The sequence below is a fragment of the Hipposideros armiger genome, unplaced genomic scaffold (assembly GCF_001890085.2).
Source record: "Hipposideros armiger isolate ML-2016 unplaced genomic scaffold, ASM189008v1 scaffold_183, whole genome shotgun sequence".
In the NCBI taxonomy this organism is placed as follows: domain Eukaryota; kingdom Metazoa; phylum Chordata; class Mammalia; order Chiroptera; family Hipposideridae; genus Hipposideros; species Hipposideros armiger.
The window spans coordinates 2811093-2883181 of NW_017731533.1; the positions used below are offsets into that span (position 1 = coordinate 2811093).

General features: G+C 36.3%; 1 protein-coding gene and 1 long non-coding RNA gene across 3 annotated transcripts in view; one reads left to right on the plus strand and one right to left on the minus strand.

Annotated features, from left to right (window-relative positions):
- The first annotated feature begins 3614 nt into the window (after positions 1-3614).
- On the plus strand, positions 3615-57248 carry ITGB1 (integrin subunit beta 1). 2 transcript variants are annotated; one of them, XM_019652651.1, is made up of 17 exons: positions 3727-3824; positions 30261-30327; positions 32463-32548; positions 35251-35473; positions 37052-37222; positions 38031-38269; positions 41184-41339; positions 42105-42200; positions 43072-43161; positions 44621-44761; positions 44909-45108; positions 46490-46728; positions 46994-47216; positions 47863-48095; positions 49934-50100; positions 51060-51140; positions 56025-57248. In XM_019652651.1, exons 2-16 carry the CDS (start codon positions 30261-30263, stop codon positions 51132-51134), a joined length of 2406 nt encoding a protein of 801 aa, XP_019508196.1. In that variant the 5' UTR covers positions 3727-3824; the 3' UTR covers positions 51135-51140; positions 56025-57248. The 2 variants fall into 2 exon arrangements, with proteins under 2 accessions (XP_019508195.1, XP_019508196.1); XM_019652650.1 differs by lacking the exon at positions 51060-51140 and having other exon boundaries at positions 3615-3824.
- A 14543-nt stretch (positions 57249-71791) lies between these two features.
- LOC109388152 (uncharacterized) overlaps positions 71792-72089 on the minus strand; it is a 10375-nt gene continuing 10077 nt past the window's right edge. The window contains exon 3 of the long non-coding RNA XR_002125153.1: positions 71792-72057. This is a non-coding gene — a long non-coding RNA (uncharacterized LOC109388152). The remainder of the gene's footprint in view (positions 72058-72089) is intronic.

Here is a 72089-nt window from a genome sequence, read left to right on the forward strand (position 1 = left end):
TCTTCTGGAGACCCTGCTTTCAATTCTTTTAGGTATATAATTAGAAGTAGGATTACTGGATTATATGGTAATTCTATCATCAATTTTTTGAGGAACCAACATGGTTTTTCTATGTAAATGGCTATTACATTCCTATCAACAGTCACAAAGTATCCGATTTTCTATATCCTATCCAATACTTGTGGGTATAAGGTGGTATCCCACTGTGAGTTTGATTTGCATCTCCCTAATGACTAGTGATGTTGAGCATCTTTTCATATGCTTGTTGGCCATTTGTATATATCTTATTGGAGAAATGTCTATTCAAGTCATTGCCCATTTTTTCAATTGGGTTGTTTGTTTTGTTGTTGAGTTGTAGAAGTTCTTTACATAGTCTGGACCTTACTCCCTTATCAGATATGTGACTTGCAAATATTTTTTCCCAATCCATAGGTTGGTTTTTTACTCTTTTCACTGTGTCCTTTGATGTGCAGAAGTTTATATTTTTGATATAGTCCAATTTGCCTATTTTTACTTTTGTTGTCTGTGTTGTCATATCCTTAAAACCATTGCAAATCCAATGTCATAAGAAATTTCCCCTGTGTTTCTGTCTAAGAGTTTTATAGTTTTAGGTCTTATGTTTAGTTCCTTGACCCATTTTGGGATAATTTTTATATAGTATAAGGTAAGGATTCAACTTCATTCTTTTGCTTATGGATATCCAGTTTTCCCAATACTATTTGTTGAAGAGACTGTTCTTTCAATATTGAATAGTCTTGGCACTTTTGTCAATAATCCTTTGACCATATATGTAAGCATTTATGGGCTCTCTATTCTATTCCATTGCACTATATGCCTGTCTTTATACTAGTAATACACTATTTTTATGACCACAAGTTTGTAATGTTTTTTTTTGGGTTTTTTTAAAGATTTTTATTGGGGAATTGGGGGAAGGGGAACAGACAAGTTGCTGTCCTTTTGTTCTTCAGTCTAGTTGTGGAGGACGTNCTGCTCAGCTCGGGCTGACTCGAACCGCTGTTGCTCAGAGCTCAAACTCTTGAGCGAGCTCTTAACCAACTGAGCCACTCAGCCGGCCCTGACATGACTTATAAGATGGCAGAAGACAATTTACAATAATTGGGAGACAGTGTATGTAAAATATGATTTGTCTTAAATTCAAGGTACTAATACATTTTCTAATATGATATAATCTAGCAATGAGACTTGCACTATTCCTACTTACTAGGATTTCCTGTTTAGCCTGGTTAAAACTGACCAATCCTTATTTGGAGTGTTCATAAATTTTATAGTTAGCTAACTGTCCATTAATTAATTTAAAATCACAAGTAAAGTCATACTCCTGACCAATCACTGCTTTTCTTAGAGAACATGTTCTCTAATTTCTCTTTTCCCAAAAGATCATGACTTCTGTACATAAATGTTACTCACATTTCAGTTTAGCCAAATGTTCTGGCCTGGTCCCAGGGGAGCTAAAAGACCCATTTATTCATTTATCAAATATTAGCTGAGCCCCTATTATGTGTCCTGGAACAGTATTTCTCACTGGGATTAAAAAGATGATTAAACTGCCCTTAAACTAATTCAGTTTAGGGTTGTACAAATGTAAACTTCACCACCTTTAAAATTTAAAAAAAATTTATGCTTGTCACCATTGTCATATATTATATTAGTTTCAGGTGTACCAAACAACATAGTGATTAGACATTTATATACCTTACCAATGATCACCCCAATAAGTCTATTACCCATTGGACACTGTGCATAGTTACTACAATATTACTGACTATATTTCCTATGCTGTACTTTACATTCTGTGGCTATTTTTTTTCAATTATAGTTGATACTCAATATTATTTTGCATTAGTTTCAGGTGTACAGCATAGTGGGTAGACATTTATATAACTTGTGATCTCCCTGATAAGTTTAGTGCTCACCTGACACTATACAGTTTTTACAATATTATTGACTATATTCCCCACACTGTACTTTACATCCCTGGGACTACTTTGTAACTATCAATTTGTAATTCTTAACTCCTTCGACTTTTTCACCTAGCCCCAAACCGCCTCCCATCTGGTAATCATCAGTTTGTTCTCTGTATCTGAGTCTGTTTTGTTTGTTTAGTCTTTAGCTTCTGCATATAAGTGCTGTCATATGGTATTTGTCTTTTTCAGTCTGACTTATTTCACTTAACATAATACCCTCTAGGTCCATCCATGTTGTCAATCTTCATAATGTTCTTGTGGCAAATATCACATCCTCAAATCACATACAGGGAAGAAAATGCTGGGAAATGTAACGCAAATCAAGCATGGATCAATTATGCTTCATCTTTTGAACTACAGTCTCCTATGCTGAGATCAGGCCAATTCTGATTATTTTGAACAGTGATAAAACCAATACCTTTAAATTCAAGACTCTTGAGATTTGGTGGCAACTTTACCATTGGGGATATTATAGAAACATCTTTTAGCCTCATAAGTGTGCTCATCCGTAAAGTGGGAAAAGTCAGGTTCATTTCTTAGAAGTCTTCATAGATTATCTAACCAACAGATTGGATTTTAATAATGAGCAATGTGCAAATGTTCTACAGGTGAGATTATTTTTTTCTTATCTAACATTGGCAGCCAATGGGCATCCCAACTTCTAACCTCCCCCAAGTTAACCACAAATCTCATAATTTGAGCTCTATACCCAACAGGGTGCTGCAGTTCACCAGGCAGAAACACACATTTTAAGCTTGCCAGCAGCATATTCTGAATTAGCGGTTTTCAGTATGATGTTGGTTGGTACAGGTTTCACTCATCAAAATGTGCCCAGCCATTCTCATAATGAATGTTCCCCTTCTTTTTAAAATGTTCCTTCTCGAGGCCCCATCTCCAGTAACTGGAAAGAAAAAAAAAAAAAGAATAGGAACTGTATTTGTAAAGATGACACTTTTCCTTCTTATCCCTGTTCTCCAACAAATGGACCACCAGATTAGCAGGATGCAGCTCCCCCCACCTCACCAGTTTTTCTCCACAACTTTCATTTCCGTCTTTCTTGGCACCCACCTCCTTCTCAATTGTTTTCTCATACACACAAGTCAAGCAGACTATCTAAACAATATGGGCTTTAAGCTATTTTTCTTCCAAAAGGGAAACGTTTTGGGGCCCACAACCCTGCAGGGCGGGGGACTGTCCCCATGTGCCTGGGACTGAAAGGGGCTCCGGGGACAATCTCGGGCAAACCAGACGGTTGGTCAGGCAGACATGTGGCTTTGGGAGGCAGAACCTAAGACCCGCGGAAGGGCCGAGTCCAGGCCCAGGTCCCCTAACAGCCCGTCCAGTCGCCTCTCACGGGAGGCCAGTCAAGCTCGCCAGAGCACTGGTGCACACGCCAACACCCCCGTCCTTAGCAGAGAAGGAAACTGAGGCACCGCGCAGGCCCGGTGCCCGGGGCTCCTCCTTCCGCTCCCCCGCCCGCCGCCCAGGACCGCTCCCGCCCGGGCCAGCTCCTTTGTCTCAGGCCTCGAGTTTCCTGCCTCCTCCTCCTCCTCCGCCTCCAGCCGCCTGGAGCACGGCTGACGCGGCCCGGGAGGAATGCGTTTCCGGAGGGAGAGGGCGGCTGAGGCGGCCTGAGGAGGCGGGGCCGCGGGGGTCGTTTCCTGCCGGGAGGCGGCTCAGGGCCCGAGCTCTCGCTTCCCGCCCCCAAGGGGGAGGAGCCCCGCCACCAGCCGCGCCCGAGACCCCGGTGGCCGCGCCAGCCCGCGGGAGAGGCGGAGCGGGAGCCGCAGAGCAGTAGGCCCGAGCCGATCGCGTGGGGCCGGACGCCGCCGGGAGAAGGTAGCGACCTGGGGCGAGGCGGGCGGACGGGCGGGCGGGCTCCGGCCTCGGGCTCCGGTATGCGGCCGGACCTCGGGCTGCCAGCCTCGGCCTGGCCGAGATCCTTGTGCGGGACGGCGGGACCGGACCGGGTGGGCCNCTGATTTCCATACTGGCTGCACCAATCTGCAGTCCCACCAGCAATGCACCAGGATTCCGTTTTCCCCACAACCTCGCCAGCATTTGCTGTTTGTTGATTTATTGATGATAGCCATTCTGACCAGGGTGAAGTAGTATCTCATTGTGGATTTTATTTGCATTTCCCTAATGCTAAGTGAGGTTGAACATTTCTTCATACGCCTGTTGGTCATCTGTATGTCCTCTTTGGAGAAATGTCTCTTCATATCCTCTGCCCATTTTTTAATTGGGTTGTTTTTTTGGTGTTGAGTTGCATGAACGTTTTATACATTTTGGATATTAACCCCTTATCAGATATCTTATTGACAAATGTCTTCTCCCATTCAGTAGGCTTCCTTTTTGTTTTATTGATGGTTTCTTTTGTTGTGAAAAAACTTTTAAGTTTAATGCAGTCCCATATGTTCATTTTTTCTTTTACTTCCCTTGCCCGCGGGGATGTATCAGTATTGCTCAAGGTAATGTCTGCAAATTTAGACTCTATATTTTCTTCTAGGAGTTTTACGGTCTCAGGTCTTATATTTAAGTCTGTAATCCATTTTGAATTTGTTCTTGTATATGGCGTAAGGAGGTGGTCCAGTTTCATTTTTTTGCATGTGTCAGTCCAATTTTCCCAGCACCATTTATTAAATGTAACAGAGTATTGAGGTCTGGTCACTAAATTGAAGCCTCCAAGCCAAAAATAAAAAAGTTGCAAAATAAACTTCTAGTTTCTCCAAGTTATGATTATTTGCATGTTATTTATATACATAGAAACAGAAGAAGAAGGAACTGGAAGGATTGTGTCACTGTGTCACCCTTTCTTGTTCTTCAAAATGCCAATAATTCCCAGGGCCGTTTTTTTTTTTTTCCTTTTTCTTTTTCTTTTTAAACCAAGGCACACAGGTTCACATTTTAATAGAGGGATTTTAGTTTCTTAGGAAAAGGAATGGGGTTATTTGTAATTCAGAAGCACTTCCATATCAGTATGATAGGACATTATTAAAGACTTCTTTTCTATTCCTTTTATCTCCATCCACTTACCTTTTTCTTTTTTCTTTCTTTTTTCAAAAAATATAAAGAAGTTAAGTTCTAAGCAGCTAGAGGTGGCACTTGAGAAAAACATATCTGGTCGCTCTATAGAAACAATTATTTAAAAAGTAGCTGGACTTATCTAGCCACTGTCAATCAATTTACTCTGGAAGCCTTCACATACATTTACAATGTCACTTAAAACCAAGTCTTGTTAATCATGTAGGCTACTTTTCAAGGAATTTCCCTAATTAAATCTTAGTATGGAATTTTTATCACATAGGAACTGCCTGATTCAGCACACTCATTCCCACACAATTTTTTTTCCTTATCATTGTTGGAATTGGTCTTCACCTATAAGCCTGGAACCTGATTTGAAATGTGTGTCTTTATGCATCACCTTTGAATGTATAAAATTACTTTTCTCATTTTTCATTGTCTGGAGACTCTTATTTATAGGGTGACCATATAACCTATTATCCATATCAGGATGTACTTTTGAGAATAAAAGGGGTGCTATTAATAATTATACTTGGACAACACAAACTGGGGCTATCTTGGGCATAGTGGGACATAGTCACCCGCTCATTTAAAAATGATCCAGTATGGACTGTGCTAGAATGTGCCAGTCAATGGCCAACAGCAAGAAACATTTGGTCTTGGGTACACACTTCTATTCTCACAATGCAGGTGTTCATCCTTTGTTCTAACCCCACAGAGTCCTGCCCTCTGACGATTATTGCACTTGAAAAATGATTTATAAATCACTGTGTACCAAAATATTTGCCCATACGAGTTTACACTGTTTAGGGTTGTTTCCACTCTCAAAGACTGAAAAGCCTCCAAGTTATTATGAGATGATTTGTGGCTAACTGAACAGGATAATATTTGAAAGACTAAGTACCAAGAGTGCTCAAACTACAAGAGAAAGACAGCTATCCACTCCTGAAGCCAACACTTACTCTCAATCCTGTATCCCATAATCATGAGATTAAATACAACCTACTAGATCTAAAAAGTCAGTAAGCAAACTGTGATCCCACTGTCTGAAAGAGATCATAGGGTTTCTAGAGAAGCCTTTTACTACTTTTGTACCTGAATACTAGTAGTTCCTTTCATTTATGTAAACCTATCTTTTAATTAGAAATAGGGATTAAATACTGATTGAAATGAACCTGAGCATCCAATAAAGTCTTTGCTGATGAACAACTTCGAAACTTTACTTTAGAAAATAGGTGAATAAAGATAGATTTTGGGGCCAGCCGAGTGGCGTCCCAAGAACTGGCTTGGGACGCCAGAGGGCCCCGGTTCGGATCCCACATATGAGGGCCAGTGATACTGCCCTCTACAGCTGAGATGCTGAACAACAGCTCGACAGCAACTTGTCTGTTCCCCTTCCCACAGATCCCCCAATTCCCCAATAAAAATCTTTAAAAAAAAAAAAAAGATAGATTTTGAAGAGTACATAGCAGTATGGTGCCAAAACTAATGGAAAGACCAACTTCAATGATTTGACATGACTTATACCTGTCTTTTTTTTTTTTTTTTAGCTGAGCCATCCCACCACCTGTTGGCAGCTCACGGCTGCTCAGCTCGGGCTGACTCGAACCGCTGTTGCTCAGAGCTCAAACTCTTGAGCGAGCTCTTANATATATATATATATATATGTAATTGAAAACGCTGGTTGGAGAGCATGACTTATATCTGCAAAAAGATTGACTTCTCATTCTTGAATATCAGAAATACACATGTCTCTGTAAAATTACACAAGGGATCAGAGGCAGTAAAGTGCAATAAATAAACATCTGGACTCTGGATCCAGACTGTATATGGGTTCCATTCTTGGCCCTATAATATACTAGTTTTTCAAGGTAACCTCTCCTGTCTCAGTTTCCTTACCTATAAAATGTGGGTCATACTAATACTACTTCATATAAGGGATTAACCATAATGTGTTCTGCATTTTTTCTTAACACACATAATATATATCAAACATCTTTCCATAGCAATACATTCAGGTCTAATTCATTCTTTTTTAAGAAGCTAATTATTCTAGTCCATGGATACATTAGAGTTTATTTAATCAATTTTGTCTTTTCCTGAATATCATCTAGTTGGAATCATACAGCATGTAACCTTTTTAGACTGGCATCTTTCACTTTGTAATATGCATTTAAGTTCCTTCCATGTCTTTTCATGGCTTGATGACTCATTTCTTTTTAGCATTGAATAATATTCTGTTGTCTGGTTATATTGCAATTTATCTATTCACGTAGTGAAGGACATCTTAGGTGCTTCTACGTTTTGGCAATTGTGAACAAAGCTACTATAAACATCTGTGTTCAGGTGTTTGTGTGGGCATGTTTTCAACTCCTTTGGGTGGATACTAAGGAGGGTAACTGCTAGATCACTGGGTAAGGGTACATTTAATTTTGAAGGGTACGTTTAAAGAAACTGCCAAACTGTTTTCCAGAGTGGCTGGACCATTTTTCATTCCCACAATCAATTAATGAGAATCCCTGCTGCTCCACATCCTCACCATCATTTGGTATTGTCAGTGTTCTAGATTGTGGCTATTCTAAAAGATGGGTAGTGCTATCTCATTATTTTTTTAATTTGAAACTCCCTAATGACACATGATGTGGAGCATCTTTTCATATGCTTATTTGCCCTCTGTATATCTCCTTTGGTGTGGTATCTGTTAAGGTCTTTGACCATTTTTAAACAAGGTTGTTTGTTTTCTTATTAAGTTTTAAGATTCTTTGTATATTTTGGATAACAGTCCTTTATTGGCTATGTAGTCTGCAAATATTTTCTCTCTGCTGGTGAAATTTTAATTGAAGTGTTTGATTTTCATAGCTAATGTTCTGACTCTAAGAGAAAAACATTTTAGTTGACATTTTAGGTGTGTGACACCCTATAGCAGTTCTAAATAGGGAATTCTTGTGATCATAGAGTAAAAAGCCTATGACATCAGCCCACAACAATGCAGAAACCCTAAAGTAGAAGAGCCGCAGTGCTTGTTGTTCTGACTGGAGACAACACTCAGAACATGGGTGACCTAAGAATATTTGACCTAAGAATATTTTCCATATTCTTAGGAAATATAATTAAAATTTATTCAGAATTGTTCTCAATCTAATTAAAAATTTAAAAGTTTTTAACCTGCATGATTTTTAGATGTAATTGGAAGGCATTTATGTCCTAGCACTTAAGTTGGAAATTTGAAATAAAAAATTCTAGCTTCTCTTTGAAACTTATTTTACCTTGAAAAGTAAACACAAACAGCACACTCTTTAGTTGTGTGGTTTGAGCACAGAAGATTATGCTTCTTCTGTTCTACCTCCTACAGGTTAAATAACACTGCAGTGAAAAATCTCATTGTAACAACATATTTGGTAATTTATCTGATATTTTATAAAATTGTTTTGGATAAAATTAATCAATATAGAACTCAAAATTTCAGGGCAACAACAACAACAACAAAAAATTGTTTAGGCTTCTGGTCTGTAAATAAAAGAGACTGATCATATCTGTCCTTAAAATAGTGATTCTTAATGTTTTGGGGTTAAGATCCTATCAAAACCATAAATATCTACAAAAAACGCAAGCCTATATGTATAAATAAAATTTAGTGTCTAGAATTTTCAGAGTGTTCATGGACCGGTGGTTTCCTATACTTAGGCACACAGCAAGAACTCTGTCTCAGATGATATGTTATGGGAATTATTTTTGGAGGAGGAGGGTGCTTTTACTCACCAAACATACTTTTTAAATCACCTAGTCTTCCCACTCCTTAATGAATCTGGCCTAAAATCAAGTTGCTCCTAATTTGAATTTTCTCAAGATACTCAAAAGTAGTTAAGTAAAAAGAATAATGTTGTTTTATAGTCACTAGCACCATCATTTCCTGTACTGAGTTACCCTGGTTCCTAAAAATAACTCTAGTGCTATTCAACTGCTTATATTTGGCATATTCTTCATTCTTATTTGGGAAGGCACATTCCCTTCTCCAGCTGAAGAAACTCAGCCTCTGAAAAGAGCTGCCTAAAAACACTTTTCCCTCCGGGCTCTTAAAAATGTTCAGCATCTGAATGTTGGCAGGGAATGCTCACACCCAGTGGAGGCAATACTTCATGGACTGAGAGGGAGAAAAAGGGGCTGCTGTATATGAAGAACAGGAAGCAGAGACAGTTGAAGCAGGCTTTCTCTTATTTGACCCATATTCAAAGCCATAATCCAACAATGCTATCTAGAAAAGGGAAAGATTTAATGGCTAGCCTAAGCTTTAAGGGACACACTTAAAGAAGGCCAGACTGTTCTGACATTTTCCATTTTACTTTTAAAAAGCAAAAAAATAAGGCACTAACTAAAGCCTCATGACAGGGTAGTCAAATTGACGGACACACACCATACATACACAGTTGGGTGTTGTCTTCTGGAAAACTGATTTTTTCATGGTTCCTCTGGTGATTTTAACAGAGTATTTATTTTTTCGGTTTGATAATTCATTTAATAAATATCTGTTAAGATCTACTGTGCACAAGTCTATGGGTGTTACAAGGGTTATTTGAACCTAATCTTTGCTTTCTAGGAGCAATCTGAGCCAGCTGATACACGTATATTTTATTCTTTTTTAAAATTTTATTTTTTATTTTTATTTTTTTTATTGTTAGTTTCAGGTGTACAGAACAATGCAATAGTTATCCTTTTTACCCTACACACAGAAACAACTCCCCTCCCCCATCTACTGCCCTCCCACCCCCGATATAATGCTTATCTATTACAATTCCATTGACTCCATTCCCACTCTCTACTCCACATCCTGTGACTATACATATATATAATTATAATTGACATACATTATTATTCAACATCAGCTTCAGATATACAGTGCGGTGGTCAGGCCTCTACACCAACTATGAAGTGGTCTCCCCAACAAGACATGAGTCCATCTGGCCCCCTAAAATATATTTACAACATTATTGATTATATTCCCCAGACTGTCTTTTCTATCCCTGAGNGTCGCAGGCTTCTAGACAGCCGCTCACAGCAGCTGCTGGCCGCTCACGCTGGCCGCTCACGCTGGCCGCTGGCTACACACAGCAGCCCATGGCAACCCACTGCTACAGGGGCTGCAGCCTACGCCGTCACAGGTGACTCACAGCAGCCCAGCTCCAGGCCGAGCTGCCGCTCAGCATCTCAGCTGTAGAGGGCAGTGTCACTGGCCCTCATATGTGGGATCCGAACCTGGGCCCTCTGGCATCCCAAGCCAGGTCTTAACCATCGCGCCACTCGGCTGGCCCTGTAATAAGTTTTAAAGTCAGGAAGTATGAGACCTCTAACTTTATTCTTCTTTTTCAAGATTGTTTTTTTTCTAGTCAGTGTCTCTTGAAATTCAATATGATTTTTGGATGAACTTTTCTATTTTTTCAAAAAAAGAAAAAAAATGTGCCGTTGTGTTTTGATATGGATTGCATTGAATCTGTAGTTCTTCTTGGGTATTATTAACATCTTAACAATATGTTTTCCAATATAAAGTCTTCCAATTTATGAACATGTGATGGCTTTACATTTATTTGTGTCTTTTAAAATTTCTTTGGGTAATGTTTTGTAGTTTTTAATGTACAAGTCTTTCACCTCCTTGTTTAAGTTTATATCTAAATATTTTATTCTTCATGATGCTATTATAAATGGAACTGATTTCTTAATTTCCTTTTTGAATTGTTCATTATTAGTGTATACAAACACAACAAATTTTTGTGTATTGGTTTTTTTATCCTAACAAATTGCTGAATTTGCTTATTAGTCCTAACATTTCTTTTATGTGTATGTGAACTCTTTAGAGTTTTTACAAATAAGATCATGTCCTCTACAAACAAACATAATTTTACTACTTCCTTTCCAATTTAAATGCCTTTGATTTCTTTTTCTTGATTAATTGCTCTGTCTAGGACTTCCAGTACTCTGCTGAATAGAAGTGGTAAAAATGGGCATCCTTGTTTTATTTGTGATTTTAGAGGAAAAGATTCAGTCTCTCACCATTGAGTATGATGTCAGTTGTGTTTTTTGCACATAGCTATTATTATTTTGAGGTAGTTTTCTTCTATTCCTAGTGTATTGAGTGTTTTTATCATGAGTTAAATGGAATATTTTTAAGAGCGAAATTTAGAATGAACACCACACTAAACAATTGCTTTCTAAGATCTTATTTTACTGTTACTTTGTAATCTTCACAAGATTTTGAATAACCATCATACCCGCTGTTAAATACAAGCCTTGACAATTAAGTCTGGAAACTCATCCTAGAAAAAGTGCTACATACCTCATTGCTGAATATCACTACAGTCGCTTTTGAAGTACTCCCCTTGGGAAGCTATGCACCAATGCCAGAGCCTAGTGCACCCTTCAAAGCAATTTTGGAACTCTTTCTGGAATAGCCATCAGGGCTGTCATCGTATTACCCTTGATGTCCTGAATGTCATCAAAATGTCTTCCTTTCAATATTTTCTTTATCTTAGGGTAAAGAAAGAAGTCATTGGGGGCCAGATCAGGTGAGCAATGAGGGTATTCCAATATAGTCATTTGTTTACTGGCTAAAAACTCCATCACAGACAGTGCTGTGTGAGCTAGTGCATTGTTGTGAAGCAAGAGCCATGAATTGCTGGTGAAAAGTTCAGGCCGTCTATTTCATGTTTTCAGCACTTCCAAATAGTAAACTTGGTTAACTGTTAGTTCAGTTGGTACAAATTCATAATAAATAATTCCTCTAATATTTTTTTAATAAAAGGTTAGCAACATGGTTTCAACAGGTTTGCAAACTTGTCAGACCTCCTAAGTAAAAAGTATTTATTAATTCATTGAATAACTATTTCTCTGCTCTTTACCTGTGCCAGATACATCTGGGAGCTGGGCTAGGCAAACAAAGCAGCTGCTCCCATGGAGTTTGCATTTTTGTGGAGTAAGATAGAAAGTATTCAAAGAAAAAATAAACAGAAAAAATCGGATTGGTACTATGCAGAGAATTAAAATATGGCAACGTGACACAGAGTGTCTGGGAGTGAGAGGGACATTTTAAATTTCGGGGTAGGGAAGACCTTCTAAACAGGTGATAGTGGGCCGGCTGAGTGGCTCAGTTGGTTAAGAGCTCGCTCAAAGAGGTGATAGTTATGCTGAGATCTGATTGACAAGAAGGAAATAGACATGTGAAGAGCTTTCAGGCAGAGGAAATGACAAGGAGAAAACGTCCAAGTTGGAACATGCTTGATAAAATTATGGAACAGAGCAGTCAATGTGGCTAAAGTATAGAGGGAAAAGGGAAGATGGTTTAAGATGAGGTCAAAGAAGAGGGGTGGTGATTTTATTTTAAATGTAAAGAGAAGCAATATAATTGTATATGTAAAGCATTGTTAGACATGCAAATACATGTTCACTACTCTTAAGAAAGATAGAATCTTATAAGATCTCTAATAAAAATATGTAACTGACCAACTTTGGAATGATTTGACTCAACAATCATAGCATGCCTGTATGCTTGTTCACATTGATATATACAATGATAATCTCATGTCATCCTTTCCTTTTATATATATGTGTATATGTATTATATATATGTATTATCATATGTATTATATGTTTTATATATATATATGTATTATATAATATATATTTATACAAACACACACACACACACACACAGAGGGTGTCAAAAAAATGTTTCCTTAAGAAAGGAAAAAAAGTGTATTAAAATTATGCTGATGGTGACCACATTGAGCACCTCTTGTAATTGCAGAAGTCAAACGTGACTTGTATTCATCTTTTGTTATCAGTATATATTAAGTATTACAATTTTAATACAGTTTTTTNGGGAACCGGTGGGGGGTGAGGGGGGGGGCGGAATAAGGCGGCGGATTCCAGCATTGGGGCGGCCGCCCCGCGTCTTCCCGGACCTTCCCTGACGCCCCCTTTCCTGGTCCTCCACGCGGCGCCTTCGCCTCCCCGGCGCGCGCGCGGCCCCAGAGCGCGGAGCCCGCGGCGCCGCGTCCCGAGGGGGAGGATCGCCGGCTTGGGCGCTGTCACTTCGGGGCTTGGGGGTTGGTTGCGAAGGGCCAGGGCGCCGCGCCGGCCGCTCAGACACCTACCATTCAAAGCGACCCTCGCCGGACGCTTGGCCTGGGCTCTGCCGTGGGACGAGGGATCCCCGGCCGGTGCCACCGTCCCGGCTCCGAGCGTGCAGGTGAAGCGAATGGCCTCAGGACTGGGCGTGTCGGGACTTTGACCGGTCTTGACCGTGTCTCTTTGTCTCGGCTCTGGGGCTGGCTGCGTTTTCTGTGAGCCACGTTCAGCTTAGTGATTAGCTTCCACGGTAGGGAAAAGGGTTCATCCTTCCAACTTCCAGAAGTTGGGTGCCAGCTCTCAGCGCCTGTGGCGGGGGGTGCGTGTGGGGTGGGCCCAACAACAGTTGGCTCCGCTCGGGGAAGAAGGCGCAGCGGTGGCCTGTGGTGTTTTGTTTTTCACTGAATATTAAAAGACGCCCCGGAGTGTCGGCTCCCTCAGCGGTCAGTCCCCAGCGTCTGCAGTCACTGGGCGCCCCTCCCTTCGTCTCCGCAAGACTTCATGCCGGACCTGTGCCTGATGCCGTTTTCCTACGTGTCCTTACTTAACGCTTCATGATAACAAGTTGTGTTTTTTAACGATACCAGTATTTAATGCCCAAGAAATTTTTATTTTGTCAAATTTGTGCTCTTGAGTCAAAACCTAGTACTGGTTGGTATGATAACCAGTAAATTACACTCTTCGGGCTTCCATTTCCTCATCTCTAAAATGGGAACAAGAATACCTATACTAATAATAAAAGGACTAATTAATTATCGTAATAACGACAGTGAGGACCAGGCTTAGCTCTTTGCACGTTATGTGTATTTTCTCATTTAATCCTGGAACCGATCCAGTGATGGGGGTGCTGTTTATCCTCCCATTTTACAAATGAAGAAACGGAGGCACAAGGCTCACAAGTAATTTGTCTGTGGTTGTCCTGCTAGTGCGTGGAGAAATGGTGGGGGTCTGGCTCCAGAGCCCAGGTTTGAATCACAGGTTACCTTCAATAACTAAAGTAGAGTAGTGAAAATCAAATGTAAAATGTAAAACACTTGGAGTATATGCTTAATAAAAGTTGACTCCTTTTCATCCCTTGCTGGTATATTAAAAAGGTGTGTTTTAAAAAAAAAAATCAGAATATAATTGATAACATCATTGGTAAGGTTTCTTTGGGTCTGCTTTGCACATAGATATTTAGGTGCCTAGAATTACTGGGTGGTTATTTTTGGTTTTGACGGCACAGAAATTACAAATGCTAAGTTAATTTTTTTTGATTAACCATCTTCTTAAACTACATACAGCCTTTACAATAGGTTCTACAATGGACCACTTTTAGGAATCATTAAGGAATTTTAGTTGGAAGTTACCTAGTCTGCATTTGTGGACATAAGGTCCAGAGGGGACAAGACTAACCTAAGAGTATCACTATAATGTTCATATTTTAAAATAATTTTGGATCCATATTAAATGAGTGACTGAAGATGATGAAAAGATAAGTAGAAAACAGATGAAACAAATTGGTATTTTGGTTACAGGCATTTGAGGAGAAAGCCATTTTACTTATCCTAAAATTGAGTATATTATAAATAAAATGGAATGTTATTAGAATGCTAGTTTAAAAGACAGGGGATATGGTTAATACTTCTGTAAACAGAAAACAAAGTCTAAATTGTCATCTGTGTTGACTTCACAGGCCTAAAATTTTAAGTTTGTAACGTTGATGTTAAAGAATGTTGAGTTCTGTATATTGATTGTGTTCTACCCCCTCCCCCCTTCAACATTCTGCATATGAAAGTATAGCATCAACAATATTAAAAATCACTGGATTTAGTAATCTTAACTATCTGGTGGCTTCTTAGCTTTCTGTTTACTGTAATTAAAATCTGCCTGAATTTACTGTCATTGAATGAATATGTAGTTCTATGTTGGTGTCAATAAATTCCTAACTCAAGGAGCAACTCTGGGGACATCTAGTCACTTTATAAAATGAAAATTACCCATATAGTTCAACATGGTGCTAGTTTTCATGGAATGCTTGCCACTTAATATCTTTATTGTTTGGCTTCTTGCCAAATAAATTGTGGTTCACAACATGAGGGAATACTATAATCTACTGAAGAAAATTTTCCTTTAATATTATCTAACTGCACTGGTTTACTTTTAACTACACTCCTAGAATAATGAGCTGAAACACCTAACTGCTAAAAATTTCAGGACTTTGGGGTTCTGAAAATTTAGATTTCTGAATGTGTAACAAGGTGAACTTATCTGACAGGATTCACGTGGACCATTGTTAAATTTTAGATTTTCCCACTTTACATGGAAAGTTGGGATCTGTCAGGTTGTGGGTAGAATCCTAGAGGACTATATTGTGCAGATATGTATATATATTGTATTAGCAGGTTTATTCTGACTTTGGTTATTTATTGTGGGGTATGTCCTTTTTTTTATATTGTTGCAGAGGTGGGAGTCTTAGGGTAGGGATGGTGAGTTGACAAGGATAAGGGTAGGGCAGAGTACATTAGTCTTCAGGATCCTAAATGGTAGCAATATCTATACATGTAGAAAACTGAAAAAATATTACAGTATGTCCCCAGTTTGAAGGAGGTGCAGTCCATAAAAAACCCAGAACACTAGCAATCTTAGAATATTTCAGTAGGTAGGTGAAAAAAATGTGGCATCTTTTCAGGAGCTGTGTGCAAAAAGGAGCCAAATTATACTTGGTAAATGTCTCACCTTTTTAAAGATGGCTAATCCTAAGACTTTTACAGAATTCACTTTCATTTATAAAATAGTATAATGTTGGTTTTTAGAAGTCAACTACCTTTAAACTTTTTTTTGTTTGTGGCTGGCTTTAGAAGATAAAGTTAACTATATTTAGCAATATGCTAAAAGCATCTGTATATCACCTCATCATGAAATATGTGTGTGTGAGCAAAAAAACGGCTTCAAATAGTAATACTACTTAGTATATAAACAAACATACACACCTGCATACAACGGGTGCCAAAAAAATGTATACACATTTTAAGAGATGTTATCTATGCTCAAGCAGTAGTTCAGCATAATCAGAAGCGTTTGGACGCTGATGGTAACGACTTTGAGCACCTCTTGTAATTGTAGAAGTCAAATGTGACTTGCATTCATCTTTCGTTATCAGTATATATTGCATATTATAATTAATACAGTTTTTTTCCCTTTCTTAAAATGTGTATACATTTTTTTGGCACCCTCTGCATATATTCTTATAAGACCAATCTCATTACACAATCTCCAAAATGCAGGTTCCTGAATCCCAGGAATGTATAAATGACTCACTGGATGTAGGAAGAAAATATTAAATTTAACATTATATATATATATATTTTAAATCTCATTTTAAAGTTTATGTTTTTATTATGATTTGCAATACCTTACTATATTGCTGTAGATGTACATGTATTTTATTAGTAAATATGCATATATTTTGGTGCATGTATGCTCACATTTTTTCTTAGTAATAAACGTGAGTGATCAAAAAGCTTTGGAGATCATTGGTGTGTATAGATGACCTGCTGGGGTATAAGAGTAACTGTATTTAGGAGGAAAAATTGATAAAACTTGGCGTCTGAGGTAAGAGATGAAAGAAATCCAAGGGACACAGGTTTCTAGTTAGGTGGTGCTATTCACTAAGGTGTGCAGTGTGACCACAAGGGGGTGGTGCTCGTTGATGAGACGGAGGGGAAATGATGCATTTATAATGATTTTTTTTTTTTAAGGTGACTGTAGGACATAGGTGGAGATGTTTAGAGTGCATGTTGGAGCTCAATAAAACCTGTCTGGGCGATTTAGATTTGGGAATTCTTAGTCTGTAAGTACTAGTTGAAGCTATAGACTGCAGATGAAAATACCAAAGGAGAGTGTGTTGAGTGAAAAGGGGCCAAAAGAGAACCTGGGAAGACTTGGCAGCCAAGGGCTGAGTGGTTGAAAAGGAATCTAGAAAAACATTCCCTTCCCCAGTTTCTTCTCTGACTGTCTCATTCCTTTGTGTGACGGTTCAGTGAGTGACTTGAGTTTTTGTGGGGTTTCCCCCTGTGATTGGCACAGATGAGGTAAAGGCAGAAAGACTTAATGTCTTTTGAGACAATTTGAGAAGCAGTTTGATGTACTGAAGACTGCTTGATTGGGAGGTGGGGAACCTGGTTTCAGTGCAGGCTCTGCCATTGAATTTCTCTGTGACCTTTGTTTGAATACTTCACCTTCCTGGGCTGTGGTTTCTGTCCCAACACCACAAACAAGTGGTCTCTACTTCCCATCATCTGTCATTCTGTGAGTTGAAGGATAGCTACTGCTTGACCTGAGCACTGAAGAACGCAGCTCTTCTCTTTCTCCCATGAGCAACCATTTTCTTGTATCATCACCAGAGAGGGGAGGAAGTGCTGTGCTAAATTACGTTTTAAGAAAACCTGCCAATGCTGACCAGCCAAAATCTATTGCTGTTAGCTCTTTGTCAGGATGTAGCTCTGTCATACATTGCATTTTAATCTATCAGTGTATTGAGTGCCAGTTACCTGAAAAAGGCTGTGCTGAGTGGGCATAGAGCAATAAGTTGACATGGACCTGGGGTTGAGAGTTGTCTAGTTGCAACAAGCTGTGTTCAATCTAGGGAAACAACAAATACCAAAGTATATTTTACACAATGTATTGTACCAGATAACATTCTGTAACAGATTTTGAGGAAAAGATCAGCAGTGGCTTAAGTGGTTTTGGAAGGCTTTGTAGAGGAGCTTGGAATGGTATGAGCAAAGATATGGGTGACATATTCAAATGACAGTGTAGTTAGCAGAATGCAGTCTGGTTTAGCAAATATTGTTTGACTACTTTGTTTTTATTTATACACACACACACACACACACACACACTTAAAATTGAAGGCCTGGATTCTTACCCTCCAGCTCTAGTCCGGCTAGGTTCGCAAACATGATTACAATTATATATAATGCAAGTTTTATAATAGAATTAAAACAATGCTATATTATTGAGCATCACTGAAAGTTTGTCATCTACTGTGCTAGACAAATTTGTTTTGGGACCACAAAGAAAGGAGTAGTTAATTCTATTTTTTGTTGGTGAAGAGATGAAGAGCCAATGAAGGCCAAAAAAAAAGCCAGAAAGGGAGAAGAAAAATTAGTATTTTATTGTAGGGAATGTAATTTTAGTAGAGTGATGAGGAAAGGTTTTACATGAAAAATTTTCTGAGAATGTACTATTTGAAGTATGCAAGTCACATGTCAGTGTATGTTTATTGAATGAATATGTAAATAACTTAAGATTTTATGCTCTATGAAATAAGGAATAGTAATTTATTAGCACTCTAGTATTTTATAGATTATGTATTGTTTATTTCATATTATGATTTCAGTGCTTCTCAAAAGAGATGGTGGGTGGGTCATATTTGATTATTGGAGATGGAGGAGGTTGTAATTTGAAAAAGTGCATTGAATGTTATGTTATATTAGGAAAGCACAGTAGGGGATGGATTTGTGTTTATTAAAGAAGCATGGGTTTAAAAAAATTGAGAACCATTTATTAAGTAGTTACTCAGGTTCTTATGTTTAGAAGTCTATGACTAGTGAATGTTTTGGAGAGCAAGAAGAAAATTCAGTAATAAAGTAAACTGATCTGTAGATCACCATAAAGATATTTGTTGCTAAGAGCTTTCACATTCATGGTCATTTTATCCTTGCAACAATTCTGAGGTAGATATTATTCCCAGCTTAGTGATGACTAAAATGAGAAATTGATTTCTCCCTACATTTAGTTAGGTTTTAGAACACTTATTATACGTTTAAAATATACCCAGCACTGCTTGTTCTACTCCACTACTGAACCGGGAGGAGATGTGGCAATAGATATGGTCAAAATTTATTAAACTTTTGATCAATGACATTTAACATTTTTTACTAGCTCCATTCACAATTATTTTTGTAAACTTGCCCCAAAGTAAAATTTTCCAAACAAAACGGTTACTAACGTCTTCTTTTCCCCTCATAGGAAAGGCAACATCTATAGACATAGCGAGTATAAAGAAGGAAAAGCTCACTAGGCTGGTTTGAAGAATATCAGGAGCTTGGTAATGTCTTTTGAGTGGAAGGAGGAGCTGGGAGAAATTAAGTTCAGGCAACTTTTCATGCTCATTTTGGATCAGCTCTTAATATTTCTGGCCTTCTGTGATGTTGGAGTTTATTCTGTGCCCCTTCACCATTTTTTTTTTAATTTAATGCCCTTGTTTTCCATTCTCACATAAGGCTATTTTCAGGGACTTGTGGTGGTATGCCAGTTGGATCACCATTGACTATTAAAATGTTTCTGATTGGCTTGAATTATTTTGAATTGTGTGGTGTTTTCTTAAGCTTGCTTTTCCTGTCATGTTGATGCTGTTCTGTGCATTTGTGAGTTTTATAGAGGATTTGAACAGAAATTTCCTTCATTAGCTCCGTATCCTTTTCCTCTAGTTTTGTGGTCTTACTGTTTTTTATCACAATAAGGTAAGATCTATTTGAGATTTTCTAAGTTCCTTGAAGAGCATAATGAATTCATCTAGATTTTCTCCTATTTTCAGAGTAGATTCTTCACTTTCATTCACTTTTGTCCTGTAGAAGTTTTTCCTAGTAGTAAGTTCATGCCCTTCTCTCCCCCCACTCCCAATTTACTTATCTTCAAGGCTTTTTATTGCAGTACGTTGTGTAGCTCTCCCTTGCACCTGTGCACTGATGATTGATTTTCCACATGCTCATTTTTTTGGAGAAGGTGGGTAGAGTAGTTACTAGTGATGAATTCTGTCTTCAGTCTGTTATTCTGTGAGTTTCTTCAAGTATCTAGCCCTGTTATGAGCTTTTCTCAGGTTTCAGATTGTTTGGGGAACCTATAGCTTTGGAGCGGCCAAACCTTGTTTTTGGAGCTCATTAACTTTAGGCTGTGAACTGCTATTGGGTAAGAAGGGGTCAGTAGTGCTCATAAAATAAAAAGCCTTTTTTTTTTTCTTCTGAGTGGGAGTAGTGGATTTTAGAAGATTTTCTTTCTTTTTTTCTCTTTTTTGAAGATTTCTAGTTAAGAGTACTGTTGTATTTATCCACAGTGGGTGGAAAAGTACTTCAAATAGGTATTAGTTCCACCTTTGCCTTGGAATACTTAGCCTCTTGTCTTTCTTATTCTCTATTTTTTCCCCCTTCTTCATCCTTTATGCTAAGTTTTTGGTAATCATTAATTCTAGCTTATTAGCTGGGCCTGAAACACGTCCATGGTCACCACCACACACCTCTTCCTGGAAGACAGAGGGGGAAAAATGTTTTAATTGTTCTTTCTTCCTGGAAAGGGAAAGATGCTTTTGCCCTTGGATGAGTTCATCCCAACTCTCCCTCTCACATTTGGTGGTATAGATAGAGATCAGTAGGGCTTCTCAGAGTTCCTTCCATTTATACTCTCCCATCTGATTACTCTCTGTGTGGCGAGAAGTGGGATGGAAGCAGACCGTCCGGCCCCAGTCAGGCCTCAGGTGACTGATGCCCCATCTGATGGCTTGACTGCAACCTTGAAGAGACCTGAGCCAGAACCACCCAGCTAAGCTGCTCCTAGATTCCTGACTCTCAGAAACTGCAGGATATAACAAATGTTTGTTGTTTTGAGCTGCTAAGTTTGGGGGCAACTTATTATGTAATAGTAGATAACAAGAACAGAAGTATTCTCCACAAAGTAAGGGAAATTAAGTTTCAACTAAAAATGATAGCTGAGTCATAGACTAGTGCCAAGAGTGCCCCTGGCTACCTGTGCTCTGGCTACCTTTTACTTTAGCTCAGAGAATAGGATGAAGAAGGGTGAGTAGCATCAGAGCTCCCCAAACCTTTCTCATCAGAAACGTACCTAATATTGAAAGTTTGGCCTTTTGAATCAGGCCTGGGTTCACATCCCAGCTTTTCACTTAATATGTCTGGTACATGGTAGATATGTGATAAATATTTGTTGACATGAATTTAATTAGTTGTATTGAATAAAAATGTGCCCTTGTGCAAAGACTTGATAGGCAGAAATTTTCTGTGGATGACTCCTTTTTGTATTACTTAGCTTTTGGGCACCTTATTTTAAAACTTGAAATAAATGTAACACCACTTTTTTCTAAAGTAATTTTTCACAAATTTGTTTAATTTTTACAAATATAGTACATTTAAAGTTTCTAAAGATTTTTATCTGTAGCCATAAAAGGAAATGCCAAATGAGTTATTTGTGGACTGTTAAAAACATTAATAAATAATAAGTGTATTTAAAAATTTCAACAGGACATAAAACCACACTTAACCTTGATGAATACAGATGAGTTTACAGTGGAGATCAAAACAGTTAGGTACAATTTTTGACAGTGGGAACAACTGCACATGTTTGTGGCTGTTAACCATTAATATGAGATTAATTGGGGAGATATTTAAGATTATTTATTGTTGAAGGAATGAGTTCTGACCCCTTAGATAAAATTAAATATAGTAAAACATGCAATGAGGGTGAAATGCTTTTATAGGAATGAGACACAAAACCTGTGGATATGCTCATGAAATTTGACAATTAAAATAACTTTTGTTGGTCTACATTCAGTTTGAAGGCCTAAGAAATAAACTCATAGGACATTATAGGTTCTTTCTATTTCTGTCTTCTGAGTCAGTTCTAACCCTAGAAGGATGTTCTTTCTTTTAAAATAGTGACTAAGTAGGCCTTCAAACAGTTATAGTTTTAATGAAACACAAGGTCAGGTCACAGCTTTTGGATTCAGATAGCCTAATTTCAATTTCACCTGTGTGACTTTGGAGAAGTTATTTAACCTCTCTGTGGTTTGGCTTCCTCATCTATAAAACAAAGATCATGTCTTTCCAACCTCATAGAGTTACTTGGAAGAAATACTTAGCTGTTATTATTTTTATCGTTATTGTCATTATTATAGTCATTTGAAGGTATTGAAATAAAAGTGAGATCATTTTTTGTTGCAGATTACCTTAGATCATGAAAACTCAGCGTATTGTATTATTCTTGTCTGTGCCTGGCATATGCCTAGCCTGGCCCTTTAATGAATGAACACATAGATCTTCCTATTTTCATTGTCCTAAGGGGCAGCAGTCCCTGAATGAAATCAAATGGTACATAGCACTCTGATTCAAGTTTCTACTAGTAAGATGTCTTCAGGGCAGTTTCCTTAATTTTTTTTAGCCTCTGCTAGGTTTGCTTCCCCATAACAGAAGAAGCCTCAGGCCATCCTTCCTTATTTCTGTTTGCATTTGGTATGTTATCCCCACGCTGATCTTTTTTTTTTTAAGGTGTTGTATGATATTAACATTTAGAAATACCTGTATTTTGTTTAATGTAGTAAAATAAAACACTGAGGTTTTGCTGCTTTTATTATTTTACATACAAATTGTTAGGAATCTAATTGTTAGAAAGTACATTAAGTAGAATAATCCTACTTGGATGTGGAACCTAAAATAAGTATCTAATTATACTTATTAATATAATAATTAGTATCTAACTACTGTAATAATTAGCATCTGACTAAACTTTATTATGCCGTATCATAAGGTTGTCATAGTGTATCAAAATAAGTACCATATGAATGGCAATAAGTATCTACCTTAATCTATTGTTCGCAGTTGTGCTGTTTCTAACCGTTATACCTTATCCTTTCTTCCATATCTTGTGACTTTCTCAACGTAGAGCAATCCAAACTTTTCTGGTTATAATTACGATTGAAAAAAAGTAAACATTCAAACAAAATTACTTCTTTATTCAGTCAAGTTGTTGTTGAACACCAGCTATATATAATGTGTATTAATAATGATAACAAATAGTACTTAGGTAGTGCTTACGATGTGCTAGAATGTGTTTTAAATTTATCAACTTATTTAAACTTCACCTGTAAAGTAAGTACTGGGGTCTCCATTTTAAAGATGAGGAAACTGAGGCACAGATTATATAACTTGCCAGTATCACCTGCTTAGTTAGTGGTCAATCAGAGAGTTGAATCCAGGCCTCTGGCTTCACAGTCTATGCTCTTAACTCTGTGCTGTGCATTGTCATACAGTGGTGGGCACAACACATTCTCTGTCCTTGTTAAGCTTACTGGTTTGTTTTGTTTTGTTTGGAGACCTCAGAATATCTCAATTATCTTTAGTCTACTTATTAAATAGTAAGATAACTGTGCTAGATAAAGGGGACATGAAGAAACGATTTCTAGGTGACAGTTCACAAGGCAAGTCAACCGTACACATCTAGTAGATGGGTAAGAGTTACATGTCTTAAATACTAAATCTTTTAAATGAAAATTGTTTATATTTGTTTAAATATTGTATATGTCTGTATGTGAATTACCTGTCTTAAATCACCTCTCCAATTCTTATCATTTGGGGGCCTGACAAATGTATGCAGATGATACTTTTCATACTCTGGTCTAGCAGTTTTCTTGACCCTTTCAATTCCAGTGGCCTTTGTGTCTGTGTTAGGAATCTCTTCCGTCCTCCTCACATCCTCTTGGCTTCCCCTCTCATTCCAGCCACTGTTGCTAAGAACAGTTCTGGAACTCACATCTGGCTGACTGCATCTTGCCTCAAGTGCCTCTGTCATTTCAAGCCCTGGGACCCCTCCACAAGCCCTCTTGTCTGGGGTGAGAAGTTAGCAGCAGCCTTCTGGGCAGACGCACTGTAGTTCTTGGAAGTGTGGGGGAGTTAATGCCTCTTAGGACAAACTTTTACCTGCAGGCACTGGAATTGATAAAACATACTTCTGCACTTTGATCCTCCTATGGACAGACTTTCTATGCAGTTATCAAAACTTCCCAGCAAGATCCAGTCCCCAGGCACCCACTGTGGGAAATCAAGTATCCTGGGATGGGCTTTTTTCTTTCTTTCTTGGTTCACTCTCTTGGGGTCACCTTCCAAACCCACTGCCTGCCTGGATTCTTGTGCTTGTCGCCGACTCTGCTTTGGGGAGGAACCCTGGCTACAAGTACCCATATCTGTACCCTCCCTTAGACCTTTTTACCCAAGACTGCCTGTCTTTGACATTTAAAACACACTGGCTTCCTTCATAGCTTTCCCCTCCTGTTTAGGTGAGTCCTTTTCTCTCACCTGCTTGGTGTGGAGACTTTGACTTGGTGCTCTTCTTTTTGGTACCATTTTGTCAGTGCAGCTTCTTGGTGTACCTTGCCCCTCCTTCTGCACTTGCTCTGTGAATCAGTGGATTCATTCAGTGATTTCAGATTGGCATCTGAGGACCCATGGGAGGCAGTCTCAGTGATTTGAGCATTTCTACCAGATTTTTAAAAATAATTTTGTGCTTTTGTGCTAATAATTATAATGAACAACCAACATCTGGATTATAACAGTAATTATTTCAGTGCCTATGTTTATATTTGGTTGTATGTGTAAATTAATTTTGGCTCATAATGTATAAGAGCCAGGAGCATGAGACATTTTATATCTAGCTTTAAGTTGGCTTAAATACACTTAAATGAATTGAAAATTGTTATCACTAGGGTATCCATAGTCACTGCTTTCTGTTAAAGGAGGATCTGCACATTCACTGATCTGAGAAACTTTTTCATAAGCTTCTGAATAATGTCGGAAAAAACGTCATATAGTTTAATGTAGTTAAGCAAAAATAATTGCACACTAATTTTGTGCCACGCACTTCTAGATGCTATAAGTGAATAAGATACACCAAGGCCCTGTCTTCTTGGGAGCCTAGAACCCATCAGGGAAGACGGATATTAACAGGTATTTTCAAGTGAAATGAAATGAGTGTTATAAATGTTACGTCCTTTATAAATTAGGATGTCATTACCTGCTGGGCCCTCAGCATTGCTCTATAATCCTATCATACCTTCCTAATTTTCTTGAACCTCTAGCCCCACCTTACTTCCTATTTCAGAAAAATCATAGGCTATCATGTGTGAATGCTCTCAGCTTCTTCTCCTCCCTTGACTTACAGAAAAGATGCTGCACCTCTCTTTAAGGTGATACACCCCCTTGTATGCTGGATGCCATCCTTCTTTGCTCCAAGGAGGCCTGGCTCCATCATGTACTTGTACTCTCTCTTTCCTGTGTCTTCACCTAAGTCTTACCCTCAGCTCTCTCTCTAAGAATTCTTTTCTTCACAATCACACCCATTTTCCTAATTTCATTGTCACCTGTGTAGTATACAGTGACAGCTCTCGGGTATGTGTCTAACCCTGATGTATATCTCCTGAGATCCAGACCCCTGTGTCTTAATTTACCAGTTGGTATTTTCCTAGATTCATACTGGCATTTCACAGCCCACATTTCTAAAACAAACCATCATTTTCTCCCCTAACTTCATTCTTCTTCTATCTTCTTTATTTGAAAGGGATGATTCTTTCTCTCACCCTTATCTAAACAACCATCGGAGCCTACTGTTGCTACCTCCTAATCGCTAGTTTGTTTTCTTGTCCTTTGTTAACTATCTGAATTCAGATGTTGGTCACCTTATTTGAACCTTGGCATTAAATTTTGTACTTGTCTTGTGGCTCATATCTTGCCACTCATCCTCTACCTTACTAATTTTCTGCCATATATACGAGTATGTTGTCATGACCCGATGTTTTTCAGTTTCCTTGCTATATGTAGAATAGAATCTAAACTCAGCGTAGCATCGAAGGCTCGTGTAACGTAACTCTTCCTGCCTTGCTGGTCTTGGTTTTTGTTTTTTTTCCTAACTTATAATTTAAGCTTCAGAAATACTTGAGTACTTCAAGATTCTTTTTGGCCTTTATGATATTTTAAGATTTTAACATAATTTATACTTACTGTAGAAAATTACAGGGATAAAATAATCACTCATCTCACCGACCAGAGTTAACTACAAATACCATATAAATATATTTTTTCTAGCTTTTGCCCTTTAAAGATAGAAAAAGTAAGACAATTCCTTTGAGGCGGGGGGAATTAGTCACTGAAACATATATGTTTAGAGATAAGATTGAAAAGAAGTAATTATTGAATATAATTCTTCTCAGGACTCCATAGCTTTGCATGTGCAAACCTTTGGCCTGGAAGATTTTTCTCCATTCGCCAACCTCTTTCCTATATGTCTGCAGTTCTAGCTGAAATATTGCCACCTCCATGAAGCCTCTGAACTTGCTCAGGCAGATTTCAGTGTCCTTAGTGCATTTTGTCTTCATTATGGAAACCATCACAGCACATTGTAATTAATTATTTGTATTTTTGTCTTTGAACTGAAAAGTCCTTGAGATAATGACCTTTTTATCTCCAGATAGGGCACAAAAGTCTGACTTAGTTGGCTGAGGAAGAACTTCCAGAGAAACCAATAAAGTCCAGGGGAATAGAGTGTTTCAGGAAAGAGTGGTGAAATGTATTAACTGTTGGCTTTGTGCAAATTCTGTGGGTGGTATACTGCTGCGTCTCCCTAAGTGTGTTTTGTAGGCAGTCAAGAAATTTTTGAATGAAGGAAGGCAGAGTTAAAGCCTGGGAAGTTTCTTTTGCAAGAGCAGTTTCACATGCATGGTGGCAAGTGGACGCCAATTATACAGGATGAGGAGGGAGGAGGAGTTACAAAATGGACACCTGTGTAGATAACTATTTCTAGACCTTTGATTATGAAGAGAAGACACAAGATAGGATTAGAATAGTACCTGAAGGCATCTCTCCTTGTTGGCCCCTCATATAAACTGTTCTGTGTGGAATGGTATTGGTAGAAAACTCCTTAGGGCACTTTTTCTCACCGTAAGAACCCCTCAGCTCCCAAGATTGTGGTTTTTAGGCCTGGGATGGGCATCAGTCATTCCCTAGACCACGCTTTGGGAAGTGCTGCCTTAGGAGAGTTTTGAAGTACAGGAAGCTGTTGGTGTGTCCTCCTACCCCAACACGTGCGGTAGGAGTGTCCTGTACCTTTAAAGACTGTCAGGAGTGGGTAGGGGAGGCTGTTGAGTCTTCTAAGCCACTTCCTCTTCACTTCCGGGCTCTAGACTGCTGACTTGCCTGGTGGCCACTTCTAACCTTTCTAAGCCTTGATGCCCTCATAGCTCTTCTTTATTCTTTTTTTTTTTTAAGATTTTTATTGGGGAATTGGGGGAAGGGGAATAGACAAGTTGCTGTCGTTTGTTCTTCAGTCTAGTTGTGGAGGAAGTTGCTTCACTGGCCCAAGTTGGCACCATCATTGCGCTCTTCCCGGGCGAGGCAGATCAGTCGCCGGCTTCTGGACAGCCACTCACGGCTGCTGGCTGGCCGCTCACGCTGGCTGCTGGCCCCTCACGCTGGCTGCTGGCTACACACGGTAGCCCATGTAAACCCACTCACGGCAGCCCAGCTCCAGGTCGAGCTGTTGTTCAACATCTTAGCTGTGGAGGGCAGTGTCACTGGCCCTCATGTGGATTCGAACCGGGGCCCTCTGGCGTCCCAAGCCAGCTCTTAAGCAACGCGCTACTTGGCTGGCCCTCTTCTTTATTCTTAATTGCTGTCTTTTTCTGTCTCTTGTGGCTTCTCTGTTTCTGACAGAAATAAAGCCTGGCCTTTTACAGGCATCACCAGCCAGTGACAGTGCCTCTGTTTTTGCCAGCACACTGACCAGTCACAGGAGAGCTGACATCTGTCCTTGAGCTGTTCCCAGCTGTTGTCCTTGTTCTCTCAGCTGTTCTTCAACACTAAAGCCTAGGTTTGCCTGCTTATGGATTTGGAGCTCTTCCAGAGGCCTGAGGGTTTCAGAAGGCTGATCTTTGGCTTGTCAAAGTTTCTAGAAGGAAAGGACAATGGCACTTAAAGTAATATTTTAAAGCTGTGTGACCTAAGACTGTTAAGAAACATTTTCTGTTACCTAATAACTTGACCTTAGTGGTGATTCTCTGAATTGTGTAATATTTTAAGAGGTTTCTTAAGGAAGTCTAGTGGTCCTTAAAGTAGCCTGAGTATTATCCTGAGGAAACATGCATCAGTCCATATATGGCCTCCGTGCACAAACTGCCCTGTTGCTCCATTCTTCACAGTCATGCATTTCCTCAGGAGTCTTAATGTTCCAGGTCCTTTTAGTTATGGCTTTGGAATTGATAACATTATTTAATTGCTTAGAATTGTGGTCCATGTGGATTTATTACACCTTTTAGGCAGGCCTTAAAAGGTGAACTGTTAGGCATTTCACACTTCTGTGACAGCTTTTGCTGGTCTTTTGGATGCAATTACAAGTAATATGTAAACAAAACTGGAAGCTCCTGGCAGAATAGAACTTGCTGGTCTGAGCACAGTTGCAAAGTGGATGACTATGCAAGTTACTATCGGTTTTTTTCTGGGAAGCCAACAGAGAAAGGCGAACAGCATTTACCAGCAGAGGAAAATGCAAGCATCATAGGGTGCTCTGAGACAATTTTGAAGCACTGTCTCAGAGCTACAGGAATTGCATCCTAGAATGTAGTAAGCTCTTGAAGATGAAGGTTTTTAAAAGAAATGTTTTTTTCTAAATGAAGGAAATTTACCAAGAAAAAAATTCTATATAGTTACCCTCACATAATTGTTTTTATTAAGAAGGCCAAAAGAAGAAAAAATAAATAAACCCTTTGTCTTTATATTATGCTTAAACTTTGTCATCTCCAGATCTCTTTGGTTACTCTATATACGGTTATTTTTACATGCCTGTCATCTTAATGTGTACTTTGCACCCAAAATTATTCTGTAAACCTTTTGATGTTACTTTGTCTTTTTATTCTTATGACTGTAATAGGTCCATCAAGTCGATGCAGTTAGCCATTTCCCGTTTATTGGGTAGAGGATGTTTGCATTTTTACCTACTGTAAATATACTAGAGTTCTGTACTGAACGTGTATGTGCATGTGTGTATTTTTATATTTTTAATTTTTTAATTATTATAAATTATTAATTTTAAAATTATTTACTTCAAGTGAATTTCCAGTAGCTAGATTACTAAGCCAGAGGGTAGAAACATTTTTTATTGTTTTTGATATAGGTTATTAAATTATTTTCCCCAAAATTATACTAGTTCACAGAGCTATATTTAGTTTCTCTCAGCCTTCTGCAGTAATATTTGTTGGGTTAAAAAACTTTTTTTTTTCTTGCTAACCTTATATTGCTTTAATTTCTACTTATTTGATAGCTAGTAAAGCTAACCTTTCTTTTTGGGTCTGTATTTGGTTGTTTTCTTTCTTTTTTTGTATTTGGGAGAGGCAGATATTTACTCATAATTATTAGACTGGCTGTTAGTCCAAGAGTAGTAAGTAATTAAGGGATAGAGTCACTGTCCTGTGGCTATAGCCATCTTTGATCAACTCTGGAAATGTATAGATTAATATTGTGAAAACTTTGATTCACAGAAAATAGCTACATATATTAATGGCTGGAGTTCAGGGTATCCTGCTCAATACACAGAATATTACATAATTTTACTTTAGATATTCTGGAAGACACTCAAGCCTCTTTTAGGTCCTCTTATCTCTCCCCACCCCACCCCTTTTTTGGTCTAGTTTGTAGATCTTGAAATTATAGGGAATTGAACTGAATATTTTACTAATTTTATACATCGAAGTTGATTTTTTTAAAAAGAAATAATTATAAGAGGGCAAACTCAAAAATTGAGTCAGGGCCTTGTATGGGATATCGGTTTGAGCCTGAAGAGAAAAATTATTGAAAAGTTGTAACGGGATGATGCAGTCTGGATTTTGACAAGTTGGCTCAAACTAACATTCAGTATTGATGTGACTGAGGCATCTGGTTATCCCTGTTTGGCCCCTGGGAGACGTGGGAGATACTAGAAATAGAGATTCCATGGGACAAGGCTGTTAATAGCTTTTATGGTGTTAGGTAATACTTGACTTTGTTATTCTTTTTCGAAGCACTGTTAATTAAATGTTAAAATATATTTGATTTGCAGAAAAGCAAGACTGGAGTCTGGGGAGCTGGTCTGAAAGTTATTTTAGTTAATATAGGTGAAAGATAAGGTAAATAGGGAGGAAAGGTAGATGATATGGGTGTGGAGAAGGGTTGGAGAAGAAATGGTTTGAGAGGTATTATGTTTATAAAATCAACAAGTTAAAGTGAGTGGGAATGTTTATATTTAATGTATTTTTTCTTTTGTTATTAATATGTTGTATATTTTATATTTCAGATGAATTTACAACTGTTTTTCTGGATTGGACTGATCAGTTCAATTTGCTATGTATTTGGCCAAGCAGGTAAAAAAAAAAATTCCTAGTTGTCTTTTCGTTTCAGTATTTGGTATTGCTTTTTGACCAGTTAGGTTCCTGGGAAAACCTAAATCAGACCATGCTACTCCTTCTGAAAGCCCTGCAATAGCCCCATCTCACTCCGAGTAAAGCGCAAGGTCCTTACAATGGCCTGTAAGGCCCTTCATCAGGCGCCCCTCACCTCTGCCACCCAGAATGATGATAGGCAGGTTGGCCAGTGAAATGCTAAAATACAAGACAGAATACTCTACAGAAAAATCTTTTGAGAATGTAATAGAGTGTTTGAGCATAGATAAAGTGAAAACATGTAATATATTTAAAAGAAAATAAAGTAAAAGTGTAGAATGGTAGATTATAAACTATCCATTACTGTCTAAAAATATGAAACCAGGAACTGTTGCCTTTCTAGGTGTTCCTGCTCTTTGATCAAAAAGTCTTGCAAAACATTGGCATTAGAAGAGGAATGAAAAAATAAAGGTGAAAATGTATTTAATTGACTTATAAACCATGGTATATCCACATCTGAAGTAATGGAATGTCAGTTCTGTTGTCCAAATCTCAAAAAAAACACTGTATAGAACAATTATTTGATCCCAGGATAGGCAGGACTTAATACACAGAAAAAAAAAGAAACCATAAAGGAAATATTGATAAATTTCAAATACATAAAACCAACAACATAAACACCCCAAAATATCTGTACATCAAAACACCATCAACAATGAGAAAATAAAAGTTTAATTTTACTAATATGTATAGAGATCTAATTAAAACAGATTAATTAATAATAGAAAAATTTGCAAAAGACAAAACAAAATTTACAAAACAAATGGTCAGTAAAAATAGGAAAAAGTGAATCCTTAGGAAACTGACCATTGAGCTGATATTGTAATTTATACCTGTTAAATGAGTAAAAAACTTTTTTATTAAAAATGTACTTAGTGCTGTTGAAGGCATGGTGAAATATTTGTATACTGCTTCTGGGAGTATACATTTGTATATTAACTTCTGGGTAGAAATTAGTTGTGTATAGGGAATTTTTACAATATTAATACTCAGTATTTTTTTTTAATTTATAAGGAAATAATCAGTTTTACATTATAAGAATGGTCATCGGAGTAGGGGTGTGTGTGTGTGTGTGTGTGTGTGTGTGTGTGTGTGTATGTATGTGTTCGGGGGTTCGTGTGTGTATGTAAGCGAGCATGTGTGAACTCGGTACACATGCAACTGAAAACAAATTTGTCCTATGTTAAATGAGGTACAGTATGAAATAAGTAATTATTAAAAGCCATAGTTTTGAAGAATTTGTAGTGAAATACTTAGGATAAAGTATAAAAAGTAGTATACAAAATGAGTAGCCTCGATTTCATTTAAATGTCTATGTATATACATGCTTCCTTACTATTTTTTTATCTATATAAAAAAAAAAGACTGGAAAGAAATATATAAAATTGTTAATAGTAATCTCTTAGTGAGTAGATTATGGTGATTTTTCTTTTGTCTTTTATGTATTTTCTAATCTTCTATAGTGAGCATAATCAGCAAAGACACATTGGAGACATTCCATATCAGCACTTATCACATGAAAGACATGCTGATACTTAAGTAGATAGAAAGAAATGTAAGACTTACTTTGAACATAGAGCCTGAGAAATCATGGGATTGTAGATTGGATGAATATGGACTTTTCAAGTATTTAACATAATAAAAATGAAGGGAAAACTGCTGAAGATTCTTACGGGGTATGGGTGTGGTAATATGCGTTAAATAAAAAGAAATAATTTTACCTAGTTATAAGAAAACACCTGACAATTATGACCATCCAACATGATAGATCTTGAAATTATGCCTTTGAAAAAAAGGATAAATGTGTGTTAGATTAACGGTTCCTAGTCTTCGCTATAGAAAACAAGAAAGATAACTGTATCTTTTTATGGCTGTGTGTCAAAGTGTTTCATAATCACCTCTCTTTGGGGTAGGTCTGGATCAGCTTAGTGACAAGGTTCATAATATTCATATTTAATGCCATATATACTGCATATTTGTCACTGTGATCTTGATTTTTCATTATTTTCTCTCTTGAAACGTCAAGTTAAGTGGTCTATTTTATTTTCCCCTGACAGATGAAAATAGATGTTTAAAAGCAAATGCCAAATCATGTGGAGAATGTATACAAGCAGGGCCAAATTGTGGATGGTGTACAAATTCAGTAAGTAAGATTGCACAAGTCCTTTCCATTTATTCCCTAGTCATTTAGTGTTGCACAAAACTGTATCCTTGGGAGGCACTAGATATGAATTTTCACTTAAATCAGTGTTTATCGGAGAAGCATCAACTCTTGTATTGTACTGTGTGATGGTCTATAGTACTCTGTTGTATAGTACTGTGTTCAACACAGTAGCCTCTGGGCATATGTGGCTTGAGCACTTGAAGTATGAGTGGTCCAAATAGAATTGCTATAAGCCTTAAATACCAAAGTTCGAAGACTTAATGATTAAAACAATTATTAATGTTGAAATACTAATATTTTATATGTATTATTAAAATTAATTTCCCTTTTTTTGTTGTTGTTTTGTTTTATTGTACTTACTATATAATTTGTGCTCATCTTTGTGGAACATATATTTCTATTGGACAGTTTCCCCTAAAACCCTGTCCATTTAGTTTTACTGTTTTAGATTTTTTCCTTTTTCTGATGGCAGAGGTATAAATTAAAATTAACCTTCCTAATTATATTTGAGTTAAACTAATATAGAATTGATTACCATCCTTGTAAGAGCCCATTAAAGTTAGGGTTTAAATTTTATTCACTTTCGTCACCTCTGTACATTGCTTAACATGGTACCTTCCGCAAAGCTTACTAAATGTTGAATGAATGAATGAGAACAGGAAGTAAAGGGAAGTCATTTTGAAGATACATAATTACATAATTTATGTACAGCGTGAATAATATTAGAAAGTCAAAAACTTACTTTTGTTTACTCAGGCATTTGACCCCACGTTTCAAGTGCCTATTTTGTAGGCATAACTGATCAAATGTCGTTTGACCACATGAAAGACAAAATAAGAGGTTTTTGTTTTGTTATTTCAAAATTTTTCTAATGGCACTTTCTATTCTCCTAAAAATAGTATTTGGAATCAAATTGCAGACAGTGAAGGAAATAGGGAGCACTGTGAGTTTGTCTCAGGCTAGGCTGACTTAACCAAACTCATGGTTTTTATATCTGGAAAATGAGCATGATAATGCTTACTTTATGTTGTTACAAGAATTAGAATCACTTGAACGTAATGCAGTTTCACTTAGAAGGTTCTAAATGAATGGTAGCTGCTATTATGCACAACATCTATTTTATGAGGGTTATAGTTTGTCTGGGGTTGAGGGTTATCCTAGCCAAACTATTCTTTAAATAGTTTAGCCTTTGATCTTTGTGGCATCATTCTTAAATTATTAAAGGCTATTTTGGAATATGTTTCGTTTACTTGGACGTATGATTTTAAAGTTTCCTGGGTTGACTAATACTTGGAAAGTAATGCTGCACCAGGCTCCTATATTTTAGGTTTGATGATACATAAAAGCAGTGCAGCTTTGAACCATTTGACTCATGGCATTCCCTTCCAGTTGTTTCTCTAATTACATAAATGCTCTCATTTAAGGTTATGTTTCCTTTTAAAAGTAACTGAGCAAAATCATTATGTATTCTTCGTATTTAAGTATTCTCACTATGTACAGCACCATGAAATTGGTAGATAATAAATATCATATAGAAGTGAACATAAAGTAACCCCAAATAAAAGGCGTTCCCTCATTTTCCCAATGTCAAGGTTAAAAAAAAAGTTTGGCCAACTAAATATAAGATTTTTAGGGATATATATGAAATAGTCAAATGTCTATTGTAATAATTTAGTTATATGTACACATCTGTAAGTGATACACACACATACATACATATATACGTAGTCATTTTTTTTTCTCCCACTCTCATTTCATGAAAAACTTCTATTCATAATCTTTGCATACATCTTTAAAGTAGTGTTTTTGCTTTCAGTAAGGTGTTTTTTCGGTCATCCGATGAAATTTTATATCCATCTAAGTTGTTTAAGGTATAACACATTTTGAAATTGTGTCGTTACTGGAAATTTTAGTCCAAGCCACAAGTACCATTTAGGTACCATTAGGACCTTTTTTATTTTTAAAATTCACCCTATGGAAATGTATTCCTGACCCTTGTCATATAATCATTTACTGTATTATTTTTAAAATAAGGTTTGTTTTAAATAAAAGGTTTGTTTACAGTAATAGCGAATACTTGAATTTTTTTCAAACTTCCACAAGAACTAAATCTGCTAAACTTCTTGGTCTTTTTAAAAATAGCATCATTAATCAAGATGCCTTTAGGATAACATGTTTTCTGTAAACATTGAGTTTTTAAAGATAGTATGATAGAAAATGCTACATAATAGGAGACGCTTTTAAGGATTTTTCTAAGGAAAATTTTGGGAAAAAATACCTGCCTGATATTTGGGTCTATACATTATTGGTGGTTGTCAACCATGCTAAATAAGGGATTTCACTGAAGAAGTTTCTTTGATTACATTTCTGAATTTGAAGGTGGCATAGTTGAAATATGTACTTAGATCAGTTCTAAGCATTACTAAAATAAATGACCAGTAATATATAAGTGAAAAAGGTATTACTTTGAAGGAAAAGATTTTGTTTATAAACAAGAGCACTTACTATGGTTTGGATGCAGGGAGCATTTTGTTTAAAAACCAGAAATTCGGTATGTTAGATGTGTCACTTGATTTTTACAGTTTAATTGTATATTTGCAATTATGATTATGTAAAAGATTTGACCATTATCTTTTTTCAAAATACTTTTTATTTATACCTATATTTTATATGTCATTTAGACATTTTTACAAGAAGGAATGCCTACTTCTGCACGATGTGACGACTTAGAAGCCTTAAAAAAGAAGGGTTGCCATCCAGATGACATAGAAAATCCCAGAGGCTCCAAGGAAATAAAGAAAAATAAGAATGTAACCAACCGTAGCAAAGGAACAGCAGAGAAGCTCCAGCCAGAAGATATCACTCAGATCCAACCACAGCAGTTGGTTTTGCAATTACGATCAGGTACAGAAATCTCAATTCTGTGTTTCTAATATCTAATACCTAAATCGGATACTTTTGTTTGTACTTGAGCTTTTCGACAACTTTATATAAGCCTCTACCAGTTTCTGTTGAGGGACATTTTCATATAGATGGGCACTCAAATGTGTAATATGTTAATATGTAAAATGTGTAATATTTTAAATTTTAGAAATTTGTTTCAGACATAATTTGTAAAACACATATACTCAAAATAATAATAAATGTTGCCTAATGTCCAAAGTAAATTCTGTTAAGGATTCAGAAAGTATTAGATTTAATAGGTTTTAAAAATAAATGTCCATCATCTGGTATAATTACATAATACAAAGACATGTTAACCTATTTTTTTCTTTGTATTTGTTTAGTGTTGTTAAAATAATTAAGGGTTTTGTAAGAGTCTGTGGCAATTTCTCATAAAAAAAAGAAAAGAAAATAGAAGCCCCCTTCCTACTCCTTCCAGCTTCCACCCCTTTCTCTCAAAAGAATGGTGCACATTCCCTGTGTCTGACTTTCCTTCCCATCCACTCGTCAACCTGATGCAGTTAGACTTCTACTCCTGAACCTGTTCTGGGAAAGCTCTACCATTACCTTGAACCACCAAGCCTAGTAGACTCTTGTCAGGGCCTTTTTTCTTTAACTTTTCTGTGCCAAGTGGCTGACACCTTTGAGCTTCTTGAAATGCCCTCCCTCTTGGCTTCTAAGACATCTCTCCTAGTTTTTCTTATCTCTTAACATTGCTTTCTGATCTCCTCTTTGTGTCTTTTCTTTCTTTCTCTTTGCAGTCCACTTGATTGTTGGTTTTCCTCTTGAGGGCTTTAAAACCTTTTGTAGACTGTAACACAGACCTTTCTCTTAAACTTCAAACTAATTTATCCAACTGCCTACTAGAAATCTATATAGAGAAAATCTACAAGTTAAAAATTAATGATTTTTTACCCAAACCTTCTTTCTTCTATATTTCCTAAGTGAATTATACCCAACACCTCTTGTAATCTCTCCTCTTTTCCTTCATTGTTTCTGTTCAGATCTTCATTGTCCTTCTCTTAGATTTTTGTTATAGTTTCTTAACAAATCTCTTTGACTCTATAAGTCATTTTTAAAACTTTTTGCCAGATTCTAAAGTAAAAATCACTTTGTTATTTATTTGCATATAATGGGATCCCTTTAAACAGAACAATCTTGACTTAGAAGTTCAATCTCTTAAAAAGTCAGGTGTACCCTATAATATGCCCTCCCTACTCACCCCGGTCTCATATATGTTGTTCCATCTACTTGTTTTCCTCTATCCTACTTATAAATTGACTATGTGTCTGTCTTGTCTACTGTTGATTGGGGATGTTGTCTTTTTCATCATGCATCCCCCACGGCCTGGCATTTTAAGTATTTGTGAATGAAATTGAATGCACATCCATTGCATTACCTATGGAATTCCCATAGGTTTTTGTAAAAATTGTGGCTATACTACATTTCATTTTATTGTTTTTACCTTTTAAATACAGTTTATTTGGTTTTTGTCATTGCTGGCTAGCTAATGTAATTTTCTAATATCTGTTCAATTAGGGGAGCCACAGACGTTTGCATTAAAATTCAAGAGAGCTGAGGACTATCCCATCGATCTCTACTACTTAATGGACCTTTCTTATTCAATGAAGGATGACTTGGAGAATGTAAAAAGTCTTGGAACAGATTTGATGAATGAAATGAGGAGGATTACTTCAGACTTCCGAATTGGTAGGAATATTGAGAAAATTAATCATTGTCATTTGTATAAAAGTCTTGGCAGTTTTGTTCTTCACCACATACTTGTGAGATAAATAGGCCAGTTTTTAGCCATGTCTTTCTTAGAGGACTGATATTTTGTCACACATTTAATAGTATTTCCACCTCCTGTGCTTCTGTTACATATGCTACCATGTTATTTGACACAGATTATAGTCATCCCTCAGTATCCACGGGGATTGGTTCTAGGACCCCCTGCAGTATCAAAATGCATGGATGCTCAAATCCCTTCTATAAAATGGTGTAGTATTTGCATATAGGCAGCAGCAAGGTGTGCCTACACATTACTTCCTTCTCATGGATTCATCATAGTGCTTAGATGTGAAATCCACAGACATGGAGGGCTGATGACAGTCTACCACAGATAGTGAAATGCATGCATGTTTTTACAGGAATTCATTCATTTGTTGATTTATTTTATAAACATGTTGAGTAGTCAGATTCTATTTCATTATTAATTAATATTACTACATTTGCCAATACAACCTAACTCACTTGAGAACTGGATTTTTCATATTATAATGACCTCCTTTCTAAGCCTTAATACTAAAACCTTATTATTGGGTTGTCAGAAAAGTCATGACATATTTTTTATGTTTTTTGTTGCAAAAGTGTGTCATGACTTTTCTGACAACCCAATATTATGTATTAAATAAAAAGATTGACTTACATGTGGTTACATTCTTGATTTTTTTCTTTTTAATGCAAGTTTATCCATCCACCATCCATCCATCTCTCTTTATACATTTTTCCGGAACAGGGTTTGGCTCATTTGTGGAGAAAACTGTGATGCCTTACATTAGTACAACACCAGCTAAACTCAGGAACCCTTGCACAAGTGAACAGAACTGTACCAGCCCATTTAGCTACAAAAATGTGCTCAGTCTTACTGATAAAGGGGAAGTATTTAATGAACTTGTTGGTAAACAGCGTATATCTGGAAATTTGGATTCTCCAGAAGGTGGCTTTGATGCAATCATGCAAGTTGCAGTTTGTGGGGTAAGTGCATTCATTTTCTACAAAGGGATATTGTATGAATTTTAAGTGATTTTACTATCAGTTAGTAGGAAAACATTACCTTTATTACCATATCATACTTGATTATTCCAAAGAAGTACAGACGTTAATCCCTTAAATTCCTTCCGACTACAAGTGCTTTGTAAAAGGATATGTAATCATTATGTCCCTATTTAATTAAACCAGGTAGCTAGTTCACTTATGCAGGGTTTTAAGAGTCAGAATGCTTGCCATTGTAAACAGTGGGCAATTCAGCTTTATTTTAGCTGGTGTTCTAAGTTTTTAGAAGAGGCCCAGGTATCCTGACTTTCTGGCTTTGTGCCAGATGTTGAATTGAGGTCATCTGAGGTATCACAGGATCATTGAAAGTGCTCAGATGCGGGCGGCCAATTAGCTCAGGTGATTAGAGGGCAGGCTCATAACACCAGGGTTGCCGGTTCGATTCCCACATGGGCCAAAGGAGCTGTGCCCTCCACAACTAGATTGAAGACAACTATTTGACTAGGAGCTGATGGATCCTGGAAAAACACCCTCCACAACTAGATTAAAACAATTACTTTACTTGGAGCTGATGGTCCTGGAAAAACACACTGTTCCATAATAAACAGTATCTCAGATACCATTTTCCTTCGGTCAGTTTTCTTCTGCTCATCAGCTTTGAAATATGCCTTTGTCTGTTTCTTAATAATTCAAAAAGAAAGAACTTTCTAAGTTTAGTTTATAAGCTGAGAACATGTATTTTGGAAAGTCAAATACCGTATTTGCCGGCGTATAAGACGATTTTTTGGGCCTGAAAAATATGCCTCCAAGTGGGGGGTCGTCTTATACGCCAGGTACACTTCAGATAGACAGCCCATAGTGCTTGCCCCGTGCCATAGTGGCCTCCCGATGCCCGCCCACTTCATTCCACATACCGTTCAGGCGTCAGCAGCGCTGCTGGGTGTATGCTCGGCTGTTATGCGATTTTGCTGTTATGCGATTTTACCACACTCGCAAAATCGCACACAGCCGACCATATAACAAACTCTGTATTTTGAGTGGAAATGTTAGGGGGTCGTCTTATATGCCGAGTCGTCTTATATGCCGGCAAATACGGTAATATTTGTAATTTTAATTGTTAAGACTTTCAGTAGTAGCAAGCTCATTTCTGTTGGACTAGTGATTAGAATTTGATGGCCCATTTACCAGCTGAAGATTTCAAGGTGACCTTATAATACAGCTAAAGCTGAAACTAGAACATTGTGATGTAGATAAAGTTTATCTCAAGTACCTGCTACTGTATCATTTTTCCCCTATTTTCTTTATAGTACTTCTATCCCCTAGAAGTCCTTCCTTGATTTTAAATGCTTCTTAATGGTTATTTTTCAACCAATTTTTGCTAAGGTGCTAACTGGTAGCCAAGATAATAACATGGTATAGTGGTTAAAAGAACAGGCTTCAAATGTTCCCATCACCACTGACTTTAGGCAGTTTACTTAGCCATTCAAGAGGGCTGTTTCCTTCTCCTTAAGGGGATAATGCCATGTTTTCCCGAAAATAAGACCTAGCCGGAGAAGAAGCCCTAGCATGATTCCTCTAGGATATGGAGGGCACGCACCCCTCACATGAGGGTTTTATGACCTGTTTCAGGGAGAAGGATGCATTTTCCACAACTCCTTAAAATATTCAGTATGCCAAGGTGCCATATTTTGGCACCTAAAATCATGTGAGGGCTTATTTTCTGGGTAGGTCTTATTTTTGGGGAAACAGTAATAGATATACCTCATAGGTAGGGCTATTATGAGGTTTAAATATAATCATATAAAGTGCCACTAAGCACTCAGCAGATAATAACTACTATATTACCATTACTTTTGACTTCTCACTTGGTAGTTGCAATTTAAGGATCATCTCTGCTTTTAAAGGGGAAGACAGAGTAATATTCCAGGTAGTGCCTAGCCTGACACCTCTTTTCTCTCCAGCAATTCATTTGTGATCCCATCAGCAGCTCACTGTTGAGAGAGCATTTTCTGGGCTGCCTCTAACTATGTGTTCCACCTGTGGCCACTACTCTTCCTGATGGTTATGCTGACTGAGCATAACTGTTCCACCTACTTCTCTAGATGTAAAAGAGACACATTCCACTAATGGCCAGCATTAATAAACTTAACTCTTGCCTTCAAAGAATTTACAGACTCATGAGGATATAAATGAATGTATTGAGTAAAATTAGACAAATGTAATTACAAAATTGCCACAGAGAAAAGAGGATTTTACTGCTACTTTAAATTATTTGTTGGATAAGGTAGAGAATAAAAGAAATGAACAAATAAACAGTACTAATGAATTAAAATAGTGGAGTTAAGCAGGGCAACTCTTTGGAGAAGATAATTTTTTTTTTTTTAATTAAAAAAGGAAGGCCTAACATGGAGGGCTGATAATGGAGGTACATGCTATAGAAGATAGAACAAGGATGGAAGAATGGATGAGAACAAGATAGCAGCATGGGCTAACATAAGGCACGGGCTGAGACATTTTTATTTACTTAGCAAATAAGCATGAAACACCTACTATGTGCCAAGCACTGCTAGCTGCTGTAGATATGATGAGCAAAACTAGATGTGGTCCTTGCCCCACATGGAGTTAGTTTGCCTTCTAGAGGGGAGACAGGCATTGATTTTAAAAGATAGTTTTTAAGAAAGAGCTGAGAGAAATGGGCAACCAGGAAAGATGTAGTTCTGCAGTGGGGTGGAGGAGCTTTAGTCAGTGCTATGTGTTTATCAGCAAGAATATTGGCATTGTGAAAAGAGAAGGTTAAGAGAAGATGCAGAATTGGGTTAAACGTGCAGTGGCAGCCTGTATGAATTACTGTGAATTACTTTGACTAGTATTTTAAAATTACAATTTTTTTTTTAAGTCATTAATTGGCTGGAGGAATGTTACACGGCTGCTGGTGTTTTCCACGGATGCTGGGTTTCACTTTGCTGGAGATGGGAAACTTGGTGGCATTGTTTTACCTAATGATGGACAGTGTCACCTGGAAAACAATGTATACACAATGAGCCATTATTATGTGAGTGCTTAATTCCTTACATTTTGAATGGATTGACGTTGAGTTTTAGCATTTAATACTTAATACTAAGAATGTTGTGGGTGACTGGCTTGTAGATTCTTCAGGGATTGGAGTTTTATTATTTTTGTAAGTATGGGCCCTGACCTAATGTGCTGGAAAGCTAATATTGCTGTTCCTCAAAACGTGGCTTTGTGCTTGCTTCCTTCCCCTTAGACAAGGGCCTCAGTGGGGTGAAAGAAACAGCTCAGGCACTTTTACTCCATGCCTCAACTCATAGCTATGTTTCCTCTAATTTGCATGTATCATTTGGTAGCAAATTTGATAGTATTTCCAAACAATTTGTATAGTCATAACACTCCTTATTTTATTTATATGTGAGTTTTAAAAAGAGGCACCCTGCCTCTACTAAAAATAAAGATTAGCAAATTATTCAGGCTCTAGAAGAAATTCTTTTTCTTAAGTGAAAGACAATACAACCTTTAATTACTGGCAATTCTTTAATTTCATTGTTCTGACACAGATACTTAGATAATCTTGCTTTATAAAACATTTTTATTCTGGAAATTTTTATACACACATAAAGATCTAAGAGGATTAGAAACCCACATGTACACACCACCCACTTCAGCAATTATTTGTGTTATTTCAAGCAGTCTTGTGTAAGTAGTCCAGTTATATATTCAAATCATTATTTTAAAAAAGGATTGAAAAACTGGAATTCTTTGGATGTAATTACATACTAAATTTTATTACTTAATTTCTTAGGATTATCCTTCTATTGCTCACCTTGTCCAGAAACTAAGTGAAAATAACATTCAAACGATTTTTGCAGTTACGGAAGAATTTCAGCCTGTCTACAAGGTAAATACATGGGTGAGACAAAAAGAGGATCAAATTTCTAGACCCTTTTTCTTTAGTCATTAGAGGTAAAATCATGTCTGAATTGAAATGTGGGAGTATGTCACCGGCTAGACACATGAGATTTTACAAAAGCAGTTTATATTCATTTTTAATACATATTATACGGGGTGTGATTAAAAAAAATATGGTGAATGTTTAAATAACAAAACTTATTACAGTAAAAGACACATTGCCATTAACCCCCCTCAAAATATTCCCCCTCACTTTGAACGCACTTATCCTATCGTTCTTGCCACTTTCTGAAGCAGTTTCTGGAAGTCTTCTTTCGTATCTTTAGTTGCACTGTCGTGGCTGCCTCGATGTCCTGAATTGATTCAAACATTTTCCTTTCATGGTCATTTTCACTTTGGGGAAGAGCCAGAAATCGCACGGTGCCAGATCCGGTGAATAAGGTGGATGAGGACACACCGTAATGTTTTTATTTGACAGAAATTGCCATTCCAGAAGTGATGTGTGACACAGAGCATTGTCTTGATGGAGGATGAATAAAGACAGTCAAGAAAGAGGACTTCCAGAATTGCTTCAGGAAATAGCAAGAACGATGGGATAAGTGTGTTTGAACCGAGGGGGAGTATTTTGAGGGGGTTTAATGGCAATGTGTCTTTTACTGTAATAAATTTTTTTATTTAAACATTCACCATATTTTTTTATCACACCTCGTAAAGCTAGTTTTTTTTCAGCTCTGACTCCTTAAGTTATTTAGGAAATTTATAGGGAACTAGTATTTAAAAATAAGTATTAGATACTTAGTAGATGCTTATTGGTTGAATGAATATATTTGTATTTTATATGTTTTATCTTTTAATTGCAGGAACTAAAAAATTTGATCCCTAAGTCAGCAGTAGGAACATTATCTGGAAATTCCAGCAATGTAATTCAGTTGATCATTGATGCATACAATGTGAGTACATTTTACGTAGGCTCTGTTTTAGACAATACCCTGTTGAGAATGCTTTACTCAAAGAAAGTAAAATTCCTTCATACACAATTCAGCAAAACCCAGAGGACAACACAAAATTTAAATTCTGTATATCTGGAGGAATAACTCATATATTCTCTTACAAAAGCATAATTATTTATATAATCTAAACAAAGCAAAAATATGATAAAGTCATGTGGCGAACATTTCTAAATATCTGTTTGAATGTCATTAAACAATAAGTCTCCTTGTTGGAAAGCAAATAAGAAACGTAACTCACATTTAGATTTATAGGATTGCCTCAATCTTCCTTTTCCTCCCCAAAGTATCTTTTATAGATTCATCTGTTTTGATGAATTGTGCCTGGGAAAGCTTTTTTGCCAATTCTTCTCTTACTGTACATTCAGAAATATAATTTTCTATTCTCAAGAGGTACACACACACTTATTATACATGTACCATAAAAATATATACAAATATAAATATATATGACTTATTTTAAAAAGGTTTGTAAAATTTTCCCCCCCACACATGGAAGGAAGTTGAAATTAAAGAGGAATTGTTTCTTCCATCTAGAGCTTAATTCAGAGTACCTTTAGTAATAGTACTCATTAAGCATTGGTTAATAATCATTTTAAGTAACCTGAAGACATTTGTAACTTTATGGTAAACACTGTGTGCTGCATATACCACCTACACTCCTGAACCCTTTGACAGGTTGAATTTTAGATGCTTTTTATTTCATTCCAGGGGTTCCCAAAATGTTTAAGGAAGACCCTATTCAAAAAGAGAGAGGTTTTCACAAAGATTTTTAAGATTCTAGTTGTCCCATATCTTCCCCATGTTGTTCTCCATTTTAACGGCATAAATTCCCATTTATGTAGGGATGTGAATGAACATGCGATAGCTTGCCGCTGCAGCCTTTACATTTGTACTACAAGGTCTCATATTCTGAAAAAGCACTGGCTTGAATCCTTTTTTACTCAGGGCTTTGGTTTGTTTTTTATTCTATGTTTTTGTTTTTGGCCAGGGCTATAATGGCTTCTAAGCAAATTTTTTTCTGGATTGTATAGTAGATTGTTTACTGTAAAGCTGAAGTGATAGGGCCAGGGTAGAGCCATATTGCCAGTGGGGAAAGAAAATGTTGGTTCTGAGTTCTTGGGACTCCTCATTGTTAATATCAGGCCTCTGGGCTGTATGATCATTACTATTTTAACTCAGTAAATACTCTTCAGTCATGTACATTTTGAAGATTTGATCCTTATTAAAACCTCTTTCTCTCGGTTCTGTTTTCTAGTCACTCAGGATTTGGCTTCAAATATTTTGTTTAAATGCTATTGTTTTCTTAATAGTTAATTTTATCCATTGGTTTTATGCATTCAACTTATTTTATAGTAGCATTTTGTTTGCCTTTCCTATGTATAATTAGTCTTTCTTTTAGTCCCTTTCCTCAGAAGTAATTTTGGAAAATGGCAAATTGCCAGAAGGAGTAACAATAAATTACAAATCTTACTGCAAGAATGGGGTTAATGGTACAGGGGAAAATGGAAGAAAATGCTCCAATATTTCCATTGGAGATGAGGTAGGTTGTATAAACATTTTCTGAAGAAAAAATTGCTTGTTTATAAGCAATCTAGTTCATAATTTGAGAATAAAAGAAAGGAATAGCTTTGATATATTTTTTAGTAGATTTAAATAGCTTAGTTGTTAACTTGTTTTTTCCTTTAAGGTTCAATTTGAAATTAGCATAACTTCAAATAAATGTCCAAATAAGAAATCTGAAATCTTTAAAATTAAGCCTCTGGGCTTCACTGAAGAAGTAGAGGTTATTCTTCAGTTCATCTGTGAATGTGAATGTCAGAGTGAAGGCATCCCTAGCAGTCCAAAGTGTCACGAAGGAAATGGAACATTTGAGTGTGGAGCTTGCAGGTAAGCTGAAGGTGGTTGGAGAAGGACAGAGAGAGGTATATTGGTTTAGAAAGTTATAGGCAGGCGATGTTTTGGGACATCGAGAGAAAATCTGTATTTGGAGCGAATAAATTATTTATTCCAATAACTGTTGCTCAGTACAAGATCAATTTGATGATCTTATGTGTGATACTTATAGAAGGTGCTTCTTTGCCTTTTTTTCGTTAAGAAGACAGCTCTTTAAAAGTTTTTGTAGCCATCCAAGACATATATTTAACAAACTGTTAAGATGGCGTTTTTGTTTTTTGCTCATATAATAACAATCTGAATTTTCTAGAGCTAAACAAACACATAAAATATGTTTATAGAGAAATGTTTTGGAAAGCTATCTCAAACTTACACTGGTGATTTTTATCTGGAAAATGGAATTAGGAAGCAATAAAGGATGTTCACTTTGTACTACATGTACTTCTGCATTCAATTTTATTTTCACACCATGGTTACTTTAATTAAAAATAAAAATTGAATATACTCTGAACATAGCTTTCTCCTTAAAAGAATAGGGGGAGGGGAGAGTATTTTGATTAAATGTCAGCCCCAAATGACTAGACTTTTTAAGGGTTTTAAACATGAGAAAAATGAATGCCTATATTTTGCCATCAGTTATTAGCTATCCTAAATATCAGTTAAAATATTACATCTTTATTTTTCATGCTTATATATCCTGATTCACATAGATTTTTAGTAAAATATCATGTAACTGAAAAGATTATCTTAAAAATGTTTGCCTTCTTCCCTTTATATATTAACCAGATGCATAATTAGTGTATTCAGTGTCTATAAGCATTAAGTGTTCTAAAAATATACAGTGTATCTGAAAAGTCTGGACCCTCAGGATAAATTTATTTTTAAACAATGTTACTTATATTTTCAAATGATATGCTCTATGTTTGTCTTTAATGTCCATGTACTTTTGGGGTGTGTTTGTTGTACTTTTTTAGATTAACAATTGGACTGTTGCTTTAAATTTAGAGATACTTCACCCAGTAATAGCAAATGTTATGCTATTGCATATCATTTGAAAACATAACTAACATACTGTGTAAAAGTTTATCCTGTTTCCAGATGTTTTGTTCACCTGTTCATTGCTAGATTATGTTTTCATCTTGATCAAAATGGTTATTCTCCTGAAGAAAGATTTTTTTCCTCTAGGCCTTGCATGTATTCCATATAAACTTGAATGGCTGGTGTGTGTGTGCGCACACGCTCGTGCACTTTTGTGTACATTAGCACTCCCATGTAATATAACTGTAGTTGAAAGATAGTCTTCAACTATCTTAGTTTTATTTTTTCTGCCATTCTTTCTCACAGTGTAACTTGAAATTTTGTACTCTTTCTTTAGGTGCAATGAGGGACGTGTTGGCAGACATTGTGAATGTAGCACAGATGAAGTTAACAGTGAAGATATGGATGCTTACTGCAGGAAAGAGAACAGTTCAGAAATCTGTAGTAATAATGGAGAGTGTGTCTGTGGACAATGTGTTTGTAGGAAGAGGGATAATACAGATGAAATTTATTCGGGCAAATTCTGCGAGTGTGATAATTTCAACTGTGATAGATCCAATGGCGTAATTTGTGGAGGTGAGAAAAGGGTCAGAAAATGGTTATAATATGTGATCCCATCTAATACAATAAAAATGTTCAGTTTGCTTGGTAAATAAGTAGAAATAATACAATAAAAATGTTCAGTTTGCTTGGTAAATAAATAGAAAAAGGACAGCATTGAGGGTCAGTCCCATCCCTTAGATACACTTTGTTCCACATTATTGCTTATTTTTACTTTTTAATCAATGCTGTGATTTTTATGTTTTACCATTGTTATGAGAAATGATATTTCCAATTGCAGGAAATGGTGTTTGCAAGTGTCGCGTGTGTGAATGCAACCCCAACTACACGGGCAGTGCATGTGACTGTCCCCTAGACACGACTGCGTGCATGGCCTCAAACGGACAGATCTGCAATGGCCGGGGCATCTGTGAGTGCGGTATCTGTAAGTGCACGGATCCCAAGTTTCAGGGGCCAACTTGTGAGATGTGTCAGACCTGCCTTGGCGTCTGTGCTGAGCATAAGTAAGTATTTTCTAATTGCTTCAAGTGGTTGATGTTTACCGTCTGTTGCCCTAACTGTGTTATCACTGGATCCAGATCAGTGCCTATAAGGAGCTTACACTATAAATAAAATATCTGCCACACTAAAACCCACTCTTCAAATCTTAAAAATTCTTTCTCAGTCATTAGTGTTTGTCAAATATTGAAGCATGTCATATGAAAATAGTACCATTATTTGGATCTGAGTTTGCTATATAATTGAATCTATGTGACCTTTGTTTAATTAGCATTACCAGTTGCTTAAGTTCTACCTTTTGACTACACTAAGCAAACTTGAAGTTTTTGCCCCTTGAAGAACTATTGTTGTACCAACAATACGTTGTTTAAATTATTTTGGTTTTATGTTATATATTTAATATCTGATAGGGCTGGTTTTATTTTACTGTTTTATTTGGGGGGGCATTTTAGTTTGAACTGTAATTAATTATAATTTCACTTGGGAAACTAGCATTTTTATATTGTTTCTCACCGAGAAATGTCATGCTTCTCCATTTAGTCAAATCTTCTTTCATAGCTCTTGGTTTAATTTGTCATATTGTGAATCTAGCGCATGAAATCATCTTTAAGCAAATATTGACTTTAAATGTTATAATTTGTGTTTTAACAGAGAATGCGTTCAGTGTAGAGCCTTCAATAAAGGAGAAAAGAAAGACACATGCGCACAGGAATGTTCCCGTTTCAACATTACCAAGGTTGAAAATCGGGACAAATTGCCCCAGCCGGGCCAGGTTAACCCCCTGTCCCACTGTAAGGAGAAGGATGTTGACGATTGCTGGTTCTATTTCACATACTCAGTGAATGAGAAGGGTGATGCCATTGTTCACGTTGTAGAGACTCCAGGTAGAAATCTGATCATTCCAAAATGCTTTTTATTGTCTTCAATGTCTTGTTTCTGCTACGTAGGCCTGTTGGCAGTTTCCCTAATATTCAGGAATGGCCTCCAGCTGGATTATTTTAGGTTGAAATTGGGACATTTTAATATCAAAAGTCTAAAATAGTATTTATATAAGAAATGAGGAAAAAAGAAAACAAGTTTTATGAGTGGATAGTTTGATAATAATTAAATGCAATAATCCACACACGGCACTTAGCACAATGCCTGACGCTTAGCAGGTACTTGGTAAGAGTTATATATTATTGGTGATATCTAAATTTGAGCTTGATTTAGGCTTGAACACTGGAAAAGATAACTTGTTAAGGGATATTATAAAGTGTGAATTTGTTCAGCTTCTTAGAAGATAAAAATTTTTATCTTTTTCTATGTACTTTTTGTATATTCTTTGGAATTTTATACATTGGGGTACCAGTTTTTCGTATTCATTTCTCCTGTATAAATACTGGAAATGGATTTGTGGGCATATGGTATGCCTATGTTTATAAGGAACAGCCAAACTGGTTTTTAAAATCTCTGTACTGTTTTGCCTTTTCAGATACATGTTTTGCAATAGTGTCTCCCAACCTATGCCTCCTTGTCTTTTCATTTTCTTAACAGTTTTTTTGAGGAACAGAAGCTTTTATTTTTTAATTTTCTAGCTGAGCCATGGCAGTTCAGTGGCAGCTCAGCTGGGGCCGCAAATAGAACCGGCAACTCTGTTGCTCAGAGCTTGCACTCTTGAGCGAGCTCTTAACCACCTGAGCCACTCGGCCAGCCCCTAGAAGCTTTTATTTTGATGATCTAGTTTACCAAATTTTTCTTTTATGTATCTTGCTTTCACCATTTTATCTGAGATTCTGCCTAACTAAAGTTCATAAGGATTTTTCTCCTTTGTTTTCTTCTAGAACTTTTATAGTTTTCGGCTTTCCGTTTTGCTTTATAACCCATTCTGAGTTAATCTTAGTATATGGAGTGAGATTTAGTTTTTTGCATATGGATGTCCAGTAGTTATAGCACCATTTGTTGAAAAGACTGACTTTTCCCCACCTTTGTTGAAAATGAGATGACCTTATATGTGTGGGCTTGTTTCTGACTCTATATTCTGTTTCATTGATGTATGCAGCTGTCTTTTAGCCATTAAACACCACACTGTCCCAATTATTGTCACTTTATAGCTAGTCTTGAAGTCTGGTAATATCAGTTGTTCAGCTTTGTTCTTTTTCAAAAGTATTTTTGAAACACTTTCCTAGTTCTCTGCCTTACTTGTAAATTTTAAAGTTAACTTGCTGATATCTATAAAAGTCCTGCCAGGATTTTGATTGGGATTGCATTGATCAAATTGGAGGAGAACTGATATTTTAACAATATTGACTATTACAGTCTATGAACATGGAATAGCTCTCCATTTATTCAGGTATTTTATTCCTTTCATAAATATTTAGTCATTTTTAGGATGCAAATCTTAGCACATCTTTTGTTTGGATTTATACATAAGTATCTCATGACTTTTGATGCTATCGTGGAGGATACTATTCTAAAATTAAATTTCCAATATGTAGAAATAAATTTCTATGTGATAGACATACATGTGATTTTTGTTTATTGATCATGTATCCTGTGGCCTTGTAAACTGATTTGTTAGTTCTAGTGTCTTTTTATAGATTCTTTGGGATAGTGTACGTTTAATTTCCTTGGGTTTTTATTCTTTAAGTGTTTTTATAGGAGACTGCCCAGCTCTTTGTGGTTGGCTGTACTCTGCACACATTAATCCCTTGTGTGCTCGTCTTTCCTTCATACTTTACAGAGTGCCCCACTGGTCCAGACATCATTCCAATTGTAGCTGGTGTGGTTGCTGGAATTGTTCTGATTGGACTTGCATTGCTGCTGATTTGGAAGCTTCTAATGATAATTCATGACAGAAGGGAATTTGCCAAATTTGAAAAGGAAAAAATGAATGCCAAATGGGACACGGTAAGTTGCAAAACATCTAAAAAGTAAGGTGGATGTCACAAAGAAATATAACACTTCTAAGACTTATTAACTCTAAAACTGATTATTAGTCCTCATTAAGTGCTCTATTCCTCCATAAATTCATTATTCAGAAAACTTGAATTTAGTGAAAAACAGAATGCATCTTAAATACATCCCATTAAAACAAAATACTGTGAGAATGTATCTTCTGGTTACTGTGGTCAGTACTGTATTTTTATTTCCTTAATTTGATCTTAAATCTACTCTTCTGCCTTTTTGTCATGTAAAGTAGAATCCTAAATCATGTTATCTGTGTAGCAAACTATTCAATGGAAAGCTCCCTTCCTCCCCTCTTCAACAAAGAACCTTAGGTGGAAAGCAGCCAGACCCAAAATGCTGTATGGGTCCATTTATATAACATTCTGGAAAAGGCAAAACTATAGGGACAGAAATCAAATCCGTGGTGTCCAGGGGCTGGCTGGAGTGTGAGGGTAAGAGGCACAAGGATCTTCTTGGATGACCTTGACTGTGTGTGTGTTTATACATTTGAAGATTCATGAAACTCTGTACTTAAAAAGGATATATTTTACTCTCTGGAAATTATAACTTAATAAACCTTGCTTTATAAAAAAAAATTTTTAAAGCTATTAGTGGCTGAAAGTTTGTGCTAGCATTTAGTACTTTGGAATATGGAGTCAAGTGGGGATGCCGAATGATGGCCCTTGTGTAGTCATCTTTTGATACAAGAAGGCTGTAATAATCTTCAGTATTTTTAAATTGTAAATGAATTTTAGTCATTTGCATTTTACTATTATTTGCTTGGATTTTTAAAAAATAATTTCAGAACTGTAAAAATAGTACAAATTAGTAAAATAGTAAAAATTTTCTATAGTATTTAAACACTATACATGTCAATTTTTTTATGATGAAATCATTAGAAACTATTTCTTTTACTTTAGCAAGAAAATCCGATTTACAAGAGTCCTATTAATAATTTCAAGAATCCAAACTATGGACGTAAAGCTGGTCTCTAAGTTGCCGTTCGTATTTTCTTTCATTTTCTGTCTTTGCATGTGAACTTTTATTCTTTTTTACTGCACTGTGTGTCCTTTATCACTACTGCTATTTTTTAAAAGTCTGGCTATATTATAGCTTTCCTTTTTGTGTGTTAATTTAGAGTTTGTGTTTAGAAAGGCTTTAAAATAATGGTGTAGAAGCAGCAGCTGTGTTGTAGTGGAAAGAGAATGTGCTTTGTGGTCAGACAGACCGAGGGTGAAATCCCAGCTCTGCCACTTAGTGAGTAGAATAGCATTGAATCACTCATGTCCCAGTGCTTTCGTTTTTCATATTTTTAACAGGGAGTCAGTAATAATATCTGTTGTGTGGTGTGGTTGTTTTGGCTAATGAACTACAGTGTATGATACCAGCCTGTCGGTTGTAATCCTCCAATGCTCTAGATGGTATTATCCTTATAGGAAAAATTATCTATGTAAATTTTAGGGTGAAATAGTGAAAAGTGAAGGTAAAATCTAAATTGCAAAATAGAAAAATAAATGTAATTTGATATATATAACATTTGTATAATATACAACTACAATATCATTGTTACTGTTTCTAGAAATTTTGAAATTCTTTGTTCTTGATTATAACTTGAAATTCCATTAAAAATGGGGGGGATAAATAAATATATATTATATAAATATATATATATTTCTTCATTATTAAATGAGTCTTATGTTCAAATCTAACATTGAACTTTTTAAAACTAACAAAGACTTTTAAAAATCCTATTACAGTTTTAAATAAAAACAGTTGAAAATTTCATAGTTGTCCTAAGGCTTATCATCTTCTCTAAGCTAGGATAAGTTATCTTGGTGAGTGTATGCTTTACCAGGATGACAAATTTATCAGTTTCTATTATCAGTAGTGGACAGGATTCTTCCTTATATCTAAATTTTCATGAAGTGATTCTAGCATACTTTGGCATAAGCCCCTAAAACTTTCTGATAAAAAGGTTGTGAATAGAACAGATTCTCCTGATCGGTGATCCAGAATTCTTCTTTCCTTTTCTCAACTATTGGTTTGTCGGAAAAGTCATGACGTATTTTTTCTATGTTTTTCGTTGCAAAAATGCGTCATGACTTTTCTAACAACCCGATATTTTGTTTTTATTTCACACGTAGAACTGAGGCACAGAAGGATTAGGTAACTTGACCCAAGTTCACATGTCTGGTTAGTGGAAGAGCTGAGATTCAAACCCAGGCATTTGGACTCCAGGGTCCATGTTCTTATCCACTGCATTATAATAATAGCAATCACATATCTTCAGGAAACTCTGTTACCTGGTTAGGAAGAGGTAGATCACTCTTTATAGAGAATTATAGGGTTTGACATTTGTTGTAACTTAGAGTAACGCTACTGTGTTGAGCAAACATTGTAACAGGAAATTATTAGATAGAAACCAACACTGTAGTTTTGCTTATTTACTAGAAGTGTACTTATCAAATAATAACAAATAAGATCTTAATACAGGAATGTTTAATATTTTTAGCGATATAGGAAGTACCAATAATATTAGAAGCCTTTAATGGTCAGATTTTTCTTTTATTTCTAAGCAGATTTTAAGATTTTTACAAGGGCAAAGTTAAATCTAATGACATAAAATTATAGTCAGATTCATATATGGGCAGGCTGGTACATTTTCTTATTAGTCTGAGACGTGCCACGTTCTTTTTGTTACCTAATACTTTCCTGAAATTCATTTTTAGAAGGAAGCTTTTTCTTTCTTTCTTTTTTTTGGTAGGTAAAAACAGTCAAATATTGACAATTTCATATGGTTACTTCTCATATCAGAAAAAATTCTTTCTGTCCTACTAAAAGGCGAAATTTTCATCTTTACATTAAATTGTATTTTGAAAGAAATTATCAATAATAGTGAAACTTAATGTTTGTATTGTCAAATTAATTTTTGGCTAAAATGTTACTTTTTCAGCCAAAATAAGCATTTGGGATAATTCAAGAAATAAAAGCATAAAACTGTCTTTATTAGTGAAATCTCGGCAGATTAACAACTATAGGTTATTCTGAGATGTTTTCTCAAAAATTAAAGTGGAAATAAAAAATAGAAATTCATGAATGAACATCAAGAAATTACAAAAAATCCTGGCTTGTAAAATTTTTGATATGGGAACAAAGTTTGTCAATCAATTATATTATTAACATATTCCAGATAATGGGCAGGCACTGTAATTATTTCAGCATGTAAGACTCATGTAGATACATTATAAAAAAATTAGCAACTTTATAATTGTTAAAGTGGATTGAAAAAATTGTCTAATCTATCCTCCCCTGCTTTTATGTAAAAAATAAATGGATTCCTAATCTTCAACAGTGCTGCATTGTATGTCTAATATATTTTATAGAGCTGATTGTGTAGCCACCACTGTCAACCATTCCAGATAAACACAAGGAAGACATTTTACTGAGTACAGAGGATTTCATTTCTGAATGTAACCCTGTTCTCTTGATTTAAATAGACTTTGCATTTTTTGGTGGGATTGCACTCTGAACAATGAAAACTAATCTGAATTATTTTAGTTTACCTTCATTTAAAATGATGCCTAATGCATATAGTTTAATTTTACCTCTAACCTTGCATGTTGAATTTTTGTTTGGATGGACTTTGAAATAATAAATATAAATGTTTATGTATATGAAAAGGCAAACTTCTCTCTAGAGGTAAGTTCTGCCATATAAATTGTACTTTGGACTCATCAAGAACATGTTTTTTCGCCTTTTGTTTTTCTGTTTTGTTTTATACCTCACAATTCTTAAGTATTAAACATTAGATTTATCTAATGCATTATTTTAAAGAAACTTAAATGGTAATTTCTTTTCCCAGCATATTTGAAAGAATGGGCAGTACTAGCCTCAGATAGGAAGATGGAAGTAACAAGTGTAACTTATTTGTACTATATAACTTGTTAGAATGTAGTCGCTAGGATCCAGTTTCCTATCTCCATTATGAAATGTCTGCTATAATGTGTGTATGGTAATGTATTAGCTCTAATTAAGATTAGAGCTCAAAATTTGCTATCCTATATGATTTTTATAATCCAGATTATATAATATTTGTCTCTGAGGGATCCTGAGTTCCTCCATGTTTCTAAAAAAATGACCAGTCAAGTTTTTTTTTTTTTTTTTATGCAATGGAGGTGCCACGGGTATGGGACTAAAGCATATCTTCATGTTTTAACACTTTGTAAGCAGGCATTTTTCTCTATACCTGAGTTAACTTGTCTCCCGCACTTTGGTATAAAAAGCGCTATGACGAGTTTACTGGTTTCCTGCAAACAATGTGTTAATTGGTATGCAGACTAACTGCTGAGCTGAAATCACAGTGGTTTATTTGGTGTCTCTCAGGACCAGCCCTTATATGCTATACTCTCCCTCAATGATTTCTTACTTGCAGGATAAAATGCAATCTTTGTAGCATGGCCTACAGGACCTTTCTGATTTGGCTCTGTCTTTCTTATCTCTTCTCCCTTCCCCACACCTCAGAACACACACATGCACCCTTCAAAACTTCTGAACTGTAGAGATTTTTATTGAATGTGCTGTTCTTTTCCCCACAACTTGACTTTGTGTATAAACTTTGATTTTGCATATGTTTCTATTTACCTTTCAATATTTTATTTGTAGTCAAGTTCACTATGACAGTATCTCTAATCTTCTCAAAGTCAATCCCTTTTTTTCATATACTATTCCTTTATTATGTACATAATTCTATTTTGTATTATATCAAAATGACTTATTTTCATGTTTATCATCCGCTAAACTATCCTCCTTAGAGGACAGAAATTGTGACAATAAAAGCCAGATTCAAATCTAATCTGCAGTGAAGTGTAAATAAAGTTTAAAAGCAAAAGTTACTATTTAGATAGTTTCTGTAAGTGTTTTTTAAATTACTGCAGATGATTCCATAGGGAGATATAAAACTAAACAGCATTTCAAAATCTTAATTTTTATCTAAAAACTTAATGTTTTAAGTTGTTATTTAATATTTATTTGATTTGATTTGTACTCACTGTAATTTCCAATGATCAAGGATTATTTGGCTGTATTTCTCACATGGCTTTCAAGCCCACTTTCAGTTTATAAGAACAGGAAAAAAAAGAATGCTATAGTAAGTATTTAAGTGTACCAATTAGCATAAGAATTTTTAAGAAAATGGTAGGGTGGAATTGTATGTTATTTTCCTGCTTAACAGCACTGTCAATATATTTTGGATTTTGAAAGATCTCTTGTGTTTATGGCTTGGAGTCATTTACTGGACTCTATTTCAGTACTATATTAAAATATACTATTGTAATAATAAAACATTTCACCAATACAATACTGACAAATAACAATTGCATGAAGAATGGTAATTATATTTGTTAACATAATCAGTAACTTTTGTACAATAGCCTCAGGAGGACCCTTCCCTCATGGAGGTGAAAGCCAAGGATTCCCATTAGTTACGAAGCACCTTCTGTATACAATAAAGGGTAACAAATCAGGCAGTTGATGGCAAAAGAGTTCATTCTTGCTTAAGACAGGTATTCAAAACTAGTTAAAGGAGAAAAATCATAACAGACCGTCTCTGCTATGGAGGACATTCTTGAATCAGCCTTTCAATGGACAAAGGACTCAAGAATGAAATAATGCAAGATTACAGGGGCAGCTTTAGACCTGTAGAGCAAAGCTTTCATTTTTCATATTTGTGTAAACTTTTATTAATACCTTTTTAAACAAGCGTGGTATCTGGACAGATAAAATGGAAACAACTTCTGAAAGTGACTGTAGCTTTCAATATTGTTTCATAAAATAATATTACCTGAGTTTAGTAGAGTAACTGATCATTTTCTCACTTTTTTTTTTAGGGTGAAAATCCTATTTATAAGAGTGCCGTGACAACTGTTGTCAATCCGAAGTACGAGGGAAAATGAGCACTACCTGTGCAAATTTCACAACACTGAACGCAAAGTAGTGATTTTCATAGTCACTGAGTAAGGTAGCTTTAGGGCAATATATCACCATGAGTTTTACTCATGTGCAGGTTTTGAAAATGTACAATATGTATAATTTAAAAATTTTTTTATTTTGAAAATAATGTTATAATCAATGCCAGGGACTGACAAAAGACTTGAGACAGGATGGTTATCCTTGTCAGCTAAGGTCACATTGTGCCTTTTTGACCTTTTCCTCCTGGACTATTGAAATCAAGCTCTTATTGGATTAAGTGGTATTTCTAGAGTAATTGAAAGGGCAGTAGTTAAAGTAATGAGTATGATGAGAGTTTCTATTAATCAAGTATTACAACTGATTTTTAGCTTTACAGATATGTCAGTTTTCAGTTATAAAAAAATCCAAAGTAAATGTCTTACTTGCTAGTTTACAATTGTTTTAAATTTATTTTTTTGCTATTTGTGTATTAAACGTGACTGATGACATATCTGAAAGATGAGTATGTTGGGAGTTACTTGTGTAAAATAGTTTTGATATGTAAGGCCATGGGAAAAAGTCAAGTTAGGAAGGAAAAAAACAGCTTTAAAATCTGTGTGCCATTTTAAGAGTTACTTAGTCTTGGTAACTTTTATGCCTTCTCTTTATAAATTCAAGCCTTGGATAAAAGTGTTGAGAAATTGTATGCAAAAAAGCCCTTACTTTAGCATTATTTACATAAAAGCCTTAATTTACATGATATTTGCTGAATTGGGGACCTTGGGGTGAATTTATTTTATTCATTTTATTTTGTTTAAAGCCTGGTGCTTTTTATCACCACTTCTAATCATTTAATGTACGTATTTGCAACTTTAGGGTAAGACTTTTTTTTTATCAGTATCTTTGATGTTTTAGCTGTAAATTTGCCTTTTTAATGAACATTTGAAGTTGTACTGTGGCTTATGCAACAGCTATCACATGTCTTTCAGTTAGTGCTGTAACAGACCACTGTATATTTAGTTCTCACTGTTTGAGTTGCCCATTTTGTTTCATACTAGTCACATTCTTGTTTTAAGTGCCTTTTAATTTTAACAGTTCACTTTTTACAATGTCATTTACTGAAGTTATTTATTAAATAAAATGCCTAAAATACTTAAACTGGATGTTTTCACTCTATATTGATATATTTGTCAGTTTGTTTGCATGGAATGTTTAAAGCTTAAAGAGGTTAAAACTATTTCTGTTTGATGGGTATTTCACTTAAGAAGGTAAAACATATTTTTTATTTTAAAAAAGACAAGAAAAGACGTGCCAGGGACATAAGGAAAAAGTGGTATGGTAAAACAGCTTCAGACAAACTTTGAGGTCTCTAAATAATAGTAGATAAATCTTAATTTCCTTTCCCCTTACCCCACCTACACTAGGAGACAGGTTTCATCCCTACCTTAAGCAGAATTAACTCTTTATGAAGATCATCTTAGAGCTGTTAATTAGATGCTGGGAATTATATCATTTTATTTAATATATAAACAAGGGATTGTTACTTTTCTGATTCAGAAAATTTATTTTCATTTGGCTTTGGTTTATTTATGTGAGAAAGTATATATACCCATAAAAATACTTGTATAAAGCTTATTAAAAGAATTATACAGGGCCAGCCGAGTGGCTCAGTTGGTTAAGAGAGTGAGCTCTGAGCAACAGCGGTTCGATGCCCGGCCCGAGATGAGCTGCCGCTGAGCTGCCAAAAGGTGGCAGGATGGCTCAGCTAAAAAAAAAAAGAATTATACATATGTATTATATATTCCTTCTTAGAGCATACAACAAATGTCAGAAAGATTTGGGGGACAGGACTATTAAAAGTTTAAGCTTTACCGGGCCGGCCGAGTGGCACGATGGTTAAGAACTCACTTGGGATGCCAGAGGGCCCCGGTTCGGATCCCACATATGAGGGCCAGTGACACTGCCCTCTACAGCTAAGATGCTGAACAACAGCTCAACCTGGAGCTGGGCTGCCGTGAGTCGCTGGCGACGGCGTAGGCTGCAGTCCCTGTAGCAGTGGGTTGCCATGGGCTACCGTGTGTAGCCAGCAGCCAGCGTGAGCGGCCAGCAGCCGCAGTGAGCGGCCGTCCAGAAGCCGGCGACTGATCTGCCTCGCCAGGGAAGAGCCCAATGATGGTGCCAACTTGGGCCAGTGAAGCAGTGTCCTCCACAACTAGATTGAAGAACAAAACGACAGCAACTTGTCTGTTCCCCTTCCCCTAATTCCCCAGTACTGTTCCCATCCCCCCAATTACCCAATAAAAATCTTTAAAAAAAAAAAAAAAAAAAAAGTTTAAGCTTTACCAACCTCTCACATTTATAGTACTCCTCCATTTTTTTAAAAAGTGGTATCCTTTTTACTTAACTGTGTTTCCTTAGCTTAGACTAAATCATCTTTCATCTGAGAATTATACATTACTAGTTTGTAAGTTCCATGACAAAAATTATCTTGTTCATTTATCACTCCATTTTACCCTGCTTCATTTTCCACTTCCCACCACCTTCACTCCCACTTAGCTGCTTTCTTTATGCCCTAGAAATATCATCAGTTGAATTGAACTACATATTTCTGCTCCAGAAGTTTGCTTCTATAATGAAGTGTGTGTGTGTGTGTGTGTGTGTGGTGTGTTTACAGATAGTCTTTTTTTGTATATACATGGCTTTTTTTTTCCTGACATATCTTTGAGGTTGAAATAAGAATTTTTAGATTTTATATATGATTCATAAACAAATTTTCTAACACTAGAAACCCTTTTCATTTGGAAGCTAAAGGAATTGCATAGTTTACTTTTCAAACTAATTCTAAGAGTATTGACGTTTGAATAGTTTTAGGTTTGAAACTGGAAATTTCAAAATCCAATCTTAAGAGATTGATAATTAGCTTTGATTGAAGCCACATAGAACTTTGTCACTAAAATTTATTTTCTTAGTGACTACATTTCGACCTCCAATGAATGAAATGCTTTCCAAAAAATGTGAAAGTAAGATAATAGTTATAATTTGTTTTCATTCAAACGATATTATGAATATTTACAAAATGTTAGATATCCTGCATGTATTATTTGATCAGTATCAAGTGTCATCAGTGGCATATTTTGCAGTAATTCCCTGACATTTTACAAAGTTTTCTTCTTTTCCAAAGTATAACTTTATGAATTTCTTTGATCAAGATGTCCAGATAAGACATGGTCACTGATCAACTTTTTATTTAACCTGGAATTGGCACCCCCCTTCCCTCCCACCGTTGCCTACTAGAGTTTAAGAGGTAACCTTGAATAGATGTCATTTGTCTTTAGTTTTATTGCCTGTCTCCCTGAAGACTTAGATATTTCTGACCTAATATGTTCAAAGGAGTTCAGAAACAGAGAGTCTCTTCAGGACTCTTCTTGAATTTCTAAAGAGACTCCATTGGCTCTCATGTTTGAGGATTCTTTGGAGAATTTAGGGATAGGTAGAAGTGGCTTCTGAGTGATCAGTGGGAGCAAATTCTTTGGGCTGGATTAGCTCAAGATTAAATAGCCTGCTATTTGAGGGTGATAGGTTATCTAAACTAGAACCTTTGCAGGTACAAAAGTGCTAGGATGAAGCATGAGACAACTATTACTCTTTTAAGTCCACTGATAATGACAGTCTTTTTATTCATTTCCTTCTACAATCTCCCTGAGTCTTCACTGGGTTTTAACTATATTAAGATATATGAAGTTTTCAAGGTTAGAAAGTTTGCTTGAAAGGTTATTAGTGATATTTCATTTAATTTTACATGACTTTCATTCTATTTACTCTGGGTTTATGGGCTCATTAGGACTAATTCTAAAATAAACTGGTATATTAAACAATAGTTAATTATGGATCATTGTGAGTGGAAACACTAGTCATAATATTTAAATCCCATAATTGAATTTTACTTTTTTATAATAGTTTATAGAAGATAGAGTTGCCTTCAGTTTTATATGCAGTATATGATGTATTATTGACTGTACTTACTGATAGCAGTGTTCTATTAATGTTGCTTACTGACCAAAATTATTCTTGAGAGAGATAGATCAACACTCAGGTCTCCTTTAATAGCTAGCTAACTGGCCCCTCAGCAACCATTTAAAAGGTGAATTTGATCATAATGTCTCAGCATCCCCATTCTAGCTCCACCTTCAAATCCTCAGGCCGAGCACATGTCCTTTCTATTTCATGTTTCTGTCGTTCCCCGAGACTTGATAGCCCCAGGAGGACAGGAACCTGTGTGTTTTGATTGATCATTGTATCCCTAGAACAATGTCTGGCACAGAGTAGGTGACCAGTAAGTGTTTGTTGACTAGATGGATTTGTTTTCATAAGTTACCACTACCATATCCACCTACCTCGCAGCATCTGCACTGATACACTCTGCCTTCCTGCCAGTTCCTGTAGATGAACTCTGCAGGAGTTCAGTCCTTCCACTTACATCTTAACTACTATGCCCTCTTGACTACTAAAGACAAGCAGTTCACCCCTTCCCGGCATCACTGATTTTCCCCTTTTTCTAGATCATTTCCATCAACAGCCATGCTATAGTTACCTACCATCTGTTTCTCTATTCCCTTTTACAATTCAAGAGTTGTCTAACCCATACACCTATGGCCAATTAATTTTTAACAAAGGTGCCAGGTCTATTCAAAGGGGAACGAAAAGCCTCTTTTAAACATGGTGCTGGGGGTTGGCCGAGTGGCGCGATGGTTAAGAGCAGGCTTGGGACGCCAGAGGGCCCTGGTTCGGATCCCACATATGAGGGCCTGTGACACTGCCCTCTACAGCTAAGATGCTGAACAACAGCTCAACCTGGAGCTGGGCTGCCTTGAGTCGCCGGCAACAGCGTAGGCTGCAGCCCCTGCTGCAGTGGGTTGCCATGGGCTACCGTGTGTAACCAGCAGCCAGCGTGAGCGGCCAGCAGCCGCCGTGAGCGGCCGTCCAGAAGCTGGCGACTGATCTGCCTCACCCGGGAAGAGCGCAATGATGGTGCCAACTTGGGCCAGTGAAACAACGTCCTCCACAACTAGACTGAAGAACAAAATGACAGCAACTTGTCTGTTCCCCTTCCTCCAATTCCCCAGCACTGTTCCCATCCCCCCAGTTCCCCAATTAAAAAAAATAAAAATAAACATGGTGCTGGATAACTGGATTTCCACATGCAAAAGAATGAAATTGGACCCTCACTTAACACCACATATAAAAATTATCTCCAATTAGATCAATGACCTAAAAACTAAAACCAAAAACCTCTTTAAAACATGGTAAATCTTCATGTGTTTGGGTTTGTACATGGATTCTTAGACATAACACCAAGAACATGAGCAAAAAAAGACAAAGAGGTATGAATTGGATTTCATTCAAATTATAAACTTGTGCATTAAAGGACATTATCAAGAAAGTGAGAAAATGTATGGAATGGGAGAAAGTATAAGTTAATATCTGATAATGGGTTAATATATGAAATATAAGGGACTATAAACAACCAAAATAAATGAGACAACCAAATTAAAAATGGGTAAAGGACTTGATGACAACATTTCTCCAAAGAAGATATACAAATGGTTAACAAACACATAAAAAGATGCTTATTATCATTAGCCATTAGGGAAATACAAATTATAACCACAGTGAAATACCACTTCACACCTAAGATGACAATAATAAAAAAAAATGGGAAATACAAGAGTTGGTGAGGATGTGGAGAACTTGAAGACCTCGTACATTGCTGGTGTGAATGTAAAATGGTGCAGTGGCTATGAGAAACAAATTAGTGGATTCTGAAAAAGCTAAACATAAAGTTACCATATGACCCAGCAATTCTAGGTATATACCAAAAAGCATCAAAAGCAATGACTTGAACAGATACTTTTATATACGTCGCTATTCACTCCAGCATTATTCATAATAGCCAAAAGGTAGAAACAACACAAGTATCCTCAACAGATGAATGGATACATAAAATATGGTGTATGAGTAGTCAGCCAATGGAATGTTATTTAGCTATAAATACATACTGTGATACATGCTGTGACGGATGAACCTTGAAAACATGCTAAGTGAAGTAAGCCACACATAAAAGGACAATTATTGTATGACTCCAGTAATACAAAATACCTTGACTAGGCAAATTCATAGAAACAAAACTGATGAAAGGTTACCAGGGGCTGGGAAGAAATGGAAATGGAGAGTATTGCTGATTATTAGAGTCTCTGTTTTGGGTGATGAAATTTTTTGGAAATAGTGGTGATGGTTGTACAACATTGTGAATGAATTTTTTCTTTGTAACAAAATATTTTTTGCAGCTTTATTGAGATAAAATTGATAAGACATTGTATAAGTTTAAGGTATACAACAGTGATTACCACAATAAGGTTAGTTAACATATCCATCATGTGTTAACTATGTGAGGACATAGTTAAAAAAAATTTTTTAATGTAGTGAGAACTTTTAAAATCTCTCTTAGGAACTGTCAAATATACACTACAGTAACTATACTCAACAGGATGTACATTATATATTCAGAACTTACCCATCTTATAAATGGAAGATTATACTCTTTGACCCCTTTCACCCATTTCCCAAACCCCTGGTAACTACAAACCTTGTTTTCTGTATGAGTTCACTGTTTTGTTGTTTTTAGACTTCACATATAAGTGAGATTATAGAATCTGGTATTTGTCTTCCTCTGACTTACTTCGTTTAGCATAATGCCCTCAGGTTTATCTGGTTGTCGCAAATGGCAAGGTTTCCTATTTCATGGCTGAATAACATTTCAGTGTGTGTGGGTATGTACACATTTTCTTAATCCATTTGCCAGTGGGCAGTTAGGTTGCTTCCATATCTTTGCTACTTATAAATAATGCTGCAATAAAAAACGGGTGCACATTTGTTTATTTTTTATTTTGTTTCACTTGCCCTAGGAGATATATCAGTAAAAATATTACTAAGGGTAATGTCTGAGCGTTTACTGCCTATATTTCTTCTGTCTTTACTGCCTATGAGTTTTATGGGGTTGGGTCTTAACGTTTAAGTCTTTAATCCATTTTTTGAGTTTATTCTTGTATGTGGTGTTAAGGTAGTGGTCCAGTTTCATTTTTTTTGCATCTATCTAGTTTTCCCAGCACCATTTATTGAATATGCTGTCTTTCCCCCAATGTATGTTCTTGCTTTCTTTGTCATATGTTAAAATACCATGTAGGCATGGATTTATTTCAGAGCTCTTTATTCTGTTCCATTGATCTATGTGTCTGTTTTTCTTAATATGCCAATACCATACTTTTTTTATTACTATATCCTTGTAGTATAGTTTAAGATCAGTAGCATGATATCTCCAGCTTTGTCTTCTTTCTGAAGATTGCTGTGGCTATTTGGGGTCTTTTTTGGTTCATATAAATTTTAGGATTATTTGTTCTAGTTCTGTGAAAAAGGCCATTGGTAATTTGATAGGGAATGCATTGAATCTATAGATTGCTTTGAGTAGTATGGACATTTTAACAAGTTAATTCTTCCTATCCATGAGCATGAGATATGCTTCCATTTATTTGTATCTTCTTTAATTTCTCTCAGTGTCTTTATTATTAAATTTATTGTGGTGACATTGATAAATAAAACTACATAGGTTTCAAGTGTTCAATTCTATAATACATCATCTATATATCACATTGTATGTTCACCATCCAGAGTCAGTTCTCCTTCCATCACCATATATTTTACCCCCCCTTTTCCTCTTCTACCACCTCCCTCCTTTCCCCCGGTAATCACTAAACTGTTGTCTCTGTCTATGAACTTTTGTTTGTTGCTTTCAGTTTTACATCCCACAAATAAGTGAAATCATATGGTTCTTGACTTTTTCTGTCTGACTTATTTGGCTTAGAATAATAATCTCAAGATCCATCCATGTTGTCGCAAATGGCAGTATTTGATCTTTTCTTATGGCCAAGTAGTATTATATATATGTTCCACATATTCTTTATCCAAATATCTATCAAAGGACACTTCAGTTGTTTCCATGACTTGTCTTTATAATTTTCTGAGTAGAGCTCATTTACTTCCTTGGTTAAATTCATTCCTAGGCATTTTATTTTATTTTTTTATTTGATGCAATTGTAAATGGGGTTTTCTTAGTTTCTTTGATAGTTTGTTATTGGTATATAAAAGTGCATATGAAAAAATGCTCAACATTACTAATCATCAGAGAAATGCAAATAAAAACCACAAGATATCACCTCACACCAGTTAGAATAGCTATCATCAAGATAAATAAGTGCTGAGAGGCTGTGGAGAAAAAGGAGCCCTCATACACTGTTGGTGGGAATGCAGATTGGTGTAACCATTATGGAAGACAGTGTGGAGATTCCTCAAAAAATTAAAAATAGAATTACCATATGACCCAGCAATCCCTCTCTTGGGTATTTACCTAAAAAATCTGAAAACATTTATCCATAAAGACATATGTGCTCTGATGTTCATTGCAGCTTTATTTACGGTGGCAAGACATGTAAACAACCACAGTGTCCTTCGATAAATGATTGGATAAAGAAGTTGTATATATATACACAATGGAATACTATTCTGCTATAAGAAAAGATGAAATAGTGCCCTTTGCAACAGCATGGATGGATCTTGAGATTATAATGCTAAGCGAAATAAGTCAGAAAAAGTTGAGAACCATATGATTTCACTGATATGTGGTATATAAAACTGAAAAAAACAAAAGAACAAGAAAAACAAATGAAGAAACAAAACTCATAGACACAGACAATAGTTTAGTAGTTACCAGAGGGGAAGTGGGAAAGGGGGTGGTAGATGAGGGTAAAGGGGGTCAAATATATGGTGATGGAAGGAGAACTGACTCTGGATGGTGAACACACAATGTGACATATAGATGATGTATTACAGAATTGTACACCTTAAATCTATGTAACTTTGCTAACAATTGTCACCGCAATAAACTTGAAAACAAAAAAGACAAGTTTGGCCTCCTCTTCCAATCAGTTCTCCACCCTGAAGCTAGAGTCATCTTTTAAAAAAAAATAAAAATAAAAATGCAACCAATTTCTGAATATTAATTTTGTATCTTGCTACTTTACTAAATTCATTTATCAGTTCTAATAGTTTTATGGTGGAATCTTTGGGGTTCTCTCTATATAATATCATGCCATCTGCAAATAATGACAGCTTTCTTGCTTTCCAATTTGGATGCCTTTTATTTCTTTTTCTTGCCTGATTGCTGTGGCTAAGACTTAGTGTACTCTGTTGAATAAAAGTAGTGAAAGTGGGCATCCTTGTCTTGTTCATGATCTTAAGGAGAATGCTTTTAGTTTTTCCCATTGAGTATGATGTTAGCTGTGGGTTTATCATATATGGCCTTTATTATGTTGATATATGTTCCCTCTATTCCCACTTGCTGAGAGTTTTTATCATAAATGGATGCTGGATTTTGTCAAAGGTTTCTTCTGCATCTATTGATATGATATGATTTTTATCTTTTATTTTGTTTATGTGGTTTATCACAGTAATTGATTTGCAGATATTGAACCAACCTTGCATCCCAGGAATAAATCCAACTTGATCGAACTGTATGATCTTTTTAATGTATTGCTGAATTCAGTTTGCTAATATTTTGTTGAAGATTTTTGCACCTGTGTTCATCAGGGATATCGGCCTATGGTTTTCAGTTTTTGCAGTGTCTTTATCAGATTCTGGAATCGGTAATGGTGGCTTTGTAGAACGAGATTGGGAGCCTTCCCTCCTCTTGGAATTTTTTGGAATAGTTTGAGAAAATAGGTGTTAATTCTTTGAATGATTAGTAAAATTCACCTGTGAAGCCATCTGTTCCAGGACTTTTATTTGTTGGGATCTTGTTGATTACGGATTCGCTTTCATTAGTAGTAATTGGTCAGTTCAGCTTTTCTGATTCTTCTTGATTCAGCCTTGGAAGATTGTGTGCTCCCATTTCTTCCAGATTGTCCAATTTGTTGGCATTTAATTGCTCATAGTATTTTCTTAATTTTTTTTTGTATTTCTCTGGTGTCTACTGTCACTTCTGCTCTTCAGTTCTGATTTTATTTATTTAGATCCTCTCTCTCTTTTTCTTGACGAGTCTTGTCAAAGGTTTTCTATTTTGCTTATCTTTTCAAAGAACCAGTTCTTGGTTTCATTGATCTTTTGGATTGCTTATTAAGACTGTTTCATTTGGCATTTTAATATGATGTGCCTTGGTGTGTTTGAGTTCATTTTGTTTGGGACTCTGCACTTCCTGGCCTTGTATGTCTCTTTCCTTCGCCAAGTTAAGGAAGTTTTCAGTCATTATTTCTTCAAATAGGTTTTCGATCCCTTGCTCCCTGTCTTCTCCTTCTGGTACTCCTATGATGCAAACATTGTTACGCTTGATGTTGTCCCAGGAGTCTCTTAAACAATCTTTGGGGTTTTTTTTAATTCTTTTTTCTTTTTGTTCTGATTGGGTGTTTTCTGCTACCCTGTCTTCTAAATTGCTGATTTGATCCTCTGCTTCATCTAATCTTTTGTTGATTCCTTCTAGTGTATTCCTCATTTCAGTTTTTGTATTCTTTATTCCTGACTGGTTCTTTTTTATGGTTTCTATGTCCTTCTTTATGCTTACTATCTTTTTGTTGAAGTTCTCTTTCTGTTCCTTAAGCATTCTTATACGTAGTGTTTTAAACTCTGTCTCTGGTAATTTGGTTGTATCTATTTCATTTAGTTTTTTTTTTTTTTCTGGACCTTTGTTCTGTTCTTTTATTTGCAACATGTTTCTTTATTTCCTCATTATGGCTGCCTCTCTGTTTGCTTCTGTGTATTAGGTAGATCTCCTATGTCTCTTAGTCCTTATGGGTGGCCTTATGTAGTAGGTGTCTTGTGTGGTCCAATGGCAGAGTCTCCCCGATCTCCTGTGCATGTGTTCCAGGAACATCCCTTGTGTGTGTAGTATGTATTCTGTTGTAGTTGAGCCTTGATTTCTGTTGGCACATCAGTGGGTGGGATTGACTCCCAGGCTGACTGGCTGTGAGGATTGGCTATGCTCACAGCATATGAGCTGCTGTATGGGGACTGACCCCTCACAGGACACTGCTCCCCTGCAAGCTCTTGTGCCTGTTGAGACCCCCACTTTGGGTGTTCCACTTGTGGGGCTAACCACGAAATGCTTTGGTGTGGTCTGAGGCCGGCTTCTAGGTATGTTGTTTCTGGTGCCTCTTCAGAAGGGCTCTCGTTAGGCCAATTTCAGCCTTGCCTGTGACCAGCCTGGAAGCCCTGCTGGTTTTCAAAGCCAGATATTATGGGGCTCCTCTTCCCAGTGTAGGTTCCCCAGGCTGGGGCTCCGACCCCTCACTCTACAGAGGGGAACCAACACAGTTGCAATGTCCCTCCTCCTTGTGGGTCACCACATGGGGATTGGGAGGTAGAGTGGGTCCTAAATAAACTGAGTCTCTGCCTCTCCTATCCATCTCAGTGTGACTTTTTCTTTCTATTCATAGTTGTAGAAAACATATTCTGTTAGTCTTCAGAGATGCAATACAGAGATTGCTGTTCTATATGTAGTGGTAGTTTGGTGTCAATGAGAAGAGATGACCTCAGGATCTTCCTACTCTGCCATCTGAACTTGAAGCCAGGAGCCTAGCTCTTGAATGCCACTTTAGCAAGTCCATGACGTCCTTCCTTGTAGTTGGTGCACTGTCCCTGCAACAAACATGTCTCCAGATCACCATGGCTCTCTTAACCACTTTAAAATATATAATTCTGTGGCATTAAGTACACTGACAACGTTGTGCAAGTATCACCACCATTCATTTCTAATCTTTTCATTTTTCCAAACTGAAACTCTGTCCCCATTAAAACAAGAACTGCTTATTTACCTCTTCCCTGGCACCTGGCAAGCTTCTCCCTTGTGTCTCTATAAACTTGACTATAGGTACCTCATATATGTGGTATTATACAGCATTTGTTCATTTGAGACTAGCTTATTTATTTCATTTAGCGTAATGTCTTCAAAGTTCATCCATGTGACGCATGTGTCAGAATTTCCTTCCTTGTTAAGGCTAAATAAATATTCCATTGTATGTATATATCATGTTTTCTTTATCCATTTATCCATTATCAAACACTTGGATTGCTTCTTCCTTTTGGCCATTGTGAATAATGCTGCTGTAAACACAGGTGTACAAATATCTGTTCCATGCTCGCTTTCAATTATTTTGGATATGTACTTGGAAGTGAATTTGCTGATAATTAAGTTTGTGAACTCATCCTCGAAAAAGTGCTACATACGTCATTGCTGAATATCACTATGATCACCCTCAAAGTACTTCCCTTGGGAAGCTATGCACTGATGCCAGTGCCTAGTCCACCCTTCAAAATAATTTTGGAACTCTTATTCTGGAATGGCCATCAGAGCTGTTGACGTATTACTCTGGATGTTATGAATGTCATCCACATGTCTTTCTTTCAGTATTTCCTTTATCTTCAGGTAAAGAAAGAAGTCATTGGGAGCCAGATCGGGTGAGTAGAGAGTGTGTTCCAATATTGTTATTTGTTTATGGCTAAAAACTTCCTCACAGACAGTGCCATGTAAGCTGGTGTATTGTCATGATGGAAGAGCCATGAATTGTTGGTGAAAAGTTCAGGTCGTCTAACTTTTTCATGCAGCCTTATCAGCACTTCCAAATAGTAAACTTGGTTAACTATTTGTGCAGTTGGTACAAATTCATAATGAATAATCCCTCTGATATCAAAAAAGGTTAGCAGCATCGTTTCAACAAGTTCGCAAACTTGTTAGACCCCGTATGGTAATTGTTTCATTTTTTTTGAGGAACTGCTATACCATTTTCTACAGCGACTATGCCATTTTACCATTTTACCAACTATGCCATTTATGCCAGTCCCATTACTTGCACAATATTTTTTATTTTCTGGAAGTTAAAACAAATTACTATTCTAAGTGAGTGTGAGGTGATATCTCACTGTGGTTTTGTTTTGCATTTCCCTAATACATATAATCTTATTCTTCTCTTTTGCCCTGTATCTAATTCCTTCAGTTTCTGTAGTCACACCTGTGTGGTGCATTCTTCCCTTGCCAGCCAAGAATTAAATTCAATTTTGTTTTCAGACTTTTATTCGACCACCCTTGTTTATTTTCCTTCTTACATACCTTATACCTTCATAGTACTTTCACTGCTGCTATCCTACTTGATCCTTATAGTAATTGGTTATAAAGTTTTATCCAAAGCGTTTAAGGCCACTTACTTTATCCTTCCCCTCTGAGGCAAATATGATGCGTTCAACACACTTTGGAAATAGGAATCATAACCTTGCAGTATAATGGTTAAATTATGAAAGCCAACATATATTATTAAAACAAAACCTGTTCTTCTGTCCAAATCTTAAATTGAGGGTTTCCTGTTCATCTTCTCATTTGATTATACAAATATTTTCTGGGTGATTACTTAAAAAATTGCTTTTATTTTAAAATAATTTTAGGCTTACAGACAAGTTTCAAAAATAGTAAAAAGTCTTCCCATATACTCATCACCATGGAGTTCATTCTGGGCTCTCCATCTTGCTTATCTATAGCTCCTCTCCAATAGTGAGAAACCTAGCTCCCACTCTCAGTCATTCCTGTATTTATTTGTTTGATCCCAGTAAACCTGTAAAGTATATTCAGAATTGTTAACCTGTACTTCTGTAAGAAACAAATTTATTGACTAGAGTTCAGGGCTTATATACATTATTTTTGTTTTGAATCTCAGTTGCCAGTGTGATTTGATTTTTTTCAATCAATATTATGTTCTTAAAACATTTAAGGATTATTCTTAAGAATGTTATATAATACCATACATATTGAGTTCTGTCTCTTCACTCTGAGTAAAATGTCCCCTAATAATCCTACAAATATATTAAATATATCAGCTTATTTAATCTCCACATCTATGGAGACAATTTTTATAAAGCATTTTCAATGGTTCTGATGATAATCATTAGGTAACATTTTTGGTTCCAGGCACTGGCTAAGAACTCTACTTTTATCTCATTTAATCCCCTTTAAAATAAATTTTTTTCCAGCTTCATTCTAGCTTCACCAATAGAAATAACTTATATGAAGGTAGAATTGGACTCAATATTAAGAACAAAATTCTGACAGTGAGAAATTTCACACAATTGAGAGTCAGATCACTGGCATGAGATGTACTTAAGGAGAGGCCAAATGATCATCTTTTGAATAACAAGTAAAAGGAATTCTACATAGAGTAAAATTTTATGTTGTATGTGATTTGTTACAACTCATGCTCTGAACTCGAAGGTGGTTTAAAGAAATATATTCTATAGAATGTAGATAACATGGGATAAAATGTTATCCTTCACCTAGGTCTCACATTTTTTAAAACAAATCACTTTGCTGATAGAGTATATATGTATTTGGATTTAAAATTTGTGCATATATTACTGAGAGACACCAAGGATGTGTCAAAAAAACCACTTTGAATCTACCTCTGAAATCCACAATGACTGTATATTATATGCTGAACTCATGTATGCTGAGCTATATGTGAAATATCAATTTCTTAAATGTACAAATTTTATTACCTATTGTTATTTTTTCACCAAAGTAGAAGCCTATCAATATAAGCACATTTTGAAATAGTGCAATAACTTGGAATTGTGGGGAAAAAATCTAATTAAATACATAAGAGCATTATTGCACTTTTATTTCAATTGGGTTTTCAAGTAGATATGGAGCTAAAATATTACTTAACATTTATAAATATTAAAAGCTGATAAAATATCCTAAAAATAATTTTAAAATCTTCATATAAAAAGAGGCCTGTGATTAGATTATAGTAGTAATGAAAATCCATCAATCTCAGGGCCAAAAGAGAAAACGACAACATAAAGATAGCGGACTACTAATTCAATATTTACAAGTTTTTTCTTCTTAGTCTTTTCAATGTCCCTTTTAACACTAGTATCAATTAGACTTTATGTTTACTTTTTTAATTTTTTATTGGGGAATTGAGGGAGGGGAACAGTGCTGGGGAATCGGGGGAAGTGAAACAGACAAGTTGCTGTCCTTTTGTTCCTCAGTCTAGTTGTGGAGGACGTTGCTTCACTGGCCCATGTTGGTATTATCATTGCGTTCTTCCCAGGTGAGGCAAATTGGTCGCCGGCCTCTGGGCGGCTGCTCACAGTGGCTCTTGGCAGCTCACACCGGCTGCCAGCCACTCACAGTAGCCCACGGCAGGCCCACTGCAGCAGAAGCTGCAGCCTACACCGTCACTGGCGACTCACAGCAGCCCAGCTCCAGGTCAAGCTGTTGTTCAGCATCTTAGCTGTAGAGCGCAGCGTCACTGGCCTTCATAGGTGGGATCCGAACCAGGGCCCTCTGGAGTCCCAAGCAACTCTTAACCAATGCGCTTCTCAGCCAGCCGTAGACTTTATGTTTATTAATAACATTCCCATGCAGGATAAGTTCTTTGAGTTTATAAATATCTTTCGTAGTTCAGCTAGAGCTAGTAGTATGAATTACAGCCCCACTAGGTTTAATAAATGTTATTTATATAAAGACTTTGTTCTGATCTCTTTAACAAATTTTCAGTTTTTATTTGAAAAAAAACTGAAGCAAAATATTTCCTTTTCTAATTTCAGTTTCTTTACCTGGAAGTGTAAAAAATGTATGGAGGTGTCTTTTCTCTATATAGTATTATACAGAGTAGATTTGCAAATAATCATGACATTATCAAAACATCCACAGCACAGATATTATTTAATTGCTTTTACACCACACCAGAAGGCATTACAAGGACATTGGTGACAAGGACAAGCTGTAACTTCAACATAGAGCTCCTTCCATTCCTTAACATCAGCAACAAAGAGGCTTTGGTCTTAGTGTTTCAAACTGGTTCCAGATAGTAAAGAAGAGTTCTGAAATAAACAAGGAATTGGAAATTGTATTT

Bases quoted from the DNA above. Each gene is read 5' to 3' on its own strand.
- ITGB1 (XM_019652651.1), top strand. From the start codon at position 30,261: ATGAATTTACAACTGTTTTTCTGGATTGGACTGATCAGTTCAATTTGC. The intron at 32,549-35,250 runs GTAAGTAAGATT...TATGTCATTTAG, and splicing joins GTGGATGGTGTACAAATTCA to ACATTTTTACAAGAAGGAAT. The intron at 47,217-47,862 runs GTAAGTATTTTC...GTGTTTTAACAG, and splicing joins GGCGTCTGTGCTGAGCATAA to AGAATGCGTTCAGTGTAGAG.